Here is a 53,949-nt window from a genome sequence, read left to right as displayed (position 1 = left end):
CTGTGAGAGGCTGGGTCTCACCTACTCTGGGACAGGTGGCAGCCTGTGAGAGGCTGGATCTCACCTACTCTGAACAGGTGGCAGCCTGTGAGAGGCTGGGTCTCACCTACTCTGGGACAGGTGGCAGCCTGTGAGAGGCTGGATCTCACCTACTCTGAACAGGTGGCAGCCTGTGAGAGGCTGGGTCTCACCTACTCTGGGACAGGTGGCAGCCTGTGAGAGGCTGGTGTTTTCACACCCTATCAATTGGCTTAGCTTTTGGTTGGGTGCTTAGTTAGTCCCTTTAGAATGTCTACGTTCGCGTGCCCAAAGAGAATGAATACATGACATGAGTGGCTATGAGCATGGATTTCGGTGGAGATGCTCAAAGAGAATGAATACATGACATGAGTGGCTATGAGCATGGATTTCGGTGGAGACCGACACTGAAATCGCTATTATCCGAAATGGTACTTTATTTCGGCCGAAATTTTGTTTTTTCCCGAAATTTCACCCAAAAAAACCTTTTTTTTTAATTATTTTAATATTTTACTGAAATTTCGACCGAAATTACCGAAATTTTATATTAAACAAAATACTCTTTGTTGTACAGGCTTTCGACTGAAGTTTCGGTCGAAATTTCAAAATTTCAGGGTCTGAAACCGGTACCGAAACCAAAATTTTAAACCATGGCTATGAAAATGAATGCTACATGGAAGTTTGTGCCCGTTTTATGAACAAATTTTGGCTGCAAAACGTTTTGCAGGAAGTTCCTGCATACTTCAACATGATAAGGGCACTTTTTTCCCCTCTTAAAAACTGTTTTTCCCTTTTTCTTTTACATCTAAAAAGGCTTTTTTTGCACTAACTATGCAGGAACTTCCTGTAAAACGTTTTGCAGCCAAGTTTTGTTCCCGTTGTATAGACGGATTGGATGCCCTTTTTTTACCCTATCAGGTAGTGGGCCCTCAATGGTTAAACCATCCGAACTATTCATCTTGTTGGGTCCTAAAATAGGTTGTGCTCCATAAATCTTCATAGGTTGGCCTTAATCTTCTTCTGATCTGTAGATGCTTCTATAATAATGTGCCATTCCAAACAGGTCAGAGGGTTAGGATCATTGTATGGGATGATTTTATAGGTCGACCTATTTAAGTTGGGGCCCAATAATGTAAAGGTTTAGATCATCCAATCAAATGAACCTAATACATTTTTTAAAAGACACGTGGAAGTATCGGCAGAGACCATATAAAGAGTTGATTTTTGTAATGTGTTAGAGTAAAGTGTTTCTGAGCTCGTGCTCGCATCATAAACTCATGTGGGCCCAGTGATCCAAAGCATTCGATTGAAAGGCCTATACACGGGTAGGGTGTGAACCAAAAATCAGGTCCATAGGGCCATACTAACCAATCCAAAAGTGGTGGGAAAATGACGGATATTATTTCTCCATAGATCTGCCCATTTTTCCCTCCACAAATGGAAGGGTTAGAATGATCCTATGGATCTGATGTTTTGTAGGCACCCTATCCGTGTAAGGGCCTTTCAAATGAATGCTTTGGATCACCCAAAAAATGTGGGCTCACATGAGTTTTTAAGCTCGAGCTCAGATAAGCTTATCTAAGTTCGAGCTCAGATAAGCTTATCTAAGTTCGAGCTCAGAAACAATTTCCTCAATGTTTTATCATACGATCTTGATAATCTCGAGTGTCAATTACACATGAATAATGTCCCAGGGAGGGATTCAAAAATTGGTCGTTAGCTTTCATCATAGATAAAAAAACCGTGTCCCAGTGAAAACTCGTCAATCTTCAAATTAGATAAAAAAAAATTGGAAAATGAAAACACTCCTAAATGGGAATCCTATGGAGTTGCAGATACGATCATTGCCGTCTGAATCCCGTTTAGGAAATAAAGACAATGGTGAAAATGACTCTGAATTTTGGCATTGTGCGAGCTTACTTCTAAAATGGCATCACGACGATTTGGGATTTTCACGTGATTTTTGGCATTTCGTAGTAGGCGAGCTTACTTGCTCGTCTTCTTGCGCATTTGCCACATCAGAGGACTTCATCTTCTTCTTCTTTTTTTCCAAACGAAATCCCGTTTTACTAGAAGCACTCTAATTTTAACTTTTTCATCTAATGAAAATAACTTTTTCATTAAATTAAGCCCCCATTAAGTATAAAGTCACCCCTTTACCGGTCGTGTGCCCCATCTGATGCATGTCACCCCATTACCAGTCGTGAGCCCCATCTGATGCATGTGTTTGAGTTCAGTTGGTGGGACCCACTCTATCAAAACATGGTGTAAATGGGGGCGGACTCCACCCACTCATAGATCTAGGTAGAGATAGCGGGCCCACTCATGAGTGTGAAAAGGTGGGCCCCACCATATATATGGGATTGGGTATAGATGGGCCCTATACCATATGAAGACATGAGTAAAATGGTGGGCCCTATCCATGCTTTGAAAGGTTGTAAAATGATGGGCCTCACCGACGCTATGCATGAGTTTTAAAGAAATCCACCATTGAATTCCAGTATAATTTCTTCATAGAAAAAGTTTTTGAATAAAAAAAATGTATGGAAAGAAAAACATTTATGCTCTGTTTGGTTGCTGGGTTTTTTTTGTGCCTGGGAGTTTTGTGGTAGAGTAAGTTAAATTTTGGTTCCATCCCATGTTTGGTTGCCTTTTAGCACTAGGTTTATTTTAATCCCACTCTTGTAATGATTACTTGTGGGGTGAATTTTTTAATCCCACTTTTGTAATGATTGCATTTTCATCCCATCCCAAGATAACCCCAGGAACAAAAATAAACTCAGGAACCAAAAATAAGCTTGAGAAGAATTTTTTTCTACCCAACAGTTCAAGCAACCAAACAAAGGTTTTTTTTTCTCCCACCATATCTCCCAGGGTATTTTTTTCTCCCACATAACCAAACATGGGATTTTTATTTTACCAGGATACTTCCAGGACTTTTTTTTTCCCACCTATCTCCCAGGGTATTTTTTTCTCCCACTTAACTCCCGGGAACAAAAAAAACCCGGCAACCAAACAGAGCATTAGGGGCCGTTTGGATACGCGGATTTTAGAATCCGGGTGTAAACTTGGGGGAGTCCATGATGACACGGGGAGTTTGGAAACTATACTTTGGGTGGCACTGGAATGGTCTACACTCTGGCTACCTGGAAGGATATAAGACATGGTATGATCCGATCGTAGAATAATTTGACATTGAACTCCCAAGAAAATGGACATATCCAAACCCTTTGATCTTCACATTTCTTTTTGATATAGCAGTTCCCCAACATCTGAAGAAGCTTGGCCACCTAGGGTAACTCTCCATTAAAGAATTCCTTCTAAAGGTGAGACCCCTGTCCCACTCCACTCGAAGCATTCTTTGACAAAAATATTCTTATTCTGAATCCTTGTTAGCAGTTTAGGGAATACCTCCTTGAGGAACAAAACAGAGAACATGACCTTGGATGAGAGGGAATGGAAGAAAATGATCCTTGTAGACGAATCCGATTAGTGTCAGATTTAGACTTAGTCAATTTAAACATGCCTAACGCCGTAGGGGTGCAACTCGGGCGAGCTCAACCCAAACCCGTCGGGTTGGGTTGAGTTCAAGTCGGGTTCGGGTTGAGGGCTTGGGCAACCCGTCCCCATTTTTAATAATTTTTTTCTTTTTTAAGCTTAAAACCTCGGGTCGGGTTTTGGTTGGAAAAAAAGGGTTCCTCAGGTCGGGTTGGGTTGAACCTCATCGGATTGGAACTTGGGTCGGGTTCAGGTTGGCCTCAACCCGACCCGAGTTGCACCCCTAAATGCGGCTTAAGTTTAAGAGAGTACTTACTATTACTAATATCATTCAAAAAAAAAAAGATGGCCCTTTTAATTTACAGTGACCAAAACACCCTTACTCTATCTGTTGTCTTTGTGCATCAACTTTCTCTCTGCATTTTGAGGGGAAACGATGCAACGCCCGTCCCTTCTCTCCTCGTCGACCCCTCGAATCCCAACTCTTCCCAACCGTTTACACGTTGAAACCTTGTTTCCAAAACACCCCAAAAGCTACTCTAATATTTATTCATGAACGAAGCTGCCCCTGAATTGCTCGCCTTCTGCCCAACATACCCTTTCTCGTATTCACACCACAGGTGAGGTTTCCTCCATGACCCGCGTTGGTTTACCTTTGAAGGTTTTGATATTGATGTTTAACTTCGAGTATTCTATTAGATTCTGGATTTGGGTTATCATTTTTTACTGGGTTCTTGATATAGAGTGGGTTTTTTTTTTTTTTTTTTCTTTTACTACCTTTTGATTTTGTGCCTTTTATCTGATGGGTTTGATTTTATTTAGCTTATCTTTAAAACTTATTTTATGGGTTTGGTTCTTAGTAGTTTTTGTTTTATGGGTTTTGATTTTTTTGAGGTGTGCTTGTTTATTCTTCAGCCATTGAAGCTGTTGTTGAGAGACCATCCCTGATGAATCAGAATTTATTGAAATTGGGCATATCTCTAAGGTTCATGGCATCAAAGGGAAGGTCTGCGTCAAACCTAGCACCGATTTTCCTGAATTGCGATTCTCAAAAGTAGAATTAGGTGTTTACAGTATACACTCAAAATCTCCTTGTCTCTATCTATCTATTTATCTCTGGTTTTGTGTTTTCCAATGAGGTTTTCCCCCTTCAATTGGGTTCTTTACTGCACATGGTTTTCTCTGCTTTTGAAAATGTGCTCTTGTAGCCTGGAAGAAGATGGTTGAGGATGCGGGTTTCAGGGAAAGAGATAATTCAAGAAGTGGATTTGACTGAGGGAAGAGGACAGCCTGGGAAGAAGACTTGGATTCTCAGTTTCAGTGGGATTGATAATGTGGATAAGGTGAGTTAATTGAGAAGTTAGCTCTTTGGATATTGCAATTTGTTTTGGCATTTTCTTTTCATATTTGTGGGTTTGTTTCGTTTTCGCGGGTAGAATCCTTCTAATTTCTGGTTTGGATAATGTACAACTAAAGGGTGCATTACGATTTAATTTTTGAATAAGGTGGAGGGATGTATTAATGATAATAGGAAAAAAGAAATACCAGATGCATTGAGCTACATGGGTTTATTTATAAACTCTGGATTAAGATTACCCTCGAATTACCACTACACTGCTGTAATCCAGATTTGATTATTTTTGAATAGTAGTAGAAACTTCATTCAAAAGAGTGAAACATTACAAAAGTGGTCACATAAAAAACAAATATCGAAATTACAAAAGAAGTGATAGATATGAGAAAAGAAGAGCTCATACATTATTTTTTTTTATTGGCAAACTGGGGTTAGGCAGACCCCAACCCGATATATATTAAAGCAAAAACAAGGAAGAATAACAATCGAATGTAAACAAAGCCCGAGGCATCATTTCACAAGATATTAGACAATTCAAAAGGGAAGTTATCACAGTGTTCTCCTTTTAGGGGGCAATCCCATTTAGACAAACAGTCAGCCGCACCAAGAGCTCATAAACATGAGCTCACGGTGGAAAGGCATCACTAATGAATAGTTGATATCGAGTGACATTGCTTCGGACAAGTTCATTGTTTTTGTATTTGCCACCGGATGGCGGGCTGGAAAACACATATTGACCTTCAATCCGATCAAGAACCTTCTCAAGGCCATTTGCAAAATGCCACCGGTAAACCTACATTCTCATCCACCGAATCATGTTGAGAGAATCACTCTCAATGTATCATCTTTAAAGGGATATTGATGAGTGTTTGAACTTTGAAGTATCCAATGAAAGATCTTCTCTGTGGTGATCCAACGAGCAACTAATCTCTCCTTCAAAGTTATCAATTTCGTGTCGTTTCAGCCAAAACGTTTCGTTCCGGTCTGAAAAACAGAACAGAAACATCTCCTGTTCCGTTTCAATTAGAATATCGTTCTATTACGGTCGTTTTGTCCCGTTTTGCCCCATTTCATCCATTTCATTCCATTGTGTCCTTGTTTGAGCTGGAACTCTCATTTTTTGGAAAAAAAAAGTTTAGTTTCGCCCCATAATGATTTTTTCAGTTTTACCCTTATTTTTAGCCTTTTGACCGTTTTACAGTCGTTTGAAAGGTATTTTCCGCCCTTTTTCTTCCCTCAGGCCCTGTTTGTTTTAGATTTTGACACCCGATTGTGAGTCCTAAACCGATTATTGGACTCAAAATCACATTTAATTTTGACTCTAAATAATTATTTCTGGACTCACAATCGGTTGCCGAAATCTAAAACAAACATGGCCTCAATGTTATCAGATGGACAATATTTGCTATTCTTGGAGATTCGTTGACGTCATCGAAGAAATTCTGGATGTGACCGAGAGTCACAATGTGGATTTTCTTCATGTTTGGCAATTGTCTAACAGTGAAGTGGACCGGCTTGGCACACTCTGGGATCTATAGAGATCATATTACTTTCCATTTTCACCATAGCCAAAACACATACCTAAACCGAAACATGTTTCTTTTATTTGTCTAAGAACATGTTGAAAACTATGCTGAAACATAGATATGATTTTATTTCATATTAAAAAGAACTGTGGAACCAACTGAACTCTTCATTCCATACTTATAATTCTGTATATCTCTTAGCTAATTTTCTATATGTCATTCATTGTGGGATAATAATTTTTTCTTTTACTTCAAAGTTCATAGCAGAGAAGGAATTAAAAAAATTGATTTGTGTGTTACTTTCTATGTTCTTCTTCGTATTAGTAAAATTTACTTGTTTGTGATTGCATATAGGCCTAACTACTTGCTTTATGTATCTTACTCTTTCTCAGGCCAAACAATTTGTTGGATCAACTATACTTGTAAGGGAAAGTGAGAGGCCTTTATTCGAGGAAGGACAGTTTTATGTTCCTGATCTTGTTGGCATGAGGGTCGTTCTTAAGGTCTGGACTTGTTGCTATGGTATTGTATTTTACATGATATTTTAGTTATGCACATTATACTTTTTTCCCTTTTTGTATCTATTTGGTTTTTCCGTTAAATGTATATTCTTATTTTCTTCAATATCTCCTATGAAGAAAATAATGCCTTAGCCGTTTCCATTTTCAGAAGTCAATGACAATCTCTTTTTTTCCAGTAAACGGGCAAGCTAGTGGGCACTGTTGTTAATGTGTTCAACTTTGGGGCAAACGATCTTTTACAAGTGGTGGTTCATTCAGATGAAGAAAGGTTGGATCTGTCTGGTTTATTAAAGTCAGAAACAACGGCTTCTGGTTTGTTAAAGCCAGAAACAGCTTCTTCTGGCCGTCTAGTGTGGATCCCGTTTGTCGAAGCTATTGTTCCAGATGTTGATATGAATACTAGAGAAATGCAGATTACACCTCCTAAAGGGCTTCTTGAATTGAATGTACGATCTGATGGGAGATCTAAGAAGGAAAGACGCCAGCTGGTTTGGCCTTCATATTCTTTTATTTTTATTATCAGTTAAACTTTACATTCGAATCTGATGGGTTATTACGTTTTCATGCAGATCATATCTGCAGTTGTTTTCATTTAATGATATGCCTATAAGATTTTTCTGGTATGGGACCAGTATGGTATTAACTTACAGTGGTTTGATGATATCCTCCAAATTTTGTCCTTAAGGAGGGATTTATGTCTCCACATAGTACAGAAATATTAGCTTATTTTTGTAACAAAATTCTCATCTTGTTATATAATGATAAAATGGAATTCTCGTTTCTCAATCTTGTATTACATGGAGAAAATGTATTTATACAACTCTCTGATGAGATTGGAAGATAAGGAAGGCTGGAGAGAAGTTAGAGAAGGTAATAATTAATAGAGAGAAAATAGGGAGCAGCTACAACAGTCCTTATCTCAATGATATCAATCGTCTGATACCCCCCCCCCCCCCCCCCCCCCCGCCCCCCACCCCCCGAAAGTTGGTGCATGAAGGTTCTTCATGCCCAACTTGTCTATAATAGTGTGAAAACTGTTTCTGCCAAGAGCCTTTGTAAATATGTCAGCCAGTTGACCTGAAGATGAAGTGAAGGCTGGTTGTATTAGGCATGTCTGAATCTTTTCTCGTACAAAATGACAATCAATCACAATGTGTTTAGTTCTTTCATGAAACATTGGATTTGCTGCTATGTGTAGATTCCCCTCCTTTTCAGCATCGATAAAGCCTGCGCGCGTTCACATCCTGAAAAATTACTCTTCTTTGGAGAGAGGGCAATGCTGCTGTTGATTTCCTATCCAAATGGTCCTGCCCCATCAAAGGTGAATGCCTCAACTGCGACGATCTCCCTTCTGACCTTGTCCATCTTATAGCTCTAGACTCAGCGGGGACGTTATACAATCGTCTTTAATGTACTCCTTCAACTCTAATGCCTACCAGGGAACTATTGTTCTCGGCATCCTCTTGAGGCAATTTAAGTCTCGACTCAGGATTGTGGGAGGAGCCCTCCGGTTATAGCACCTCCATCTTATTTAGAACTGGTCAAAGGCCCCCCTTTTGCTGCTTCTTTTTTGGCCAGAGGCCCTCATTGTATCTCTCTTTTTTTTGCCATAGGCCCTTGTTTTGGCTGCTAACCTGTTGGGAGCTTGTTCCATTTTTTTGGCTTTTGAGCTCCCTTAGTTGTACTTTTTTTATCTTATCAACAAATTCGGGTCGGGTCCCGCCTAACCCCAGCTTACCAATAAAAAAAAACAGAAGAAAGGTTCGGGTTGTAACAAAATCATGCATGATAAAGTTTAAGGGACGTGATTGGGTTTGGATCGGATTTGGGGGAATTGCGTGAATGAGGAGACCGGCCTAAAGGCTCTTCCGTCTCTTGATGGTGAATCTTGATTGGCCACAACCGTAATCGGATTGGTTTTTCCCAACCCAACGCAAGCGATGGCCAGCTCAACCCGGGCGAGCCAAAATTGGCTTAAACCCGTTGAGCTCGGGTTTGGCCGGACCCCAGGAGATACTTTTATCGTTTTCCAAATTAAATCAAGATTTTTACCTGTGGTGACTTTTGTATTTTCAGATGTATGAATATTTTGGTGATTTAGAAAAATCAGTGGGCCAATTTGTTTCAATCGGTGTTGTATTTGAGTGGGGGTTATCTTGGATCCTTAGAGATTTATAAATGTTGGAGAAATTATACGGTGTAAACTGGGTATTGTCTGTTATCATAGGAGGATGATCGAGACCGTCCATTTGATGGGCCAAAAACGTAGATAGGTTGTGCCTATTAAAAAAAAATCATTTTGTAGCCCTCCGATCTATAGAGGAACTGGATATTGTGAAAACCTCTATAGATGGGAGGGTTGGGATCTTGCTATAGAAATGATTTTTTAGGCACAACCTAATTATGTTGGGACCCATCAAATGTGCAGTTTAGATGAATGGACTGTATGACCCGAGATATATATATATGATGACTGACGCGTGTCCTTCTCTAGAAAGTTCCAAACTGCCTCCTCCATTCAATCATTCAGTTACAACCGTCCGATTTGGAAGTGGCTTTTATAAATAGGTCGTTAGGTCGAAACCCTATCTTTTATCAAGTCTATTATCAATATATATAAAGCCCATTACTATAGGTAATGGGCCCGGTTGTTCAAAATCAATTGGAGTGTAACAAATCAATAGTTTAGATCACCTAATTACATGGGCCCGGTTGTTTTTGAAAAAACTGTCCACCATATAAAAGGTATCCCATATATATAGTAGGGACCCATATATAGCAGGGCCATAGCTTCAGAAAGAGGGCAATCATAATTTTTGCATTATTAATTTAAGGAATATAACTTGGGCAATGATAAATTCGCCCCCCTTCTATTACCATATTCAACCCTATTTTTTAAAATGGACTGTACAGCCCACACCATTGGATGATCCAAACCGTCCATTTGATGTGCCACAATGTAAATAGGTTGTGCCCCAAAAATCATTTCCATAGGATGATCCTATCCCTCCGATCTATAAAGAAACTCCATATAATATAACCTCTATAGATCAAAGGGCTAGGATCATCGTATGGAAATGATTCTTGGGGCACAACTTATTTACATTGTGGCCCATCAAATTGACGGTTTGGATCATCCTATGGTGTGGGCTGTACAGTCCATTGTGAAAAATAGGGGGTGAATATGGTAATAGAAGTGGGTGAATTTATCACTGCCCTATAACTTTTGCATTATTAATTTGAGGAGTATTTTAGTAAGCAACTTAAAGTTAAAGAGAGGCACATCTAACAACCAAACTATTGGATCCCAATAGTCCCAAATTTTCTGTTGTATCCCATCTTCTAAAACTGAACGCTAAAACGCTTTAGAGGAAGTGAAACACTGATTATCAAACTTACCCCCTCTAAACTTTATTTTCCAACTGGTCTGCTACCCTATTTGCAGATCTGAGTTTAGACCGTAAATCTTTATTTCTGTTCTTATCTGTATTCTATTTTTCATAAAGTTTTCTTCATCGTTTCAAGATTTCAAAGAAAGTAGTTTTGGAGGCTTGTTGAAGAAAAAGATGTCTTCGCAAGAATTAATTACTGGGGATAAATGTGGGATGGTCACTTTGTTGTCTAAATTCAAATTTGAGAAAGGGGCAAGATTTAGTGTGTGCAAGAGTATAAGGTTCTGCGGAAATTTATGGTTTTGTGAGTCTCCTTCAATATAGAAATCTTCCAGTTATAAAAGATTAAATAACGTCATCTCCAACAACCTAAGCTTTTGGAGTAAATGGTTGTTTCACATGCTATCAGAGCAATTGCCTGGGTTCAAACCTCCTTGATATTAGAGAAATCTACATGTAATGGCTAACCCAGAGGAGGGGCCTCATGTGTTCATCCAAAAATCTCGACTCAATCACAGATATCGTAACAGAAATCATCTCCATACGATGCGTTCACCAACCTTTGATTAAGGGGATTCATTGATAAGCAAAGAATTTCTGTGCTCTATAGATCCACGCCAAAGGGTCTGGCCCATCAAATTTAGGAAAATCCATCTACTAGTGCGTGTGAGAATAGTCACCCTATGATCATTTGATGCGTATTTTCTACTCGATATACCGATCGCCAATTGAATTGTTTTATCTTTCCACGGATAACTCTTGCGAAATGCGATCTTATTTTGCATCCATGGCTTTTGGTGATTTTGTTAAGGAGATTGTTAAGAAGTTGCCCTTGCCGATTAGAATTCTCGCATATGCTCACTAACATTTCACCATATTAATGGTCAAATGTCTCCTTAAGCTGGTTAAGGGGCTTCATGCATCTAACTGTGATATCGACGATTCATCGGCCATCTTAGAACTGGCTTGCTCTCAAACCAACACTGTTACGTATTTCTTCTTCTGCCTAGCTATTTTGATAGACTAAACATTCTTCGAGGGAAGCCAAGTCTCCTCCACAACAAAAAATTGGCTGCAAGTTCACTACCTTCATTCCATTAATTGATAGTATTTTAAATACAAACATGCCATTTGGCACATACATAATGTGAAAAGAGGTAAAAGAGATATAAAAAAAGGAGCACGTAGGATGTATCTGGAAGGGGTTGTTTAGGGAGTTATTATTCAATTTAAGAGAGTTTTGATGAATTGTGAAAGGGTGTTTCAGGGGGCTAACTATAAGATGTAGAAAAGTTTCTTAAGGTAGAAAGGTAATGGCTAAAAACTAAAGAATTATGAAAGGTTGGGGCAGGTTGCAAGAGTGGCTGGTTGGGCATCTAAAAAGAAGAGAAAGTGGTTGTTTTTTAGTAAGATTTTGAATGATGGGTGCAGATAAAAGTAGGGGAAAAGAAGATTTTTGTGAGGGATTTTTAAAGATGAGTTTTGCGACTAAAATATTGAGAAAAGAATCAGTGATTTTCTGCGGAAACCAATAGATTTCTACGCACCTAATCATTAGGAAATCGAGAGGTGGGGTTGACAGCTGAAACAGAGATTGAGGGGTGAAAATGTCTAAAATAAAGGCAGAGGAGGGTTGAGATTGTTAATCCACCACGATCAAATGTTTGTATTGTTGGTGGGATAGAATTTCCTAAACTTCCTGAAACCCGTATCAAGTGTGTGCGTGAGGGAGGGTCAGGCGTTACATGAATACAATGTAATTGGAATATGCGCGTGAGCCCCCATAGTGTTAAAAGAGTAGTAATAATCCATAAATACACAAAAGGGGGCTGTCCGATGTTTAAAAAGGGTGGATGTATCACTTCACTTGTAATATTAGGGGTGCGATGGATCCAGATGGTCCGACGGACTACCCGAATCCGAACTTAAATGGACAAGATCTAGACACATTGCCAGGATCCATGGACACATTTCGGGACCCAATTATAGGATCCGAAATTATTGCTAATCGGATCTTGACAAGTAACGAAAGCCCGCAAGATAATCCTAAATCCGATTTTATTATACTATTTTATAAAAGTACCCTCTAATCTTTTATAAATTTAGGTACTGTTTTAGGGGTATTTTAGTAAAAATAAGCCATGTGCATTTTTTCAACAATTCCTATTTTTGGCATTTTTTTTTTCATTTATCTCTCTCGAGTCTTGAGTCACCCTCTTCTCTTCCGTCTCTAACCATTGACCTTAAGTCCCTAGCCACCGTTGTGGCTCACCCTAGTAGCTCTAGGTAACATTTGCATATGCCCTCTTCTTGAGAATTTTAATTCTAGTGGAGTCAATGGATCCAGACAGTCTGATGGACTATCCGAAACCAAAGTGAAATTGACAGGACTTAGCTACTAGGATCCGTGGACATATTCTGGATCCCAATCATAGGATCCGAAAAAATTACGATCAGAACTAGACAACTAATAAAAGCCCGCAGGACAGTCCTAAAACCAACATTATTATATTATTTTACAAAAAATAACCTTCAATTTTTATAACATTAAGCATTATTTCATAGGTATTTTAGTAAAAATAAGCCATATTTATTTTCGAATGATTTCTACTTGAAGTATTTTGTCATTCATCTATCTCAAGTGTTGACTTAGCCTATACTTTTCCTTCTGTTATCATTGACTTTTAAGTCTCAAATCCTGTGTGTCGCCACAAAAACTCACCCTCACCCTCTTTTGAGAATTTTAACTGTTTATAACGTAAGTAGGACCTCCTAGGACACTCCTACGGACTGTCCGATTTGAAATGGATCGTGACCGAGACATGGGAAGTAGGATCCGAAGAACACTCCGAATCCGATCCGACCGATAAGCAACTTGAATGGATCGTTGTTGAGACATAGGTGGATCGAATCTGAAGTGGATCTTGGATCCGTTGACACCCCTATTTAACTATATAAAATGTAAGTAGGACCTACTAGGACACTCCGACGGACGGTCCAATTTGAAATAGATCGTGACCGAGACAAAGAAAATAGGATCTGAAGAACACTCTGAATCTGATCGGACCAATAAGAATTTTGAATGGGTAGTGACTAAGACATGGGTGGATCCGATCAGAACTGGATCCATTGACACCCCTACGTAATATTTAGCATACGGATGGGCCCCATCATTCCGGACAAAATGAAATACTTTAAAAAATGCAGTGTTATATTCGCCCTTTTTTCAGCTTGGGACAGCCCCTTCATGTAGTTATGAGCTATGACTTATGACCAAGGTTTTAAATTTCATCCGAAATCTGAAATTTCGGATTTTGGTCAAGACCGAAACCGAAATGGTCTGAAACTGAAATCGTTGAAATGTACCAAATTTCGGCCCCAAAATTCAAAATTTTGTGCCCCAGTAACAAATTTCGGCTGAAATTTCAGTTTTGGTGGGGTCCAAAATTACCCCCGAAACCGAAATTTAAAACCTTGCTTATGACTACTCTCTTGAGAAATCGTATGATGAGTGGGCGTGCATCAACAGATAAAAAAGTACTCTGCTGTTGGATCAGATATCAAGGTCGCCACTCCCTCAGTCCAGCGCCTGCACACTCATCATACAAAAATCTCTTATCCTAATAAAAGAAGGGTGAGTACTTCATTTCCTTTCCATAAATATCGTTCATCAAAGATGACGGTGACACACCACCAAACCTATCCCAACCCCACGGAACACAGAACCTTCCCTACTTAATCTCACTGCAGCGAAGAAGAAAAATAAAAGCCCCAGGATCACTTTTCGGCAGATTTTATCTTATTCATTTAATTCATCTTAGGTGGCTGGCTGGCTGGCTGCTCCTCATTCAATCGCCCGCTACATGCCTAAGCATATCAAACTGATAATACAATCTTAAGCATCAAATTAACTCTATGTCTTTATCTTTTTTAATTTAAATAATGGGAAATGATAAATTCACTTCTTTTCTTTACATGGGCCAGCCCAGGTGAACGTGTCAAACTGGCAATGGCCGGTTGAATCCTTCCCACGTGAAGCACTTCATCCCCAGTGCGTATATGTTGGGTTAGTGACATAAGAGTTTTTATATGATGGCCGACCGTCAGATTGTAAAGGGCGGAAGGAGACAAAACCTGCTGCCTTGGGTTTTGAACCAAGAAAAAGTCATGAGCTCTGATACCATTTGTTGGGAATTGACCGGATATAACTCACCCCTAAAAGCTAGCCATTAGAGGGAGGGTGCCCATTCCCTTATAACTCATCCCCATCCATTTCACTTATCCGATGTGGGACTATTTGCATTTTCATGGAACCCCAACAATACATCACTTCCCTTAAATTATTGCTCACTTTTAGTATTAACTGCTAATTTTCGGTGACCAACTGCTGATTGTCACATCAACATACAGGATTATGGGTTATGCCCATCAATGACGGTGCTCGCTTGATGTTCCAAACCGCTCATTTGTTCAGCCACAACGTCCCAAAATCATTTCCATAGGATAATTCAAACCCATCATGTTGCGGCCCAACAAATGAATGGTTTGGATCATCCTATGGAGTGGGCCGTACAATACTTTTTGAAAAAAAAAATGGCCGCACACTATACAAAAAATCTCCAAAAAAAAAAAAAAAATTCTCATTTGTTAGTTGGTTATCAAACAATCCAACCCTGATAATCAGTTGAAAAAAGATCACTTTTTAATTAAAGTGTTGATCAACGGCTAAAGACGATCAAGGCAGTGGGAGCCAATCACCATAGACTAGCATGGCCATACATGATTTTAGAAGATGAGAACTCGGCCTAGTACTGGAAGCATTTAACGGAGACATAAAGATTCCTTTTCGACCTCGAAAGGGAAACATCTGAGTCTAATAAAGCAAGTCACTAACAAAATAATAATAAAATGCCAGAACATGACGTATAACCATCTCAAACACAAAAGCACAGAGGTCGACAGATACGGTGTTTGTTTTGGATTTTGAGAACCGATTATGTCCAAAACTGATTATTGGACTTAAATTTATAACCTAAATTTCAGTCCAGTAATCGTTTGTAGACTGACAATAGGTTCTGAAAATCCAAATCATTAAAAAAAACAACCATACGCTTGACCGGCCGATATTGAGGAGTCGGTGCATTGTCGTCACATGCTTACCTTCCTCACCTATCGCCACCTCACCAAATCAATTAAAAGGCTATTTAAGAATAAGCAAGGGGGAGGGATAATAACAACGTGTGAACTGAAAAAGTATCTCTCTCTAGTCTATTGTACCGTCCGGGAGAAATGACGACGGTGATCGCCGGGAATAAGACGGCATGTGTCACCGGAGCGGCCGGTTACATGGCGTCATTGCTCGTTAAGCACTTGCTCCAAGGAGGCTATTCTGTCAATGCCACCGTCCGAGACCCAGGTCTCTTTCCTTTGTCCTTTCATGTTAATCAAACCTCCTCTTACTCACCTGAGTTAATGAAATTTTGTCGTGTCATCGTGGACTCCTCCCAAGTCGACTATCTTTCACATTGGCTGCCTTCTAATTTTGTTCCACACAGTCAATAAAAACTCCTTTTGACTCACCTGAATTATAACCGAGTCGACTAGGTTTTTCTTTGGTCGTTTTCAGCGCCTCATCCGAGTTTTCTAAGCACAAAGTCCACAATATTTACGGGCTATTGCTTTATGTACTTTCTTTTTATTTTCAGCAAGTATTATCAATCTAATGTGGCTTTTCTTTTTTGGGGGTGCAGAGAATAAGGCAAAGGTGTCTCACCTCTTAAGTCTACCGGCCTCCGAACGCCTAAAACTTTTCCGAGCAGATTTGACTGAAGAAGGCAGCTTCGACGACGCTGTGACGGGTTGCGACATCGTTTTCCACGTTGCCACGCCGGTGCACTTTGGTTCTAAAGACCCAGAGGTCTCTCTCTCTCTCTCTCTCTCTCTCTCTCTCTCTCTCTCTCTCTCTCTCTCTCTCTCTCTCTCTCTCTCTCAGGGAACTACTTAGTCTCCTCTTCTGTAACTCTAATTAATTGACCTAGCAAAAGATTTTTTTTCAAAAGAAGTCTTCTATTTCCCTTTATTTGCAAAAAAATCAGTCTTGTAATTCGATGATTTGAGTGAAGAGGAAACAGGGGGTGTGAAAATATCAGACCATGAAATTGAGATTGCCACACCCCCCTCCTATTAGTGTATTTCAGTGTGTTGCACAGGGAGCTAAGTATTTTTTCCAAACCTGCGACTTCAAGGTTGGGAAACAAAGCCTCAACCATTGAATTTCAGCACCAAACCCATACCCATGTTGTGACACATGCACGAGAAGACAAGTGAACTCCAATCCCAAATCGTTGGTCAATTTCACTTTCGTCTTTATTTTCCAAAAAAAATCCCGTTTTGGAAGTGTTTCCCAATGAGTGAATTTTGCAAATCCGATCATTACATCAACTTGTAACCAGATTACCCAAGGTAGATTTTTTGAAAGATAGAAATTGCGTTGCAAAAACTTGACTCTAATACGCATTGGTAAAAAATGGAAACACAAAAAAAATGCGTTTAATATTTTGTCATTTCCAAAATATAGTGGGGGTAGTTGGAAAGTTGGCCAAAAAATGTGTTTAATATGTGTAAAACAAGTTTTAAATGTTTTTTTTTTTAAAAAGAGTTTTTTTCGCTCTAAAAGTTTTAGATGGAGTATTAAATCAAACCGATGAAACACATTTTTTCCAAAAAAAAATAATGTTGTTTATAGCGGGGTTTTGCTAACTATGTTTATAAAATTGCCAATGGGTGACGCCAAAATGCAAGAATTGTGAACGGGGGACACACTTTTGAAATTTTGTTAGAGAGGGACGAAATGGAGGTTATCAAGTCTCTAAAAGAGGGTTACCAACCCTCTAAATGGGGTTATCAAACTCTCAAAAGGGGGTTATCAACCCTCTTTAACAATTTTTGAAAAGGGTGTCCCCAGTTCACAATTCTTGTATTTTGGAGTCCCACGTTGGCAATTTTTCCTATAACCACTCTTTTACACTAGAGAGTCTGTCCCTAGTTTAAAAAGCAGTGAATATATCACTTTCCAACATGAGCTGTAAAATCAGGAACCCTGCAAAATGCATGGGCTTGGGTGGAGATGGTGAGACTAATCCCATCAAAACATGAGGTAAAATGGTAGACCCTCCCAATGCATGAGTTGGAGCTATGTTGGTGGGATTAACTTTTTTGGGCAAACATATCCTTGAGCGACGGGTAGTTTAGCCATTTTAAAAGGTAATTTCCGTCTATTCACAAATAATGACATTTTTGGCTTTATACGAGTTAAAAAAAATCTACCATGGTATTTTGGTGATTGTACAACATGATTGTACAACTGGAAATGCAAAAATCAAATGATTTCAGAGCTCCAGTGTTTTTGATAAAGACGTGTATCTTGTTGTGTAGTATTTAAAAGGATGTCAAAGGAATATTACAGTTCTCAAAAAACTCTTACAAGCTCTTTAAACACTTCACGACAAGATGCTTCGTGCATCTTCAAACATTAGAGTGCTGAAGTCATTTCCCTTCGTAAATTATGGGATTAAAGACTATTGTTGCAAATAAAGCAAAACCGCTATCCCTAACTATAAGTTAATATCTCCTTATTTTCTCAGAAGCAGCCCATTTAGAGAAAATCTAGAGAAAAATTCAACTGTGTTGCCCCTCTCTACTGAAGAACTAATTTGTAAATACCCAGAAAAAAATTGTCTCCTTTCTTTTAGGGTGAAGATAAATTCGCACCCCTTTAATGTAAATTGACATAAAAAAGAGTTTACAAGGGGTGTGAATCTATCATCTCCCTTCTTTTATTTGTTTTTCATCCTCTTGGGAAATTCTGCCAAGCAATTTCACTGTTCTCTATTTCACTTAACAGCCTAATGGTTTTCTTGGTTATGTAATTTGGCAGAAGGACATGATTAAGCCAGCGATAGAAGGGACATTGAACGTTTTGAGATCATGTGTTAAAGAGAAGACGGTGAAGCGTGTGGTAGTCACGTCTTCGGCAGCTGCTGCCTCCATAAATCAACTTCAGGGATTCGGTCATGTTATCAACGAGGACTCCTGGTCCGATATCGATTTTTTGGCTTCCGAAAAACCCCCTACTTGGGTAATTACTATTCACCCCGCATCCAAATCCGAACTTAAACGAACATGATCTATACGGGATCCATACGCACATTTCGGATCCAAAATTATTTCCAATCCGATAACAAAACTCATAAATCCAATTTTATTTTGCTATTTAAAAAAATACCCTCTAATTTTTATATCTTTAAGTATTATTTCAGGGGTATTTTAGTAAAAATTAGGCATATTTTTTTTCCGGACAATTCTATTCTGTCATTAATCTTTCCCGTCTTTTCTATCCATACTTTCAAAACTCCCTTGCATCATCGTCGACTCCCTTTTACCTTGATCGCGTTCTTGTTCTGATCCAAGTTTTATCATTCGGTCGTAACTAAATTATGTTGTTTACAAGCATTATTTACTTATTTAGAAGTTTAGATTAGTCATATAGAGGACTAATTTAGCTGGATAAATTGAATATAAACACTAATAGTTGAGTGAGCATATCCTAACTTCTTTTTTTAATTCTAACAAAGTAGCACCTCCTGGGAAGGTCCAATTTGAAAAGGATCCTGACCGAGACACGGAAAATAGGATCCGATCCAATACGTAAGGGATTTGGATGGATCCTAAGACATAGGTGGATCCGATTCCATGCAGATCCTTCGAAACCCCTTAAGATTATGGCTTTGGAAGGAGCCTCAACTGTAATATATTCTAACCCGGTTTGTTTTCATTGTTATTCGTGTTCTTTCCAAGAAAAATTTTTATTTGAAAACATTCTCCATAGGGAAGGCTGGGGCCCATCATTTTACACATCTGTTTTGATGTGGTGGGCACACTAATTATACCCAAACGGCCAAACCCCATGCATAGGTTGTGGAGCCCACCACTTTAAAGGTCATGTTATTATGGGATGGGGCCTACGATTTAACACCGCAGGTATTGTTGGGGTGGGGCCGGCGATATTTCCCCTATTGCCCGTCAGATTTTATACATTCACGTCAAATCACGTTACAAGGGGAGCGTGCCTGTAATGCAGGGGGGATGAAAATATCATCGCTCTTAATAAATTCACATTCAAGAAAAGACCAACAAAAGGAGTGAAAATACAGGTGAAAATATCATTTCCATTGAGGATATCCAATTATTAATTATTATTTAATTTTATGTTGCAGGGGTACCCGGCATCAAAAACCCTAGCAGAGCAGGCAGCATGGAAATTCGCCAAAGAGAACAAAATCGACCTAATCACAGTCGTTCCTGTTCTCATGGCGGGCCCTTCTCTAACTCCAGAGGTCCCTAGCAGCATCTGTCTTGCTCTATCCTTGCTCACAGGTGAGATAAATCGAACCCAAAATTTATTTCCCTATAAATACCCCCATTTTATTACCAATCTTAGTGTATTTATCGGTAATTTGATGTAATTATGGGTAATTTTATGTTATTTTTGTTTAGGGAACGAATTTCTTATCAATGGTTTGAAGGGCATGCAAATGCTCTCTGGGTCGATCTCGCTGGTCCACGTGGAGGATGTTATCAGGGCCCACATATTTCTAGCCGAAAACAGTTCGGCTTCTGGCAGATACATATGCTGCCCTATTAATACGAGCGTTACAGAGCTCGCAAAGTTCCTCTCCAAAACATATCCTCAATACCAAGTCCCCACAGAGTAAGCCCTCTTTAGTATAAGAGTGAGTTTCGGTGTATAATCTCTACTATAAAGCATTTCTACCCTCCGATCAGTGCATAATGCCCATTGATCAATGGCATTTGCCTCTTAGATAGCCGAAGATTGCCTGGATAGATTGGTGCCAGCAATCCGATCAACAGTTGCATTAGTGGTCATTGATGACTGTCCAAGAACTGGCTATTGATTGATAATCCACGGGGGGGGGGGGGGCATGACCCACCACTAGATGGTACATATGGTGTTAGGTGTTTTGATCTCAGATCCCTCACCTTAGCACAAGTGAAGGCTATTTATAGTGGTTCTGAGCCACCTGTCCAGGACAGGTGGTAGCCCCTGTACGGACCAGGTCTCATACCTAGGAGGGGCAGATGGAAGTCCCCGATTGGTCCAGGTGTCATACCTAGCAGGGACAGGTGTTGGCTTTGCAGTGGTCCCTGTGAGGGCCACGTGTCAACAGCCGATTGGTTGCAGATTTTGGACCCCATCATATGGCATATACACCAAGTTCTAATGTATAACTTCCTTCCAAAAGACCACTAACAAGATCCTTTAGGCCGTGTTTATTTTTTGGATTTTTAGAACCGATTGCGAGTCCAAAACTGATTATTGGACTCAAATTTACGATAATATTTGAGTCCAATAATCACCTTTTCAATCGTCTGATGCATTAAGTAACTCTTCTAAATCGATTTGTTTTCGATAATCAAATACAGGTTTGGTGATTTTCCGAGAAAAGCCAAGTTGATTATCTCATCGGAGAAGCTTATTAATTCAGGGTTTACCTTCAAGTATGGGATCGAAGAAATTTACAAAGAGTCAGTCGAGTATTTCAAGGAAAAGGAACTGCTGCCAAACTGAAGAATTTGCTTTGCTTCCATGATCGTGCCCACTGGTAGCGGCTGCAGCCCTTGTGAAGTTTTGGAGTTAGTGGGTAAATTTCAGCCTAAGGAATGCATAGTATGCTTGATTAACGCTGTTCCAGGTGTTTATTTCAGTATATGCTGTAATAACTCTTTGTATTAGAAGGACGTTTGTTTTCCATGTCGGTCTTGTAAAGAAATCGTCCGCTTATGAATCCAAGTATGGAATTTATAGCTTCCTCCTCACCATCTGAATATCTGATCTGTATTTGAAAAAAGAAGGGCCGAAAGCGTCCAATTTATGTGACAACTAAGAAAAGAAAAACTAAAATACTTCAAAAACGCTCATTGTAATCTTTTATTTATAAAAATTAGCAATATGGTATCACTTTAGTCTAATTTAGAAAGAAAATGTGAACAATATCAGTTTTGCAGTGATGAGTCTTCCAGTTTCATTATTCATTTGTAGGCTATCATTTGATGGTTAGTACTGTACTTCCATCGGAGTAAAACAAGAAATCCAAAAAGAAAAAGTGGATTCCTTCGATGAAAGAGCAAACCTAGAGGGCCTGCTCTTTCATCAAAGGAATCCACCTATGGTCCGCCATACAAAGCACACGATTGGAGAAAAGTTTCAAAGCTCTCAAATTTATTTCTTAATTTCGTAATCAAACATAAATCAATCCAAAGATCCCTCATATATAGCATATATTTTCCCTATTAGCACTCCGAAATATTCCAAAATTTAAGACTCATAATCCTAGATACTTTCCAACTGTAAAACAATCCTAAATAAAACAAACTACTTAAATAAACTCAGTGGAAAATAAAACCCAATAAGAATTCTTCTTCTTCTTCTTCTTTTTTTTCTTTTTACCTTTCACAAAAAAAAATGGAAACCAATCCCCATGTAGACGCCTTTTTTACTTTTAAAATTTGTAATGGATGTATAAGGCCTATTTAAAGCACCCTCAAGTGATTTAGATGGGAAAAGACTCTACTAGCCTTATTGACTTGAAGACATTAAAATCCTAAATTAAAACATCGTCACTAAAAGAGAAATGAAATTACACCCCCCCCCCCTCTCAAAAAAAAATTTAAAAATTGGGCATGGCCCCCCTTCAGACTTTCTCTTTGCTTGGTAACAAAGGAAGGTCCCTAGCAATGTTCCTGCAAAGATTGAAGTCACTGGGCCTATACACCGCATAAGATACCCATAAGGAGTTGTCGAAAATCCTCCTAAGCAAAACGGAAACCATGTACTCTCAAGTGATCTCGTCCTCCAAGGCCAACAATAACTGATTCCTGGCCACCAGGATCCCTCCCAATGAGCTGATCGCATTAAGGTGACCATAAACCAGTTCCCACACCCACGATCCCGCAAATCATCAAGAAAAACATTACCCTTTTTGATCAATTGTAAAGAAAAAATGACTGGTTTGTTCTTAACAAGAACCTCCTTCACACGTGCTTTCTTCTCGAGGCTTCCCAGACCTCTGACATTTCAAATTAGGATCTTCATAACATCCCCATCAATCCCACCCCACACCCAACCCCCCCCCAATGCCTCTACTTCCAGGTCTGGATCTCCCATTTACCCGCTGACTTTTAGTAGATCCCTAACCATAACAGAGGATTCCAATCTAGCCAACACACGACTTTATTTGCCACATCCATAAATCCATTCATCGGATTTGCAAGTCTATCTTGTGCTCCATAAACTTGAACAAAGCACAAGATTCTTGTTCCTTTCCAGAAAAGGATGCCCAGGAATTTGCTCACTATTAGCAGTGGACTCCAGCCGACCACCGCCTAACTAGTCACTGCAATCTCCAAACTCTACCAACACTTCCGTGGCAATAGTTGGACAAGAAATCGGGTCCGAAGCTCCTCCATACTCCAGATTGGGTCTAGTGAGCATCAACAGCAGAAGAGACGTTGGGCCATGATGCATGATGGATAAGCGAAGACAACAAAATATGTAGCTCTGATACCAAATTGAGACAGGATGGAAAAGAGAGCATTCTTGGTACTATAGCACTGATACCAATTAACATAGGGCAGCAAAAAGAAGGGAATATTTTTAGGAATTTGCAAAATTGGGCTATGGGAATAGGTATGGGTTAAGGACCAAGTTTAGGCAAACTTAGGATTACAAAAATATGGGCTGTTGTGACAGATTTGATAGAGGAGATAGATCTAGACATAACTGAGAAAATAGGTGAAATATGACGGATATGCTATAAGATAATAAATCTGGATTTATTTAAAGTTGGGAGGCTGGAAAATAATCTAGGCACTTAGTAGGAAACTGTGCATGCCTTTTATGTGGAATATAAAAGGCTTAGGTGGACTGTAATCGATATTTGAGAGGTTACGATATGAAATAGTTGGTTTAGAGCAGGTATAGGGAGTGGTTAAAGGGTGTAAAACAGGGATATAAGAATATAAGACTAGTTTAAGAGTTATAGATTGTGAAGTCCAAGAGCGGGCATTGCAACCAAGGTTTTAAATTTCGTCTGAAATTCGAAATCAATTTCGGTCAAGACTGAAACCGAAACGTTCCGAAACCGAAATTGGCGAAACGTACCAAATTTCGGCAATTTTGGCAAAATTTGAAAAAATATATATATTAATTTTTTATTCCTCTCCCAAATTTCAGTCGAAATTACCGAAATTTCGGCCCAAAAAACTGAAATTTCGTGTCTTAACCCAATTTTGGCCAAAATTTCAGTTTCGGTTAGGTCCAAAATTACCCCCGAAACTGAAATTTAAAACCTTGATTGCAACTCAACGATTTCATGGTACAGGCAATAATGATGGTAGAAAGGTTGTCTCAGGTAAGGCTTAGGAGCGGTTCAAGTTAGTAACAGGTTTGCAACAGGTATGGATCACATCTGGTTAGGAATAGCGTGGTTAGGAATCACAAGAATTTACAGGCTTTCAAACAGTTACAGTAGATTGGAAAAAGAATGTAACAAACTGTCAAAGATCTGTATCAGAAAACTTTAATAAATATGGAATAGGTCTGTAAATAAAGTATGTAGTAACTCTGCAACAGATATGTAGTAAAATTCTGTAACAATTATGTAATGAAGCTGCAATGAGACTATTAGAGGTACGGGTTTAAGGGGCTAAAGGACAGTTCGGTAGGGGTGTTTTGGTTCTCTTTAACGAATAGAATTTAGGGTAAGGTGACATTTAGGGTTTTCTGGGTTACAAAGCTAAGGAAATTTTAAGGATAAAGTGTAGGCTTAGGCAAAAAATAGGTAGAAAGATTGGTTGATGGAATGAAGGAAAAAAAGTGTTGGTTAAAGTGGTCGATGGTTGGAAAGGCTTAGGAGAATAGTTACACCAAGGTTCTCCTGGGCATCACACCTTAGGATATGAAGCATCACACTTCAAAAAAGACATCACACCCAATCAATATAAGAAAGCATTAATTTTCATTCATATTCAATTGTTTTCAGGGCCAATAGGCCTTTCATGTTTACAGGATATACAAGCCATACAGAAATATATAAAAAAATCCCCATCCTTGTTGCAAAACAACTCATAATCTAATTAGGACTTCTATTATACTTAAACTACCAACTCTTTATTGAAACAAAACTTCTATTTCAACACAAACTCCAAATGACTTAAGACTCCTATTACATGGACCTTTCCTGCCATAAATAGGCTACTAGGACTTCTTTTAAGTTGCAAGGTGGGCCCTTGATGTCACTAAATGATTAATTACAAATAACTTATATATTCTTTCAACTTAAGAAATTCGTAATAAATATGTGGGCCCTATTTTAAACACCTACAACTTAAAAAAATTAAGTGATATTAGTTGGAAAAGACCATGGTACCCTTCCTATAACTTAAGGGACTTAAAAGACACCTAAAAGATACTTAAAAATTACAATATGGGCCTTACCTAAATTGCAAATGTAGTCAATGTGAAACTGTAGATGGATTCTGACAGAAAGAAGTAGATAAACCCATATTTGGCATGGAAAAACAACACCTCGACAGTGGAAAATTAATGTGTTCATTGAATGCATAAAATGGGAGCTAGGAATTAGAGAAAAAAGAAAAGAAATTAACTCTATGCCGAGTATACATTGATTAACAATGAAGGAGCAGAAGATGAGAAATACAACAAGGACATCAAAACTACATACATGAAGACAATCTCACCTGGGTTCTGCTAAGCAGATATCTCAGCAGCCTTCTCTGTCTCTTTCTCTGCCTCTTTAATCACCCTCTTCCAGTTCTCTTTGCTGTCAATTATTTCCCCCGTTTTCAGGAGGTAACGGACATGGGTTCCGTCCTCGAGGATCTTATGCCCCACTCGGCTTGCTACTTCTTGCTCTTTTGAGTAAAGCATCACGTTCGAGCTGTGAATGGGTCCTTCCACCTTAAAAACAATTTTGGAATGTTAACTTGTACCGGTAAAGGAAAAATGAAAAATTAAGACTACAATTTGACTTTTCCCAAGTATAAAATACACCCAATGACCAATAATTGAAAACAAAGGGAAATTAAGGGGCCGTTTGGATACATGGATTTTAGAATCCAGGTTTTTAGTTTGAAAACAGTGTAAAAGAGGGTTCATGATCAAGCTGTTGTATGCTGTCCTCACAGAGTTTCTTGGATTTTAAGTGAGAAATTCAAGTTTTAAAAATCCCTCCCGCATCCTGAGATTTCTAAAACGTGGAAATATGGGAGGATCTGCTACTCTCTTGCTGATGGAAAGAACGGCGAGAAGTCAAAAACGACGGCTGGTCTGCTTCTTCTCGTCTCTTAGCTACAATTTTGAAGAAATCCCGGGTTCTAAAATTCACGTATCCAAACGGCCCCTAAATGTCTATTAGTTCGCGGATGCGGCTGAGGAGAGCTATTGATTTTGGTCTGCCTTGGACGAACTAGCTATGCCAGTCAGTTCGAGGCCAACTTATTGAAAACCGACATGGATATGGAAATATTGGAAAAGAAAGATATTTTAATTAAGTGCCAGAGCAGCTCTCTAATAATATAAACAGACAAAAGAATAATGCCCATACATGTTAAAAGGCACTCGTTTTTTCGGACTTTCAGGGACATTTTTCTGAGATACTGCTCGTCATGAGCCAAGCAAACCAGTCATGATGGTTCAGGACCAGCTCCCTAAAGAAGTAATCCTATGTTTCAGCATAAGCATAGCTTCTACACATATGTTGGAAATGTCTGACACAATTACAGCAACTATTCTATTTTTTTAAGGTCATTATTTGAATCCCCAAAAATTACCTAATCTAGGCTTTGCTCCTACTTTCAAGTTTCCCGGGAACATGGAAAGGACATTGTGAAACACTAATTTTTTCTTGCTATCAGTGAATTATGGACAAGTTCGGATCCTTGAGGAGGGCCCCATGATGTAGTTTGGATCATTGATGTGGGCCCCATGACGCAGTACAACCTCGTGTTGATATTGAAGATGAAGTGTGTCAGCATGTGCAAAGGATGGAGTAATCAAACATTGTTAAAACCTATGAAAGGAGAGACAAGATTGGGACTGCTAGTGACCCAGAAGTTTTGAAACAGATGAAGCTCATCCTTAGTACCAAAGTGAACTTTTATTTTAGTTATAGTGCTAAATGTACTTTATAAGTTTTAAAGTCATAGGGGTAAAATAGCTGTTTTCTTTAGGTTTCACTTAGGTCACTCAAGTGAATTAGAATAGAAGATGGCTCAATCAACTCTCACGATACTATGGACGACATTGTTCATCTCACTATTCATGACGCTATTCATTAGACTGTTCACATCACTGTTCACAAGAATTTATAGGGAGCTATAAGTGAGGGTATTTTGATAAAGGAAAAAAAATTTAGTTTAGGGTTTTAAAGCTTTCTAAGTTCTTGTCTCTTAACTAAATATGTATAAAGGAGTTTAGCTTTCGGGACAAGCCATGCATCTTTTGGAAAAGGAAAGGAGTTAGGATTTTGCGGCATATTTCTGGTTCATGAGATTTTCTTGGAGAAAAAAATTCCAAGATTGTGAAGATTTATGGGATAATTTCTTTACGATTTTCGTGAGTTTGATCTACGCATAAGAGTTTATCATCAACTCTTAGATTTTATTTAAGCAAAAGTTGCATCATAAGTTGGTATCACAACATCAATCGTATACTTGGTCTACATCATTTGGTATCAAAGCGTCAATCATAGATTTGTTCTATATCGCCACACTAGTAATTTCCCACGAAAACCATGCGAATGTCCTATAACAACTAAAAAAGGAAAATACAAATATGCCGAAAACAAAGAAAACAAAATGCATAACTAATGCGCTTACTCCAAAAGAACTGACCTTGATAATCTTCCCTGGTTCACCTTCTTCTCTGCTCTTCATGTGCTTTGTCTTCAAGTTCATGTCTTTTACAATCACAGTGCTGTTGTGCCTGAAAATCCGAGTAATTTCACCAACCTTACCCCTCTCGCGCCCTGAGATCATTTTCACAGTGTCCCCAATCTTAACATGCATTTTCTGAAGCACAGGGAGGCTGTTTGGTTTGCATTTCTTACGCTCCCATCTCTTCAGCTGCAACCAAAGATATGACTTAAATATGATGTATTTTGTAGTCAGATTGGAAAAAATTTCTTTGGACCTGAAACTAATAATAAACAGGGAGTAGGCTACCATTAATGAGATCGAATGTTAACTAAAACCTATCTACCAAAGTAGATGGCCAATTCACTAGGAAAGACGATATTTTCAGAATTTTTATATGATATAAGAGATTAGGAAAGGATTTTGATATACGAACCTTCATTACAATCAGGCATGGGTTATCTCCGGACTTGACCTGCATGTCGAACATACCAGGAGTGTAAAAGGTTTTGTTGGCTACAAAATGAAAATTAAACAGACGTGTATAATGATATAATATACCAAAAACTAAAGCAATAATTTATAGAATCAATGATTCGAAAGTTCTAATAATCACAACACACGGTTATTGTCCCTCACCAACGTTTATTTCCAGAGCTCTAAATTGTAACATTGAGAATGAAATAATACCCATGAATTTGGGACTGAAATAAATTACATTTTTTCACATGATGTTAGAGTATTTAGTAAAATAAGCCGGTGGTTCTTTTCAGTTACAATTCTGGTTACAATGATTTTTTATTTTTATTTTTTTAAATTAAAAAGTAGCAAGGGACTTCCCAGGAGGTCACCCATCCTAGTACTACTCTAGCCCAAGCACGTTTAACTTCAAAGTTCTGATGGGATCCAATGCATCTATGCTGGTATGATCGCACCCTATTCTGGTTACAATGAATAGATCATTACATTCTTAGGTTTTGGTCGTCTATAGAATCGCATATGATGGAATTTTGCAATAAGAGATAATTTTTCTCTCAGATTCTCAAATGCCAAAGGTCCTATTATTTAGCATTATGGATGCCCGATTTGTAGGCTTTCAAATTCATCAATTTCACCAATACTTCTGTGACTGATTACTCTCTTTTCTTTTTTTTTGAATGATTGTGACTGATTACTCTATTTTTTATTTTTTTTATTTTTATTTTAAATGTGACTGATTACTCTATTCCTTTTCTTTCTTTCTTTCTTTTTCTTTTCCGTGTCTAATATTTGTTTTGTTGAAGTTTGTAACTGTCTTCCAAAGGCACACAACAGGGAGCATTCAACTCTACAACGCCAACATGAAAATATGATTTCTAGTGAAAGACAAGAATAATGACAAGATGTTTTATAAGAAATTGGAAGTAGATGATTCTTTCAAAAGAAAGTATATCAAGAGAAAATATTTTAATAATCCTTGTACAGTTGTTTGCAAGGTTTCAGGTTTCAGTTTCGATATGGGTTCTGATTGCTTCATAAATGGAGAAACATGTTGGTTTCTAATGAAAAATTCGTTGGAAATCATGTAAAAGCATGGAAACATATGCAAATGATGGACAATTAAGATGAAATTTCAAGAAGTTCTAGAATAAGCACAAATACATGCTAAAAAACCATCACATAAGGAAAAAATTTACCCATAAGGGTTTAGCAACATCGAATACTTAGTAACATGCATTGTCGTGGATGTCTGAGTACTGAGTACAAACAACATATGACATGTAATTCATATAATATGTATACACAATACATACATCAAATTTCACGTGCAATTTGTATAAATATAATTGCATAACATATGATGGTATATTATACCACTAGCGCACTTATGGTTTTTATTTTAGTAAGTGTTTGGGTAAGGGATGGAAATAGAAATACTTCGGTCGGTTCATGTCGGTTTCGGTGGAAATTTAAAACCGTGGTTGTTTATGATTAATCATGTGGCTACAATTACAGTAGCAGATGATCATCACAGTTTTATGCTTTGACTATGGTTGTTTGTGATTAATCATGTGGCTAGAATTAGTAATTACAGTAGCAGATGATCATCACAATTTTAAGTTTTGATGTACTAGCTTAAAACCTGAATGTTGTGGAGACACCATTCAAAAAAAGGTAACAAGAATGATGGTCTCAGAGACAAGCAAGGATGCTCAAGATGTCAATAACAACAGAAAGAAATTGTGCTACTGCCTCCAACTTTTCTAGAAGCTAAAGTGACTAAAAGCACACTGACCTTGAAAATCACTCCAAAAGGAAAGAAGAGAAATGGTATGAGTCTGTAACACTATGGAAATAAAGATCAACCAATTAATAAAAGCTTAAATGAATCTCTGCCTGAAGACTCTTTGGTTTTGAATAGCGGAGATCTTTTTGCAAACTTCTGGCAGCTTGCAAGTGGGGCAAGCCCATCTCTGTTTGATCTACAACTGTCGTTAAGTAATTCATTGCCCTTTGAACTTCCTCAGGCAATCCAATGCCCTTAATGACCAGCACATCAGTGCATCTGTTTCGGCACCCTTCTACTTTCCATCTGTGTTAACATAATCATGAAATCGAAGAATTCTTCAGAAAATCTTGATGGAAACCCACTTGTTTGTAAATAAAAAAATTTGGGCCGCTGAGGCCCAGAATTCATCAACTGTCTACAAACACCAGACTTCGCCAACCAATCGGCGAGGTCATTAGCACACCTCGAAATGTGATAAAAAATGATCTCCCACGCACTAAAAGTTCCAAACCATGTCAAACATGGGGCGTAAGTTCAGTGAGTTCGGTTATATCTGTAAGGAGCAAAATGCAGTTCTATCCCCCAAGAGTGGAAAGTCAGGGCTCACCCATACATCAATGTGGAAATCAACTACATGTGGTGGGTAATGACGTTTCAGACCATCATATTCAGGTCTTTTTTCTAGGACTCTACTCCACAAGCACACAATTATTACATGATGTGTATCACTATCAGTGCTTCAAAATGTGGATGACGGCCAAAACGCAACCAAAGCAAATACTAGTCGACTCAGCATTACGCAATCTCAGTTGATGCGGTCATCTCATGAGATTCAAAGGAGTTTTGATTGACATTGTAAGCCAAAATGCGGACTCCGACAAGAACGCGGCCAACGTAAAAGGGAGTCAATCAACAATGACGCGTGAGAGTTTTGAAACTATGCTATCAACTACCTCCATCTACGATCTCACAAGGAATTTCTACAGGAATCTTCCTAGGTACAATGATTTGGTAAGCTCTGAAGGAGATAGAAATCATTCCCTAATGTTAGCTAGATCCATACTTTCAAAACTCCCCCGCGTCATCGTGAACTCCCCCGAGTCGACTCTCTTTTGCCTTGGCCGCGTTCCACGTTTTGTCTTGGATGTGTTCCGCGTTTTGCCTTACAAAGTCAATAAAAACTCCCTTGACTCTCCTAAGTTATGACGGCGTCAACAGAGTACTCGATCGCGTCAACAGAGTACTCGCCCTTCTTTCCGCAGCAAGAGAGTAAGAGATCATCCCAAGTTTCCAGGTTTTAGAAATCTCAGGATGGTGGAGATATTTCTAAAACCTGGATTTCTTACTTAAAATCCAGGATTCTAAAGAGGAGTGAAACAGTAAGAAATCCAAGATTTTGAGGAAATCCAAGATTCTAAAATCAGCGTATCCAAACGGCTCCTTGATGTTCATTCCTATGTTGAAATAAAAATGGGGCCAACCCATCCATACATTTTTCACTTAACAGAATGAAGATATCACTCATTCAGACTGGAATTACAGTTGATGCAATGAAACCCACCGATAAGTCCACAACTTAACCAATATTGTAATCTCGGTCTCGCACTGAACAGAATCACATACACATACTTATTCCTTAGAGGGTTGTGTGTCAAATCAAAAATATTGAACAAAAACGAAAAAGAATCCGTCCATTATAATTACAACTACATATGAAAAGAATTTGCACGAATGTGTTCCAATAGCTTTGAAATCATGAAAGCTTTCAAGAAGCTAAGGAATTACAAAGCACAAAATGCAGAAGAAATAAGGGATAGGAAGAAGAAGAATGAACGCTTACCGGGAAAGTATAGAGAGAAGGTGAGAGGCGTTGCCCTAAGAAGGAATTCGAGGAGAGGGAAAGTGAAGCCATGGAGCTCTGAAGAGACACCATAGCTGCCATTGTCACTCGCTTAGGGTTTTTTTTTCCTTCGTTGGGGAAGGATAGAACCAGATTACGTTTCAGAGATATAAAAGAGTGGAAATGACTGGGCCCTGATTGATGAAAGTGGACCGTTCGTTCGTTGTACTTTTTTATACTCACTTATCAGATGAACGGTCCATATCCTCTGCCAAGTATATCCAATTCTCTTCCGTTTTAGGGAAAATATATATTCGCCCCCTTTTATTCCCTAAGCCACCCCTTGTAATGTAAAAAACACTAGTTATAATTTATAAATGCACTGAAGGCGGTGGCCAGGGGAAGAAAAGTGGGCGAACATATCACTTCCCAGGTGCATAAGATAAGTGAGCCCATTTATTGAATAATCTTAACCGTTGATCTGTTAGGTCTTGCTATAGATCCGACTATCTTGGCCATCTATCTGATCAATGAACTCCAAGCACACTTGAAAAGAGGAAAACAAAAAGTTTAGTAGAAAATGGGCAATGATCCACATTCAAAGTAAACCGATAGAGTGGTTAGCTGTGAAAATGTTGGAATCATGGTTTTAAATTTTGACTGAAATTTTGGGTTTCAGTCAACCCCGAAACTGAAATTAGGGATACCCAAAATGTTACGTTATTTCAACTGAGATTTCGGCCAAAATTTCGCTCTTACCTACATTTCAAGAAATTCAACAAAAATCTCAATTTTTTATTGATTATTTAAATTTGGTATGGAATTAAATAATAATTTATTGGTTTCGTCGGATTTCGACTGAAATTTGAAACCATGGTTGGAATAAGGGGTAATCATTTCTATTCAATTTTCACTACCAAATTTACTTTCTCAACCGATTTTAAAAAGTTACCGAAAATGATGTGATCCGACCAAGGGCCCTTTTTTAGCTCTTTATGCAAGGGCGCCTTGCATCTATCATTCCTCTTATAATATAATCATATCCCCATTTAGATCCATATGCTTACAGAAGGAAAGCACACAATGCAAGAACAATATCATGCAATTTTTCATTTTTCTTCTTGTAGTAAAAAGATAAATATACAACAATGGCTATTTTACAACGAAATTAAGCTCTACAGGAGCATGAATAGCATTGCAACTTGCTCTCAAAACCTCTAGTTCCTCTACTTTGACAAACAGACATCCAGTCATAAGGAAAAAGAAGAGGGGAAAAAAAAGGAACCAAAGAATCAAATGGGAAAAAAACCCTTATTATAATCCTTCGGACAGATCAGTTGAGCTATCTACAGATTCCTCCCTCTGATGTACAATGATGGGAATCTGACCATCCTGTTCGTCTACATCAATGGATTCCTCCTCCTCTAGTATACTGATTGGAATCTGAACCTCTGGTTGGTCTATGTTGACAGAGACCTCCTCCGTTGTAACAGGTAAGCTTTGCTTATGATGTTTTCTACTGTGGTTCAACTTCACAATCTGAGAGAGAGCTTGAACAATGTCTCTCATGGAGGGCCGTTTTTTTGAGCTTTGATTGATGCATTTGTATGCAAGGGCTGCCATGTCATTGAGTTCTACCAAGTCATAGTTCCCATCAAGGCGGGAATCAACAATTTCTTCCCACCCAACCCCTCCTTCAATACTCATTGCCGCCTATTCATGGGAAAACAATGTAAATATGATCACATACTAATATACTACAGTCCCATGCCAGATATTGGTTGTATGCAGTGTGAACGAATAAATATGTATATACACACAAGTCTATTCTACATACATGCATTGACTACAGAATGGGGAATATGAAATATATTACATGTGGAATTTTATGCAGAATACATGTGTGTTGTGTTGTGTTGTGCTGTGCTGTGCTGTGTTTTGTATAACGTAGTATGTATGAAAAGACATGCTTTAGTATATGTTATTCATTAATTAAATTCAAGTTGTTGGAAATGATCCAGCACATGGAACACCAATTGTGAAGGCCCAACACAGACAAATCTAATCACTATCCATCCATTCAATTTACAACAGTGATGAGAAACGGGACCCACTACATAACATTCCCCCACTATTGAGTATTTGCAAGTAGGGCCTACTTTATGTAAAATTTTGTACATCATGCATAGAATATGGTATGGTAATTTATATTGTGTTTTGACCCAACCAATGAAAATACATGAGGAAATAAATGATATTAGAATTTCTTGATAAATTGTTTCGCAGACACGAATCATTAGTACAAATATCATCCCTACAGTAATTAAGGAATGGTTAGTTGGTGATGATCCAGACTGTGCTGATATAAGTCCTTGAAGAAAATTCAGGAAATACTATGTGATTCTGTGAAGCAGTACAAGTTAGCATTTAAAAAGAAATTTTAATCTTGCGTAGAATTTTATGAACAGGAAATGATGAGGTCAGAGATCTTACAAGCTCAACCAATTCCATAAGACCCTGTTGAGGATTCCTGCCTGCAATCAGTTCAAATAGCAAGACTCCAAAGCTGTAAACATCGCTTTTCTTGGTGAAGGCCTTCGTTGATATATACTCAGGATCAAGATAACCAAAGGTTCCCCTGATATTTGATGCATGTGGATTGACCATTTCTTCCCTTGAAAGCCCAAAATCAGCAACCTGCTCGACAGAGTATATTTATTATCCAGAATATCTCTTTAATCCAAGAAAAAAAGTCCAGAAGATCTCATCATATGTAAAAAGAAAAGAAAAGAAAATTTGAACACCAGGGCCCACAACATCCCTCAGCAGGACCGTATTATGGCATCCATAAAATATAATTTGTGCTATTAATGCCAATGGGGACCTATGATAATACGAGGAGGGGTCCATATCATGTCAGTTTGGTCCCCCAGGTCCCACATATAACAATGGGAAGATATCCTCCTGCGGAGGACCGACATTTATTATGAAACCAAAATATATCAGATGATCTACAAACTGTAAACTTCACTGGGAACTATTATCCAGCAAAGAGTGGGATTAACAATTTGAACCTCCCCTAATAAAATTTTAAACCAAGGGCTCAAGACATGAAAAGTTGTCTTGTAAGAGAAGCAATAAGAAATATATCTAAGTCCTCTTAAAACAAACTGCAAGAAGGAATTTTTCTTCTATTTTGTGGGCATTAAAAAAGAATTTAGAAACTAGGAGCAATGGAAGAATTCCGTACTCTAGCTTTCATGGACCAATCCAATAGTATGTTGGACGACTTGATGTCTCGATGAACTACAGGTGGAACAGCCTGAAGTAAGAAATAGAAAAGCACAGAGATAGCAGAAAGTCAGTATTCCCTAATAACTTCACGTAAATGGTTCTGATATGTTCATTCATCCTCAAAATAAGTTGAGAACTTACCCCATCGTGAAGATACTCCAAACCCCTTGCAACATCTAAAGCTATATAAACCCTCAAATTCCAGCTCAATGGTTCATGCCTTTCACCTACACATCCAAGCATTGAAGAACACATCATGTTAATGTGTTGATAAAAAAGAATGCACTCACTACCCACGGCATATTGACAATATGTACAGATGCAGCCAAAAAAAAATGGCGGCCCAGTGCACTAGGCTCCCGCCATTGTGGGGTCTGGGGAGGGCTAGATGTACGCAACCTTACCCTTGCTTTGCAGAGAGGCTGTTTCCGTGACTCGAACTTGTGACCACCAAGTCACAATGGTACAAATGCAGCCAAGGAGAAATAAAATTAAATAATAACCAGCAATAGAAGGGGTTTACTTTATTAGTTTATTAGAAGAAATCAACCAATACAAATAGCAAGCAAATACGAAAAGGAGAAAGAAAACCTAGCTGGTTCATCTTATTCAAAAAGCTTTCATGGTTTCCAAAAATGAAAACAAAGCTCCCCCTTGATCTCTAATAACCCACACTTACAAGTTACAATATTTAGTGAAGTCCAAAAAATACTCATGCTACTAGTTAAAACATTAACTTACCTAACGAGGAAAAGACCAACATGCCCACCCTTCATAAAATAATAATAAACGGATAAAATACTGCAGAAAACACACGGATAATTATAATCTGCTATTAAACTACCCGTCACCATAGAATTGCCTCAAGTTCTTTCACTTGCGCTGCCACTGGTACAACTTGGAGTTTGACTGATCAAAGGCCGCATCAACTCTCCCTGGATGAGAAGAACTTGGCTTTAACGAGTTGTACTAATGGTACTACTAGGAGAGACCAGAATCTAGTACCCGCAGCTCTTGCAAATTGATCCAGGTGTTTTCAAACTTGAAGGACCCATCTAAGTCAATTCATAGCACACCCAACTGAACTAGACACATTTTCGATCGGAGGCAAGTTCCAAGTTTTTATTCTTGGTTCGAACATATGGGTTCATGAAAACCTAAGTTAACTCGAAGCAAGTTAAATCTGAGGGAAGTCTTAAATTTTTTGTTCTTTCTCCAAACATGTAAAACCATGAAAACATAATTGATTGCAACTGACAAATAATGCCAAAAGCATATTCTTTAAATTGTGTAGTTTTCAACATATGAAGCATAGTCTCCCTAAAAAGTCTGGTCCTATAAGAAGCGGGCAGTAATTTTTTTCTAACAACGTTGATTAGATAGTCCATCCGGTAGAGAACAAAGTCATTCCATATTTAAAAAGAAGTGTTTACAAAGACTAATATGATGCATTCACTTCCTGTAACAATTCTTTATTTATCAAATGAAAAATGAAATGGGTAAGAGAGACAAAACTAATAATGTCCAGTCTTTTTCTGCTTTTGTGAAAAAAATCATATGATTTACTTACTGTACAAATGAGAAGCAAGGCTGCCGTTAGTCATGTACACGTATACAAGAATGTGCTGGCCTTTTTCTGCACAATACCCCACCAAATTCACAAGGTTTCTGTGATGTAATCTCCCAAGCAGTAGAACCTGCAAACAAAGAGAAAGTGTATCGTTATTCAAAGCTGAAAAAGCTTTTCTACGGAAGCATGATTTTAAATTTCCATCAAAACAGACACAAAATGACTGAAATGATTCTGTTTCCATCTCTACCAAAATTATACCGAAAATGAAATCCATACCGAAACAAAATCCGTAAGTACATTAGTAGTATACCCTATCAATATGTGTTACATAATTATATTTCTATAATTTGCATGGGAAATGTGGTGTGTATTATGTATAAATATTTATATGAACTACATATGAAATATGGTATTTGATGAATTATTGGACATGCGTGACAGTGCATTTTAGATATGGCATTTGCTGAATTATCGAACATGCGTGACAGTGCATTTTACTAGGTTTCCGAAGTTATTAAGCCATTATGAAATATGGTATTTGCTGGTTTTAGCAGTATTTCGTTTCTAAGTACTTATTTGTGCTTACTCTAGCATTTTCTAAAATTTCATCTTAAAATACTATCATTTGCTTCAAAGTTATTAAACCATTATGAGTGGTTGTCTTGCTTATGTGGTATTACTTAGAAACATTCCGTTTCTAAGTACTTATTTGTGCTTACTCTAGCCTTTGCTAAAGTTTCATCTTAAAATTCTATCATTTGCTTCGAAGTTATTAAACCATTATGAGTGGTTGTCTTTCTTATGTGATATTACTTCTTTGTGCTTATTCTAGCATTTGCTAAAGTTTCATCTTAAAATTCTATCATTTGCATGTTTTCATATGTTTATGTGATTTTACCAGATTTCCACCAAAATTTCCAAGCAAAACTGAAACGTTTTTGTTTTCGTGATGACCGAAATCGAAAGACCAGATTTCCACCAAAATTTCCAAGCAAAACCAAAATGTCTTTGTTTTCGTGGTGACCGAAATCGAAAGACTAAATATCGATTTGATAACCATTCCAAAAACAGTCAGTGCTCAGTACTACAACAGATTGATAACCAATTCAAAGGTAAGGGTTCACGGTAAAGATTAAAGACAAAGTGGTGTTCAATGTACGAATGCAAATTTCAAATGACACTCCCACAAGCTGGGATTAGGACAACGACAAACATATGGATGGGAAAGATCTTAATTGCATAAAATGAGAGCGTAGGATGGACAACATATGGGTTGGAAAGTGGTAGGAAGCATCGATATTAAAGATAATGAACATCAAAATGCACACACATATATCCACAATCCCTTGTTTTAATAATGGCACACCTCTTTTTATTTTACACTCCTCTAATTGTTGTTAGAGGTTGTTGATTTCCAAAAAGCTATCAACCGCCAATCAGAAAAGTATAAAATATAGGAGCATCATAATCAAAACAAGGGAGTCTGGATATTATGTCCTTGAATACGTATGTACGTGTGTGTGTGTGCGCGCGCGCGCATGTGGGCATGATCATGTGGTTTCTATGAAATGCTAATTTTGCAAAATATGGGCAGGTTAAAAAGGTTAAACACAAAAATAGAAGGAAAAGGTAGAGTTGATATAGAGCCATTGCACTAGTGCTAGTGAGTTGTGGGAGCATAACTGGTGAAAATAAGAGTGCAAGCAGAATCCAAAGCAAGAACCTGGGTATGAGACTCAAGCTACCATGGCAGATATAATTGGACGAACTCCTAAAAATCCTAGTTGATTGACCATAGGCATATGACTTTTTTGTCTCAAAAAATATATATATGAAGGGCTTAGTAGAAAGACCACTATTCAAGAAATTCCAAAGACACTCATCGACTCTCCCGGGTAAATTCAGTTTTAACTTGGCTGAGTTCTTGACTTCTTGTCCTGAGTCCTAGATTGGCCATACCAAGTCAATCAAAAACTACTTTGATTCACCTCACATTAATGAAAAATTGACTGTGTCAATCATTGACTCTCCAAGTAGACTCTGTTTTACTTGGGCCAAGTTGTCATCCGAGTCCTACTTTTTAAACATTGAGCGAAACTGAGAAAGTAAAAGTTTACAAAGAGTAAAATGTAAGAGAGATAGAGAAAACTAAAGTCTCAACAATACTCAGTACACAATTAAACAGCCGATAGAGATGGAAGGCATCGACAGCAGTGTAAGGACTCCAACTGATATAATAGTTCGCTATGAAGGTGATGATGACGACGGAGGTGCAGAAGATGATGAGGAGATGAAAGATGGTCATTTAAGGGCATGCAATGTGCTCCGAGTTGAAAGTGAGTAAGCGTCCCTCAATTGCTAAAATAAATAAAAACAGACGTTGCCCACATTAAACATGCAATAAAATTTAAAACAAGTAAGAAGCTTCTAGCTAACACAGTCATGCACATCATTAAAGAAAAAACGGGAATATCACATTAATAAACACGCAGTTAATGATTAACTATCATGCTTCTGGTACATTAAAAAACTATGAAATACTCTTGTTTCCAACATTGCTTCAGGAATGGTTTACACTCTATGTAGCCTTGTCAGAAGAATTTGAATTAAGGACCAATAATAATTTGCTCATAAGCAAAACCCATTTAATATCTCATTCTCAAGAAAGCTAAATGTGTCATAGACAAACTCAAATCCCTAAGATTTTGACTAGCATTACCTCAGTTTGGAACTCCCTCTCTCCTTGCTTAGAATTAGTATCAAGCACTTTAACAGCAACTGTCTCACCAGTTGGCATCTGAGCTTTGTAAACGGGACCAAATGCCCCTTGACCTATCACTGCGGTAAAATTATAAGTTGCTTTTTGCAGATCTCTGCAATACATCATCGGAAACAAGGTTAGGGATAGAAGACAGTTGTAGTTGAAGATGGGCTAAAAGGTTTAATGAGAATATAAAAGAGAAACACAAAGTATGGTAACCGATTATGAATGACTATACTTTTTATATATTTAATATGAGTGTTTTATCATATCAGCCAACAGAAAATTAATGTGGATTAAAAAAAGTGAAACCACCAGAACACCACATGCTTAAGTAGGAAATTTCCTTAATTTCATTGAGATAAAGCATTTGCAGGATATTGTAACTATACTGCTGGCATTATAAGATTAATAGAAAATCAAATACTGTAAATAATACCAAAATCTACACCAAGAGTTTTGGCCGGTATAATCACTATGTTGTCCACTTTTAATAAAAGTGACTGACCAAATTCTGGATCATCTTCTGGAATCATATTACTGTCAAAAGTAAGTGACTGTTCATCAGAACTGTCATAGTCCGAATACTCATAAGGTGGCATTCACCAATTCAATACCTCCTCCTGGAGGAAATCTCTCCGCCAACTTTGATTCTTGATCCCTCTTTTCCCAAAGGATTGATTCCAGCCAACTGAAGACACCCTTACAATGATAAAAGTCTATCCTAGTCCACGATCTCTTAAAAGGATCACAAAACAAGGGTTATTAAATCGCATCTTTTCACCATGTATGAACAATTACCAGCCAGAAACTTATAATTTTCAACTTCCAGCGACCAATGTTTCATAAACATTGTACCACAAAATAGTTGTTTCATTTTTCCATGCAGAAGCCTTTCAAAAAAAAATTCCATTCAGAAATCCTACTTAAATTTGACTCCAAGAAATGCTCCGAGTTCAAGATCAACTTCTTGCAAAGGTTCAAGGGATGAAATTTTCCTCACTCAAGACTGAAGTTAGCCTCCACCACATCGGATCTAACATTCGAAGACCTAATGTGGCAAATTAAAAGCCAGTGGAACAGCCACATATTAGTGAGAAGACAGACAAACCCATGTCAACAAACTGATACTGCTATGTAATAGAACTACCGTATTGGAACAGTCCATGAAAATTTACAGTTATCATCTTTCATCAGTATTTTTTTTATAGGTAACGATTATCATCTTTCATCAGTAATTACAAGCAACAATCTTATAAATAAAATCCATTTAAAAAGGGCATGATACATTTAGGTTTTAGCAATGTCTACATGTAGCAACACTAACAACAATTTATCAAGGAAGGAAAATCTGATTCTAAGAAGCTAAATTGCAGCATATATACCACAAAAGATTTTAAAAAATGAACATACTTGTAAGAATATTTGGGTATTCCCGACACTGAGATGGAAGTCTTCCTCCTAGATCCTTCAAGCCATAAGGACATGCCATTCACTTCAGATTGTTTTGGTGAGTCCTGACCAGTGGTTGAGTCCGACAATATCGTACAAGTATCAACACCATTGGTACGAATCGGGATGGCTGCAGCCCTCTGTGAACTACGACTCTCTAACTGTGCACGCTTCTTGCGAAACCTTATGCATAATAGAGCAGAAATAGCCAAAAGCAGTCCAATTATCACCCCTATGGAAATTCCGACTATCAGATTCCGAGACGCGTCTTTCATCATCAAGACAAATATGATTCTAGTCTACTCTAGTATGTGTCCATGAATAGATCTGCAGAAGACAAATTGCAAGAAAAATTAAATTGTGTACAATCATGATTTTTCTCTCTTATATGATTTTATCAGTAGTTGATAAACTAATTACCATAAAAAATGAAATCTTACGTAAATGAAACAGTTATAATAATCTGTTAAAGTTGAATAGCAATTGAGATTTGAGAATCTCTAAATTAAATAAGATTAAAAAAATTATCAAAAAGAAGACATGCTTACACCCAGTTATGAGAATTTTTGGCATAAAATCCTCAAGCAACAAAACAAATATAAGTAAAACTCCATGTTGTAAAAGAAAATAAATTGATAACAACATTTTCTGTTAAACTAGCCTAACCAAGGATCGCTTCAACGACCACATGTGGGTAATTTCCAAGATAATATTACAACTTACGAGAATATTAGAACTCATTAGAGCTGATGATTTTATCCCTTTCTCCATCTTATCCTAATAAAAGGCGAAGCTTTCTCTCCAACAGGTAACAGAATAGTCAAAGAAAAGGGATTGAGCACCAAAAGATAAGAGGTTCAATCCCATCTTACCTACCCAAAAAAAAAAAAAAAAAGAATACTAAAAGAAGAGAACAACAATGATTATAGTTTCCAAATTAGAAGCGTTACCACGAAGGAAAGAGGAAAAATCTGAAATAAACAATGTGCTAATACAGGTCTAAACCTTATTTTAAGACATTAATCAATAAGTTTCAGCTACTATTGACATCAGTAATCAACTCAAGCCTGACTAAAATCTATAAAACCTAACCTCAATTTAAGACATTAATCAATAAGTTTCAGCTACTATTGAGATCAGTAATCAACTTGAGCCTGACTAAAATCTGATCATAAACCTAAATCCTAACCTTAATTCCCAAACAAAATTTGAGACAATCAGATCATATTCAAACAAAATTTGTAATTTCATACGCACAAAAAATTAACTAAAAAAATCTCATAAATCTAAAACCTAATACACGTAGAGGGCTTACTGAAAATGGAGAGGAAAAAAGTAGGGTTTCATGACTGAAAAGGTGGGATTTGGAGATCGAAATAAGAGGAGAAGATAAACAAAAACAGAGGGATTCATTTTTAAATTCCGTGAGTCACCGTTTACATGTAATAAAAACAGGAGCGCTTCGAAAGAATTAAGTAATATTACTATAATGCCACTATTTTTTTGCCTGACGAAACTGACCTTGCGTACGTTTTCTTTACTCGGTCGATTGAGCGGTTGATGCGGGTGTTGACCTGTATAGTTAAAGAGGTTTGAAAATTGACTAACTGAGCAATGATGCTTTTTTAGTTTTTCACGGGGAATGATACCATGACAAGGCTTAATATGAGAAGAGTATGAGACGCCTAGTCCGTGCCCACCCGCTTGACATAAGCATGATCCAAACATGTCACTTTGTATGGTTGGTAAGCCTTATTATTTAGAAAATCATGTCATCTGCACCGTCAAATTCGAGACAGACGTACAATTCATCAAGTGGACCCACTTAGACAAGGTAGGTATGGGTCACCCACTTCATGGTAGAAAGGGTGACACCTAGAGAAGAAGAACGGAAAACCAACCTCCAACTTTCAAACTCTCTATCGTAGTTCTCAGCTATTAACATCTGTGCTTGAAGGATTGCATAGGGGGCCTCTCATAGGTGAGGGTGAAGTTTATAGCTAGGTAGAACAGTTGAAGATAAAGTTCATAGATAGAACAATTCCTCCTCTTGTCATATATCCCCGATTCATGCAACCTTCCTGAGATGAACCATATTTCTTCTTCATTGATTTTTATTTTATTATAATAATGTAATATTTATATTGAAAGCCCAAGAGCAAGTCTTGTAACCTGCTCTTGTCTTAATGATTGTACATATCTTTTCTTCACGCAGAGGAAAGCCTAGTAAACAATTCTTAAAAACAAGTGTTGACCTTCCATTCAAATAGTCCTTTTGTGAAGGGATTGATAGGGATGATTTAAACCGATTGGATATGAGTGAACAATCCCAGGACTTGTGAGGATTACAAATGGACAATCGATAGTGAGTGCCTTTGTATTATTCAATCTATAGGGAGTGCCTTTCTAGGCTAAGACTATTTCCACCCAATTTTGCTTTCCACCCAATTTTTCCACCCCTTTTGTCACGCCCCGACCCCACTGTGTAGATATTGTCTGGTTCTGGGTCATCTACCCTCCCCGGTTTTGTTTTCCAACAGCACTAACCATGCCCGACCCACTCTGCGGGGCCCGCTCCTTGGAGATGCTGAAAACGCATCTACATAGGGAGAGGAGAAATCCACATATATAGCCCAGTAACCTTTCCTCCCTCTCCGATGTCGGATCTTTCACCTTTGCCACCCTTTTCACCCAATTTTGCCTACTGACTGTTGTAAAGAATATAGCTAGGAATGCAGTAACTTTAGGATAAGGCAAAAAAAATGTGTGGCATGCTCAAACAAATGGAAATATCATTTTCCTTAATTATTATAGCGTATATAAACTCTACATGGCCGTTTTTTTTTTACCTGAAACGATGAGATATATATTAAAAGGAGGCAAACCCCAAGACCAAGACGGATAATAGTACAAGCTAACGGGGGGAGAGAGAGAGAGAAACAAAAACATTGCTCACAAGGGCAGAAAATTAAAAATCTCAAAAGATGCCCGATTCACCCCATCTCTAACTAATCGGTCCGCCTCACTATTGGTCGAGTGGCGAACATGCTGAAACCATCCATGACGGCCTTCTAGATGGTCACGAGCTTGAGCTGCTGAAAAAAGGATGCGTGCAACTAACCTACAAATCTCCACGGATGAGGCCCTCTATATTCCAACCATCTATAATAGTATTTAGAGAATCTCCTTCAACAGTTAACCTGTCTAGATCACTGTATTCAGTAATCATGATGCCCTAAAACACCACTCTCATCTCGACCTCATTGGAATCCATGGCTCTGATGGGACTCGAGAAACCCCATCTAGTGGTTCCCCGTCATCTCTCTAAGTAATCCACCTGCCCAACCAGCCCCAAAGTGGCAGTAATAGACCCATCAAAGTTTATTTTAAGCCACACAAGATCAAGCGGCACCCAAGGGAGGGCAACCAACATCGCCCTCTTATATGCACACCAAATCTCTTTCCAACATTTGTTAAGATTAGAGCTAGAGTAAAATTCAAAGGGAGGAGCCTCACCCGAGATACTATGGATGAAGTGATCCTTTGAGAAAAAGAACAGGGGGCCTTTGGACTTAGTTTTTAATAGTATGGCATTTCTCTCCTTTCATAGGATCCATATTGTGACTAGCATCGCCGCTCTCCCTAGAGTTCTTCCTTTTGACGACCAGGGCAATGAGAATCACTTATCCAAAAGCTCCGCTAAATGATGTGAAAATACCTAGGATATCCCAAACTTATCTAGGATGTGACACCATAGCTCTCTAGTCTAAGGGCCGTGAAGGAGCAGGTGGTCGATTGTTTCAGCATTCCTCACGCATAATGTACACTGATCAATAATTGACGCGTGCCAATTACGAAGGTGATCCACTATAAGGATCTTATCTTGGAAGCATGTCCATCCAAAAGCCTTCACTCTAGCAGGGATCAGAATGCACCGTAATTTAGATAGATGACAGAGTTGGAATATACCCCCATCGGTTCGGTTACGGTTTGGATTTTCTCCAAACTGATGGGATCGGTACGGTTCAAAAAACCTCCCTAAACCGAACCGTGTGCAGCCCTGCTAAAGAGGGTTGCATAAGTCTTCCCAACACACACAATGAATCATATGGTCCTTTTATCTTACACATGGGATGTCCATTTGGATGGGACCAAGACCTCATGGCCCACCTCATGATGTTCTACAAACGGTTTTAATTTCACATGCAGTACTTCCTTGTTGGGCCCAGAAATTACATTTACCATCGATCCTAAGGTGACTTTTTTTCCCTAGTTGCTCTTTGTAATTGATTATACATAATGTAGAATATAGTGTACTTTATACATCCTAACTAATAGGAAAAATCTCATTAATAGTTAGTTATGAAGAAATACAAGACTCTTTGACACGTAACACTCCTCATAAAAGTTTTGGTGTATGGATTGTAGTGTAATTTACACATCATACCAGCTGTTACAATTATGATGCTAGGGCTGGCAATTTCACCCGAAAAAGCGGGGATCCGCCCCGCCCTGTTTGGAGCGGGGATTCCCCGATTTGAGAGGGGAAGGGGAAGGGGATTTTAAAAATTCCCCGGTGCAGGGAGGGGAAGGGGAAGGGGAAGGGGATGGAGTTGTCCCCGCCTCGTTAATCAATGCCATTTTTTTGTATATTTTTAAGTGTTTTTTTTTAGGAAAACTACTAGAAACTCTGTGGATCGGCTACAAGATTCTCCCAAACATAAACTTAGCTTGTCTTTTCCTTTTAATTAGCTTCTGAGAGCATTTTGGGAACTATAATAACCTTTTGACAAATGTTGAAATAATAAAGACAAGCTGAGTGTATGCAATTATCAAAAAATCGTAGTGCCAACATTGGTAGCCAAAATAAATTGCATTTTTATTTTGGTTAGGGTTAAGGGTTTCCTTAATTCCTTCCCACGAAAGAAACTCTATCGTCCCCTCTTTTTTTCGACCTCCTCTCTCGCAGAAGAGACCTCCGTCGAGCTCGAGCCCTCCGTCGGCCTCTCCTCTCCGGCAACCACGCTATCTCTGGCAAGGTATGTGGTCTCTGTCTCTCTCTCTCTCTCTCTGTCTGTCTCTCTCTCTCTCTCTCTCCAATGATCTATTTGGGTTTATGACGCCTGTTGGTGCGACTGCTGCGAGGGCACTCAAGTCGGTACTTCAAGGGATTTTGCTATCTTCTGAAGAGTAAGAAATATTTCTCCTTCGTCTATAAGTATGTTAGTTTATAACATTTATATATATTGAAATTGCATCAAGTTGATTAGGGACACCCATCATTAGTGTATCAATGGCTAAAGAGGGGTGATGGTGGGGCGGGGAGGGGGATTCCCAACCATCCCCGCAGAGGGGAGGGGAAGGGGAGGGGGGAAATTCCCCGCAGAGGGGAAGGGATAGGGGACCCCCACTTGGACGCATGCCCCACAAGGACTTTTTCTCTCAAATTTTGTATTCCTAAGAAATGAGGAAATATAAGTTTTATATAGAAGCATAAAGTAAACAAGAACCATTTGGAATTGAAGGAAAAACAGTGGAAGAAGAAGTCAATCAAGGGAGTTGCAGTCATTTCAACAAAATGTGGATAACAAACAAAACGGGAGCTATGTTCTTGACGAGGATACCAAAGAAAGCTTAAAAAACAAAAATATCCATATGACAGGGTTAATATATTGTTGGAGGAGACTCCGGCTAGAGCAAGGCAGCGGGCGGAAATCCACATCATATAAGCGAAAAAACATATTCCTTCCCAAATGCATGGAATTTACAAATTCACTGGAAATTTGCCTAAAATCATTTTCCTTTACCACCAAAGTGCAGCAACCGAACATAGTCTTAGGTCTTGGATCAATTTTCGGATAGACGAGAGACCAACATCAATGAGATCTTTTCCTATTTACCATTTTGAGAAAACGGTTTCTACACAAGTGTAGATAAGTTAGATCTAGCTTAAAATACAGTAGAAGCCATATTGTTTGGGTGATCCAAACCATTCATTTGATTGGCCCTCACCAAGATAGGGTGTCCACAAAAAATCAGCTTCATAAGATCATTCAAACCCTACGATTTGTGGAGGTAAAATGGACGTGTATAAACTTTCACAAATTTGTCCATTTTTTGCCTCCGCGCTTCAAAGGGTTAGGATGATCCTATGGAGCTGATTTTTTGTGGACACTCTATCTATGTGAGAGCCAATCAAATGAATGGTTTGGATCACCCAAACAATGTGGGCCTTCACTGTATTTTAAGCTAGTGTGTAGATAACTTATCTACACTTGTGTGTAGGAACTAATTTCTCTTATTATTTTTATAGTTTATTAAAATTTTAAAATTTGCCAACTGACTTAGTGGCCATCTGAATACCTACATTTTAGAATTCAGATTTTTAGTTTGAAAACAGTGTAAAAAAGGGTTCTTGATCAGGCTGCTGCCGTTGTCCTCGCAGCATTTCTTGAATTTTAAGTGAGAAACTCAGGTTTTAAAAATCTCTCCTGCATCCTAAGATTTCAAAAACTTGGAAATATGGGAGGATATGTTACTCTCTTGCCGACGAAAAGAAGGGCGAGAAGTCAAAAACGACGGCTGATCCGCTTCTTCTCTTGTCTCTTAGCTATAATTTTGAAGAAATCCCGGATTCTAAAATTCACATATCCAAACGGCCCCTTACTTGTAGAGTAAATTCAGATATGCAATCTAGAAGGTTGAGGACATTCCTAGACTGAAATGGACGCGTGGATCTTTCAATTATTAGTCTCGGCAATCCATCGTGTGGGACGTACAAAATTTTCTACATCAAGCGTGCTCAATATTCAGATAGAACAAAATAGTATTTTTTTTGTTTTGGGCGATGATATTTTCACCCACCCTACGCATTCACCCCCCTATTAACGTGATTTGACGTCAGAATGCGTTAAAGTTGCCCCTCTCACGTTATAAGGGGGCGAATGTGTACTGCAGGGGGTGAAAATATCGTCGCCCAGTTTTTTTTTTTTTTTTTTTTCTCTCTGTAGGAGAACATGCAAATAATTCAGTTTGTTCGACCGCGCCGGTTTTTGCACAACGGGACATAATGGCGATGTCTACGAGATGGACGGCTTTAATCAATTATTGAACTAGCGACATACCTAACTCATGGGAGTTGCCAATTTGGTTGGATTGTTCTGTAGCATATTTTAAAATAAGGCACCAGGTGGGGGTTGTTTTGCAATCTAATGCTATTTTGACTAAAATCATTTTTTCTTATCTAGTTAAAAACGAGGAATGATAGATACAAGGGAGCCCTTACATAAAGAGCCAAAAAAGGGCTCTTGATTGGATCAACGTCATCAGATGTAACTGATTTTACTTTTTCAACCAATTTTAAATAGTAACTGAAAATGAAGTGGATATTCAATGAAGAGCCCTTTTGCTGCTCTTTATGCATCGGCTCCCTTGTATCTATCATTGCTCGTAAGAAACATGTTTTTGTTTTATTCCAGGATTTTCGCCACTTAAACTCCGTCAGAGTGTCATTTCCGCCTCTTTTCTAATTCTTTCTTAACTCCCCAGCAGAGTAATCAGCTCAGATCTCCACAGATCGGGATCGTTGTGTTTTAATTTTAAAAATCCTTTGAAATTTAGCCTAAAATTTTAAAATCTTAAGAAATTTAAACTAAATCCTTTACCAGAACTAGATCTGATAACTTTCTTTTCTATTTTGTGGGTTTTGGGTATATTGTGCTTTTGTTTTGATTGGTGGTTCCCATTTTAGAATTGTTTCCTATAATTTTTTTTATATATGGTAGCTGCACATGTTTAAAAGAAAAAAAAACGAGTGGGGCCTATCTTGTTCGAATTATCCAAACCATTCATTTATCGGGTCCCAACATAAATAAGCAAATCTATATCTATAGGATGATCTTAACCCTCTGATCTGTAGTGGTTTCTGTAATGTGCTGCACCTCTACAGAACAAAGGGTTAGAATCATCCTATAGAGAATTTTTGGGGCATGATCTATTTATTTTGGGGCCCAATAATGAACGGTTTGGATCATTGAACAAGATGGGCCTCATTACATATATTTTTAAACTATGCACATCGTATGGGTAGGCCGTAGGCACCCTAGCCTATACACATTAATCTTAGTTTACTAGCCTATCAATTAATGTGGATTTAAGTTCATAACCTATCTTCGCTTATGTTAATTAATTTTTGTCGTGGGTGTTTAACTTTAACTCTGCCGCCGCGGCGGCGTTAAAAGGGATGTATGATTTAGTACAACCTATCCCGCATAAGATCTATTCTAAGATTTTAGTTATCCGTTGTTTGTGGAGGAATACTTGCAGCCGAGAAAATCAACCTCCTCTAGTCCTCCTCTGAAAACCTACCCATCTCACCATTTCTCTCGCTCTACCCCGACTCACTACAACTCGTCCGATTCCCTTCAAATCTCAAACTCGACTCGTTCACATGCTCCGATCCAGGCAGCAGTTCAATACGGGATGCCATGTTCATGGCTCTCGAGCTCGAGCCGAGTTCACTTAGGGTTAGGGTTCCTCTCAGGTACCCCTCTTCGTCTCCGTAATTTCTGTATCCTTCCCCGCAGAAACCCTAGAATTTTCCCGCACAAACATAATCTCCTGAAACAAAACGATCAAAATAGTTTTTTTAATCGTTTTTTCGACAATCTGAGGCAGAGAGATTGGAAATCTCTAGATAAAATTTCTTCAGATTTAAGCCCTCTCGATGTGATCAATGCTTTGTATTGCTGCGATGGTGATTCTCGCCTCTCCCTCGAATTCTACCGTTGGATCGAAGATCAGAGGCGTCTCGAGTTCGAAAATTCCCTAGATATCCCTTGTACGGCTGCGATCGTTTTATCGCATGCTGGGGTTTTCGACGAATCACGGAGGATTCTGAGATCTTTGTTAGGGAAAAGGGTTTTCCCTGCTGTTGATATTGTTGAGAAATTAGCAGAATTTTATCATGGTAGGAAGATTCGAAATACGCCTGTAATTTTTGACATTTTTATTAATGTTTATTTGGAAGTGAAAAGGGTAAAAGATGCCATTGAAGCTTTATATTTGATGTTAAATTACGCGTTTAATCCAACGACACAGTCGTGCAATAATCTTCTAGATGCGGTTGTGAAATCTGAATTTGTGGAACTTGCTCCCAAGGTGTTTGATGAAATGAAACAGAGAGGTATATGTCGCAGTGTTTATAGTTTCAATATAATGATTTATGGGTATTGCCGATTGGGGTTGGTGGATGAGGCGATGAAAGTTTTGAGTTTGATGCGTGATGAGGGAGTCATGCCGGTTGCATCGGTGTACAATGTGATTATTAACTTCTTTTGTAAAGGAGGCGATTTGGAGGGAGCTGAAAGGATTTTAAGAGCAATGGAGAGGGATAATGTGGGTTTTGATTCGATTACATTTTCGACGCTGATGAATGGGTATATCAGAGGAGGGAATTTTTGTAAAGCTCGGAATTTGTTTTATATGATGGTTGGAAAGGGGATTAGGCCGACAGTTTCGGCTTATGGGGCGCTTATTGATGGATTTTGCAAGGATGGGAATGTTGGGAAAGGGAGGGAAACTTTGCAAGAAATGATTGATAATGGGTTTGTTCCAAATGTTATTGTATACAATACGCTTATTGATGGCTTTTGTAAGTTGGGTGGCATAGATGGTGGTGTGGAGCTTTTACAGGAGATGTCTTATGTGGGTTGCAAGCCTGATTTATTTACTTATAGTTCTTTAATCAAGGGCTTTTGTGATCAAGGTAGGATGGAGGAAGCTGTGAAGCTTTTTAACCGGATTGTGTCTGAAGGATTAGCCCCAGACTTGGTAATATACAATACCATGATTGATGGGTATTGTAAAATTGGAAATTTGAATCGAGCTTTAAGGATAGGATATGAAATGATGAGTGTTGGGGTTGCACTTGATGCAATTAGTTACAACATTCTCATCTCAGGAGCTTCCCATAATGGTGGGTCTCAAACAATCAATGCACTTATCGGTAGAATGCTTCAACAGGGTCTCACTCCAGATTTTGTCACTTATTCTACCATGGCTGAAACATATTGCAAAGAAAGAAACATAGAAGATTGTCTGGGAATTATTAAGGTCATTGAGAAACAAGGATTTGTTGCACATAGTCAGGATTTCAAGCATCTTGTCTGTATTTTATGTGAGGAAGGCAATCGACACGGGATGAGAAGCTTTTTGTTGAGTGTTAGGGAAGACGGTTCTGGTGTGGATGTGACACTTTACAATTCTTTTATAGGCCAGTTATGCAATGCCGGGAAAATGGGAGACGCCTTTCTGTTATGTGATGAGATGGTAGGAAATGATATTCCACCCGACGTGAACACTTGCAACTTCCTAATGTCTGGGTTCTTCAGGCTCAATGATGTTTGGAAGTGTATAAAGGTGTTTCGAGAAATGTGTAAGCATGGGATTGTCCCTAATGCCCACACATACATGATTCTCAACCAAATTATGAAAAATCAAGGTTTGAGAGGAAGAGTATTAGAGCATCTCAACAAATTGTTAGAGGGTGATCTGAGTGGTGCCAATGTTGAGGAAGTGAGGAAAAATTGTCATATTTTGGTTTTAAAAGGACTTATTTATGCGGGGAACATATCTAAGGCTTATAATCTTTTAACTGAAGTGTCCGTTACATATTCAGGTTCATTTGAACAGATTTTAGTGGAATTGATCAGTGAGGCCTGTAAAGAAAATAAGGTCTCTGAAGCTATGCAATTGTTTACTAGTCTATCCGCAGAAGGCATTCTCCCGAATATAAGTACTATTAATATCCTTCTCAGATCATTATACAAGTTAGGCAGGGTAGAAGAGGCAAATAGGATTTTGAGCAATGTAACTGAGAAGCAATACCAAAGCATGATTAATATAAATGCTAAGCCAAATGCAGTTACATACAATAATTTATTGAGTGAATTCTGTAAGAGAGGGTGCATGGAGGACGCATTGCAAATTTTGAATCATATGAAAAGGAAAGGCATACCTCTCAATAGTAGAGCCTACTCATCAATGGTCTGTGGATACTGTAAACAGGGTAACTTGGAAGAAGCTTTCAATATCTATGAAACCATGATTCAGAAAAGTATTCCGGTGGGCCCATCACTTTACAATGTGCTCATAGGGGGTCTCTGTCATAAATCTAAGGTGCTCGAAGCATGTGCTTTTTTGAATAAACTGATTGAGAAAGGCCATAGCCCAAATGCAGAAACTTACAACATACTAATTGGTTGTTCATGCAAGGAAGGTGATTTTAGATGCTCATTTGATTTGGTTCATGAGGCTTTTGAAAGAAACATTTTTCCTGACAGGGTCATTTGCACTGCCTTACTTTGCGGATTATGCAAAAGGAGGGAAATGACAGATGCCACTAAGCTATGGCATATGATGCTCGATAACGGGTTTTTTGGTGATGAGTTTATGTTCAATTCAATGATTGTTGGGTACTGTCAGGTTGGTAACATGCAGGAAGCTTTATGTTTGCTTTGTCAGATGCTTCGGAAAGGATTTTCTTGTGATAGATTTACCTCAGGAATCCTTCTTCATGAGCTGAAAAGAGGAAATCATTTTGAAGAGGCATTTCAGTTTCTTGGATTTACCTTAAAAAGTAATATTCTTTTAGATGAATCTGCATGTGGGTTACTCATAGATGAGTCTCTCATTGAAAGAAAAATAGGGGCTTTTGACTCTAAAGACCAAATGTTGAATGGAGTGGGTTCCATTGGATTTGCACCCTTTCCCGGGTATATGGACATCACTTACGAGGAGTCATCTATCCGAGAAGTCGAGGAATATATGGGAAAAAGAGTTTCCACACACGTCAGGTCTGACATTTACAGTTTTAGTTCTCAAACAAATAAGATTTCTGGAGAAGAAGTCAGGAAGTCATTGATGGAAGCCCTAACAAAACAATCTGAACTTGGTTCTACTTGCAAATTGCGAACAAACAAGAAATATGCTGATGATGGCCATGAAAAGGCTATGAAATTGCGTGAGGAGCTTTTGGAACGAGGTATACTATGATGACATTATGGGGTCACCAATGTATCTGATTCTCTGTAATTGATAAGTGGTGAGAGACACCTAACAATCTAATCTTGGAAGAACTCTTGGTTGCCCCATCATTAGGGGACTTATTTCACCAATGAGTGTTTTATGTCACTAGAAGAGATGGCAGATTTGCTAGATGGGTGTGGGACTGCTTAACCTTGTTCAGTTTGGAGTGGGTTATGCCGTGGTGATAGTTACAATTTCTGTAGTTGGGCATTTTGTTTATTCTTTGAATGGGGTTGGCTCATTTGGCATTTGTATTTGCTTGTGGTGCTCTGTGGGGCTGAAGGAATGAGAAAAATAATAGGATTGACGATGCTTTGGATGCAAGTTTCTTCATGCTCCTTGAAAGGATTAGAAGATCTATTATGCCTTGCATTCTTATCAGATGTGAGAACATTTATGCTGGCTGGGGATTGCAGGTCGGTTGCTCTAAATGTAGTCGCCTCGACTAAGATCTTTGTCAGGTGAAGGCTCCGCTGATTTGGATATCCAAATTGAACTTTGGTGGTTGTTTTTGCTGAATAGCGCGGGAAAAGCTGCTTTTGGGTTCTTATTGGAGATGGTGGATGTGAAGTGAAGTTTGCTTATGCAGGTTCATTGGGTGTCAAGGACTAACTATAAATTATTTTTTGGCCTACAACTTTGTCCCTGAACCCATAACCATCATTCAGCTAACGTAGTCTCTTCCATCCCTTGTGAACAACAATGGGAAGTACAGGAATATCTACCTGTTGCTCATGGGTAAGATCTTGTTGAGTTGCTAAGCATGTTCTTCGTTGGAAGGCATGATAATTTTTGTTCGCTAGTCTTCGGGTTTGTTAATACTTAATAGAACAGGGGACTTGCTTACCAAATCCTAGCGTCTTCGGTTTGTTAATACTTAATAGAACAGAGGACTTGCTTACCAAATCCTATGGAGCCTAAGGATGTCCAACCATTTGGATGGGATTCATGGAGTTGGTTCTGTCGTCATGCTCACAAAAAGGCCAGTGAGGTTACTGGCTTGCTTGCTATGTACATTGCGATAATAATCTGACTCTGTACTTGGAGTTCTATTGCCTGTTCATGATGTATTTATTTCACTTTTATATATTGTCTCTCTCTCTTTTCTTGATCAATAAAATTTGTTAATATAAAAAAATAAAAAAAATGTTTGCCCCTTCTATTTGAGATGGACCAGCTATTCACGGCAGACAGATTTTGGGAAGGTGCCAGAAATATATGATTGTAGTTTTAAGAAATAACTGGGTTTATATGTAGCCCGAACTTTATGCATACCAAGCCTACATTGAAAAGCCATATGTTTTGAGAGTATTCTGGCTGATGATTTGTTTGCAGTCACACTCTCTCCATG

The 53,949-nt window shown here is 38.4% G+C and overlaps 5 protein-coding genes and 1 pseudogene across 11 annotated transcripts in view; 3 read left to right on the top strand and 3 right to left on the bottom strand.

Moving 5' to 3' along the window:
• Window positions 1–3,876: 3,876 nt before the first annotated feature.
• LOC143883980 (uncharacterized) lies at window positions 3,877–8,723 on the top strand. 4 transcript variants are annotated; one of them, XR_013252622.1, is made up of 5 exons: window positions 3,877–4,136; window positions 4,432–4,859; window positions 6,789–6,918; window positions 7,094–7,405; window positions 7,487–7,626. XR_013252622.1 is itself a non-coding variant. In XM_077387318.1 (4 exons), the coding sequence occupies exons 2-4, from the start codon at window positions 4,746–4,748 to the stop codon at window positions 7,123–7,125; spliced, it is 276 nt and encodes a 91-aa protein (XP_077243433.1). In that variant the 5' UTR covers window positions 3,877–4,136; window positions 4,432–4,745; the 3' UTR covers window positions 7,126–7,642. The 4 variants fall into 4 exon arrangements, 2 of the variants coding, with proteins under 2 accessions (XP_077243433.1, XP_077243434.1); XM_077387318.1 differs by having other exon boundaries at window positions 7,094–7,642; XM_077387319.1 differs by having other exon boundaries at window positions 3,879–4,136; window positions 6,789–6,899; window positions 7,094–7,639.
• A 6,812-nt stretch (window positions 8,724–15,535) lies between these two features.
• BAN (NAD(P)-binding Rossmann-fold superfamily protein) lies at window positions 15,536–21,205 on the top strand. Its single transcript, XM_077387317.1, has 6 exons — window positions 15,536–15,725; window positions 16,060–16,226; window positions 18,246–18,446; window positions 19,585–19,744; window positions 19,865–20,078; window positions 20,813–21,205. The coding sequence occupies exons 1-6, from the start codon at window positions 15,599–15,601 to the stop codon at window positions 20,955–20,957; spliced, it is 1,014 nt and encodes a 337-aa protein (XP_077243432.1). The 5' UTR covers window positions 15,536–15,598; the 3' UTR covers window positions 20,958–21,205.
• Window positions 21,206–24,982: 3,777 nt separating this feature from the next.
• Window positions 24,983–31,589, bottom strand: RPL24 (Translation protein SH3-like family protein). Its single transcript, XM_077387316.1, has 4 exons — window positions 31,432–31,589; window positions 27,759–27,797; window positions 27,302–27,532; window positions 24,983–25,367 (listed from the first exon to the last, which is right to left on the bottom strand). Exons 1-4 carry the CDS (start codon window positions 31,531–31,533, stop codon window positions 25,158–25,160), a joined length of 582 nt encoding a protein of 193 aa, XP_077243431.1. The 5' UTR covers window positions 31,534–31,589; the 3' UTR covers window positions 24,983–25,157.
• Window positions 28,142–28,259, bottom strand: LOC143885737 (5S ribosomal RNA; annotated as a pseudogene).
• A 918-nt stretch (window positions 31,590–32,507) lies between the features above and the next one.
• Window positions 32,508–42,050, bottom strand: LOC143883976 (calcium/calmodulin-regulated receptor-like kinase 1). Of its 3 annotated transcripts, none has more exons than XM_077387314.1 (8): window positions 42,033–42,050; window positions 40,473–40,838; window positions 39,018–39,171; window positions 36,296–36,422; window positions 34,867–34,952; window positions 34,682–34,753; window positions 33,925–34,128; window positions 32,508–33,144 (listed from the first exon to the last, which is right to left on the bottom strand). In XM_077387314.1, the coding sequence occupies exons 2-8, from the start codon at window positions 40,787–40,789 to the stop codon at window positions 32,746–32,748; spliced, it is 1,359 nt and encodes a 452-aa protein (XP_077243429.1). In that variant the 5' UTR covers window positions 40,790–40,838; window positions 42,033–42,050; the 3' UTR covers window positions 32,508–32,745. The 3 variants fall into 3 exon arrangements, with proteins under 3 accessions (XP_077243429.1, XP_077243428.1, XP_077243430.1); XM_077387313.1 differs by lacking the exon at window positions 42,033–42,050 and adding an exon at window positions 41,827–41,937; XM_077387315.1 differs by lacking the exon at window positions 42,033–42,050 and adding an exon at window positions 41,235–41,253.
• Window positions 42,051–48,816: 6,766 nt separating this feature from the next.
• The window catches only part of LOC143883975 (uncharacterized), a 6,851-nt gene continuing 1,718 nt past the window's right edge, over window positions 48,817–53,949 (top strand). The window contains exon 1 of one of the 2 annotated variants that reach the window (XR_013252621.1): window positions 48,817–49,053. Coding sequence is in view for 1 of the 2 variants with exons in the window: in XM_077387312.1 (XP_077243427.1) it covers window positions 48,993–52,565 (3,573 nt within the window). In the remaining variant the exon portion in view is untranslated. Of the gene's footprint in view, window positions 53,337–53,949 lie in introns of both variants that reach the window. The other variant, XM_077387312.1, reaches the window with a different exon arrangement.

Source organism: Tasmannia lanceolata, unplaced genomic scaffold, assembly GCF_043159265.1.
Source record: "Tasmannia lanceolata isolate RefF3 unplaced genomic scaffold, GAP_Taslan_0.1 ptg000008l, whole genome shotgun sequence".
NCBI lineage: Eukaryota > Viridiplantae > Streptophyta > Magnoliopsida > Canellales > Winteraceae > Tasmannia > Tasmannia lanceolata.
The sequence above is the reverse complement of the archived record's forward strand: the minus strand, read 5'-3'. Positions and strand labels throughout refer to the sequence as shown.

Coding starts and splice junctions, on each gene's coding strand:
- LOC143883980 (XM_077387318.1), top strand. CDS start 4,746: ATGCGGGTTTCAGGGAAAGAGATAATTCAAGAAGTGGATTTGACTGAG. Junction 4,860..6,788: donor GGATTGATAATGTGGATAAG/GTGAGTTAATTG, acceptor ACTCTTTCTCAG/GCCAAACAATTTGTTGGATC. Junction 6,919..7,093: donor GGTCTGGACTTGTTGCTATG/GTATTGTATTTT, acceptor CTTTTTTTCCAG/TAAACGGGCAAGCTAGTGGG.
- BAN (XM_077387317.1), top strand. CDS start 15,599: ATGACGACGGTGATCGCCGGGAATAAGACGGCATGTGTCACCGGAGCG. Junction 18,447..19,584: donor CCGAAAAACCCCCTACTTGG/GTAATTACTATT, acceptor TTTATGTTGCAG/GGGTACCCGGCATCAAAAAC. Junction 19,745..19,864: donor TGCTCTATCCTTGCTCACAG/GTGAGATAAATC, acceptor ATTTTTGTTTAG/GGAACGAATTTCTTATCAAT.
- RPL24 (XM_077387316.1), bottom strand. CDS start 31,533: ATGGCAGCTATGGTGTCTCTTCAGAGCTCCATGGCTTCACTTTCCCTC. Junction 27,798..31,431: donor CTTCTCTCTATACTTTCCCG/GTAAGCGTTCAT, acceptor TTCGACATGCAG/GTCAAGTCCGGAGATAACCC. Junction 27,533..27,758: donor CATGCCTGATTGTAATGAAG/GTTCGTATATCA, acceptor CTTTGGTTGCAG/CTGAAGAGATGGGAGCGTAA.
- LOC143883976 (XM_077387314.1), bottom strand. CDS start 40,789: ATGATGAAAGACGCGTCTCGGAATCTGATAGTCGGAATTTCCATAGGG. Junction 34,754..34,866: donor TGGAGTATCTTCACGATGGG/GTAAGTTCTCAA, acceptor TTCTTACTTCAG/GCTGTTCCACCTGTAGTTCA. Junction 34,129..34,681: donor ATTGGTCCATGAAAGCTAGA/GTACGGAATTCT, acceptor TCTGTCGAGCAG/GTTGCTGATTTTGGGCTTTC.